This window comes from Oncorhynchus kisutch, linkage group LG3 (assembly GCF_002021735.2).
Source record: "Oncorhynchus kisutch isolate 150728-3 linkage group LG3, Okis_V2, whole genome shotgun sequence".
NCBI classification, from domain to species: Eukaryota; Metazoa; Chordata; class Actinopteri; order Salmoniformes; family Salmonidae; genus Oncorhynchus; species Oncorhynchus kisutch.
In genome coordinates this window covers 60,672,723-60,729,356 of record NC_034176.2, presented here as the reverse complement: position 1 = coordinate 60,729,356, position 56,634 = coordinate 60,672,723, and the positions used below count along the sequence as shown (strand labels likewise).

General features: G+C 43.4%; 1 protein-coding gene across 1 annotated transcript; it reads right to left on the bottom strand.

The window, feature by feature from the left end:
- Positions 1 to 11,212: 11,212 nt before the first annotated feature.
- Positions 11,213 to 25,270, bottom strand: LOC109886327 (cadherin-5-like). Its single transcript, XM_020478036.2, has 12 exons — positions 24,944 to 25,270; positions 21,458 to 21,679; positions 21,049 to 21,328; positions 20,837 to 20,953; positions 20,502 to 20,669; positions 20,137 to 20,315; positions 19,460 to 19,710; positions 19,231 to 19,364; positions 18,967 to 19,076; positions 18,763 to 18,865; positions 14,873 to 15,118; positions 11,213 to 14,027 (listed from the first exon to the last, which is right to left on the bottom strand). The coding sequence occupies exons 2-12, from the start codon at positions 21,677 to 21,679 to the stop codon at positions 13,537 to 13,539; spliced, it is 2,301 nt and encodes a 766-aa protein (XP_020333625.1). The 5' UTR covers positions 24,944 to 25,270; the 3' UTR covers positions 11,213 to 13,536.
- Between the last annotated feature and the right edge of the window lie 31,364 nt (positions 25,271 to 56,634).

Here is a 56,634-nt window from a genome sequence, read left to right as displayed (position 1 = left end):
TTAAGTCACTCTGGATAAGAGCAACTGCTAAATGAGTAAAATGTAAACAATGACTAGAGGATGGTGTATAGCCTGAAAATACAAATCAAATCAAATCAAATTGTATTTGTCACATACACATGGTTAGCAGATGTTAATGCGAGTGTAGCGAAACGCTTGTGCTTCTAGTTCCGATAATGCAGTAATAACCAACGAGTAATCTGTGTGTAAAGGGATGAAGAATATGTACATAAAAACATATGAATGAGTGATGGTACAGAACAGCATAGGCAAGATGCAGTAGATGGTATAGAGTACAGTATATACATATGAGATGAGTAATGTAGGGTATGTAAACATAAAGGTGGCATTGTTTAAAGTGGCTAGTGATACATGCATTACATAAAGATGGCAAGATGCAGTAGATGGTATAGGGTACAGTATATACATATGAGGTGAGTAATGTAGGGTATGTAAACATTATATTAAGTGACATTGTTTAAAGTGGCTAGTGATACATTTTTACATCAATTCTTCCATTATTAAAGTGGCTGGAGTTGAGTCAGTATGTTGGCAGCAGCCACTCAATGTTAGTGGTGGCTGTTTAACAGTCTGTTGGCCTTGAGATAGAAGCTGTTTTTCCAGTGTCTTGGTCCCTGCTTTGATGCACCTGTACTGACCTCACCTTCTGGATGATAGCGTCCAGTACCCAGTTGCACAGGGCGGGGTTGAGACCCAGGGTCTCGAGCTTGATGAGGAGTTTGGAGGGTACTATGGTGTTAAATGCTGAGCTGTAGTCGATGAACAGCATTCTCACATAGGTATTGTCTAGATGGGTTAGGGCAGTGTGCAGTGTGGTTGCGATTGCGTCGTCTGTGGACCTATTGGGGCGGTAAGCAAATTGGAGTGGGTCTAGGGTGTCAGGTAGGGTGGAGGTGATATGGTCCTTGACTAGTCTCTCAAAGCACTTCATTATGACGGAAGTGAGTGCTACGGGGCGGTAGTCGATTAGCTCAGTTACCTTAGCTTTCTTGGGAACAGGAACAATGCTGGCCCTCTTGAAGCATGTGGGAACACCAGACTGGGATAAGGATTGATTGAATATGTCCGTAAACACACCAGCCAGCTGGTCTGCGCATGCTCTGAGGACGCGGCTGGGGATGCCGTCTGGGCCTGCAGCCTTGCAAGGGTTAACACGTTTAAATGTTTTACTCACGTCAGATGCAGTGAAGGAGAGTCAACAGGTATTTGTAGCGGGCCGTGTCAGTGGCACTGTATTGTCCTCAAAGCGAGCAAAGAAGTTGTTTAGTCTATCTGGGAGCCAGACATCCTAGTCCGCGACGGGGCTGGTTTTCTTTTTGTAATCCGTGATTGACTGTAGACCGTGCCACATACCTCTTGTGTCTGAGCCATTGAATTACGACTCTACTTTGTCTCTATACTGACGCTTAGCTTGTTTGATTGCCTTGCGGAGGGAATAGCTACACTGTTTGTATTCGGTCATGTTTCTGGTCACCTTGCCCTGGTTAAAAGCAGTGGTTCGGTCACCTTGCCCTGGTTAAAAGCAGAAACTCCCAAAACGGGCTAAACCATAAACACAGAAAGAGTTAGGTTTTTCAAAGACGGTCAAAATGGGCACAATAAAGAAGCCTTAAAAAACAGGTTTACTGTACATCCAACTTTTTATGCAAGTAAAGTACATGCCCAATAAAAATATGTCATGACAGGCCGGTAAACTTTCCAAATGTAGACAGAACAAAATATGCTAGACAAGGTGGGATCTTTTTGTGTCTGTAAAATTAATTATGCAAGAAATGGCAGTGGAAACACCTTTATGCGCAAGTATTGATATGATAACAATCATATCTAAGTAAACTAGGAGTCACGCAATGATATGTTGTCCTCCCACAGTTTATTAGAGATGGGTGAAACTGGGGCTCCCAAGTGGCATTGCAGTATATTTATTTAGGCAAGTAAATTCAGGACAAATTCTTATTTACATTGACAGCCTACCTCAGCAACACTTGGCCAATTGTGCACCACCTAATCACAGCCAGATGTGATGCAGCCTGGATTTGAACCAGATACTGTGGTGACACCTCTTGCCCTGAGATGCAGTGTCTTAGACCACTGCGGCACTTTTTAGTATAAGGCACCTCCCTGTCAGCCACTGTTTTCCCACAGTTCTGTTAAAACAACTAAGATAATACTTTTATTTCCTTTTTGACTGACATTCAAAAGTGTCACACAAGTATGAAGATGTCGTGCTAAAGGGGGAGAGGAGGAGAAGTGGCGGTGTTCATGAAGGAACCAATGCTCAAGAGAAGGCGTTCCTGCAGATGCAGTCATGCCCACAATCAGAAACGCCCCGAGTTGTGGGCTGCAGTTGCTCTGCAGTTGCTCGCTATTGGTTTATTACGCTATAGATTAAATCAATTATGAGGAACTTCACAGGGTGGTGAAAGTGCACCTGATAAGCTTGATGTTCCTTTCCAATTCCTATCGAAGGTCTTATTCTGGTGACATGATGATCAATGCTTGGTTTTGACAAATAAAAATAATTTCGCTTTTATATCAATAATAATCTCATAATATAGGTGGCATACCCACTACACTGTATTTGCGAGTTGTTGGCCAGAACGCACATGCCAAGACCAGAATGGGTACGTTCTCTTCTTTTTTTTTGGTACATGGGAATTTAACCGCAAAAGTTATATTTATGTGTGCTAGGTCATCCCTCACAGCCTTGTGTCCGCAACAAGTCAATTTGATGATGTAAGTAGATTTTTGTATTATGAATAATAATTAAAAAAATAAAAAATAAAAAATAAAAAAGTCAATTTGATGGAAACACATCTCTGGTGGGAAAATGTGCATATTGTTTTTATGCGGATTTTAGAATATTCGCATGAAAATCTGTCACCAATTGGATAGAAACCTAACATCTGACAAACAAACATTTACACATCCGACATGAATAATAATTACTGCGGTCACTGTCTTATGCAGAAAAGATTTACTTGCAACGTAACAACATTCCTTCATAACGGAATAATTACCGGCGTCACTGACGTGATAGCCTATAGGCCAAAGATGAAGTAATCTAATGTTGCGCGCACACTATAAAAAGCGCGCCAATACCGGAGATGGCATTCACCAAACACAGGTTGGAAATTAAATGGAACTTTTAGATTATAGAGTAAATCGTTTCAATGTTCCAATAAGTCGTTTTTTTGTGTAGATGCAATGTCACTGGTAGCATAAACAATAATATGCGTGCTCTCTGTGAGCGTTACAAATTTGTTGAAGAGTTTCATGTTTGAGTGGTGGAGTCTAAGGCTAGGCCAGTGGTTCCAAACGTTTTTCGGTTACTGTAGCCTACCACCAACTGAATTTTGCTCTACCCATGAAGTCGACTGCTGATTGCCACCTTAAAGGAAAATTCAACCCAAAACATCATATGATGAAAAATGTATTTCTGTATTTTGAAAGTTTTGAAAGACATAGTTATATGTCTTGAAAACCTGATTGCTGACATGCAAAACATTTTGGGACAATATCAAAAATGGGATAATGAAACAATTACAAAATATTGTTTTTGGGTGGAGTTTTCCTTTAAAGTGATAGATAACCTATGCCTCTTTCCCTCACCTCCTGAGATGTGTTCAGCAGTGGAGGCTGCTGACAGGAGGATAGCTCATAGTAATATCTGGAATGGTGTTGATGGAATGGCCAAAAAAACACATAGAAACCAAACCATGTGTTTAATGTGTTTAATACCGTTCAACTGATTCCACTCCAGCCATTGCCATGAGACCGTCCTCCCCAATTAAGGTGCCACCATCTCCTGTGGTGTTCAGGTAATGGTCTGACGTTTTTGTGTTGGATGTCACAGTGTCACAGCCTGGACAAGCTTTAATTAACGCTGACACATTCTGAGCAGAGGGATAGGATCAATGGTGGAGGTCAAGGTAATGATCTCGCATTTAGTTGGTGACTACTGTCACCTTGTTCAGTGTTTTGGCTGTGACAGACAGGCAGTAGCCTATACAGCGGACTGTGATAAGGGAATTGTAAGGCGGTGACTGGGGGCTTGATGGGCATGCCCGCTCAGTCATTGCTAGTCCTTTTTCATCTTCACAGCAGCATCAGCAAGCACACACAGCTATAAATATTTCAGCCTGTAAAACTACTGCTGGCGTCCGGAAAAGTCTCCCTACTTAGCACTGAAAGGATACCTTCACCAAAGCATGCTATTGTAAAGGCAAAAAAAGGTGCACTATGTTTACTTGGCATTTACAAAATGTCATCATGGATTATGTCGTTGTAGATTTGAAAAGTAAGGAGAACAGAGGTATACTGTAAGTGGAAGAAGGAGTGAGGGTATTTAAACATAAAAAAAAGGAATAGGCCTACTGTATTTTCAGATGCATCCCATAGGCTTATGTCTCTGTGGTGACATAGAAATGTGATAATTGTGTAGTTAGTTGTTGATGTCAACTGGCCCGTCTGTGGTTTTAAAGTCTATTTTCTGTCCTTTATTCTTCGTCGGCAGAAAAAGATGAGTGTATGACTCGTTGCTTCACGTCAACAATGAACGTTCACACCGATGGGGAGATAGAACAAAACAGATATCCAGATGGTGTGTTGCTGTACTCTGTAGATGTGAGCAGGCAGACATTACTTACTGAGGTGTCAGGCAGGGATATATATACGTAAACAAAAGCTATTGCTTTAACAACAATTCACCAGGTCCCTTTAAATCAGACAAAGTGAAGGATTAGTCAGATTTCAGCACCATAAACTCAGATGCCTGTTCTCTGACAGAGTCATATCAGGACATTGTTATTCCCTAAGCCAGGACAGCGGAATAACCTATAGCATACAGTCTTCATATTTATTAATCCCACTATGAAGGCTATGTTCTACAGGGGTCCGTACCATGGGACCTTTCCACAACGGCAGTTTACATAACACAGAAAGATTTTGATTTAGCTTTTGGACTCAGACACACTCTCTCTTTCCTCCCCAGAGACTCAGAGCTGGGGCCATATGGTCAGAGGAGTATGGCTAGCGATGACATGCCCTGCCCTCCCTGGAGCTGGACTGCTGCTGATGTGGACAGACGCCATATGGAGTGACACGTGAGAGAGACAGGTAGGACACAGACTGCTCAGGGCACACACAGGCCATCTGATCTGTAATCTCTGTTCAGTCACCACATCACATTGTTAACTTTGTATGTGGAAAATTATACAAAGTACAGGAGGGATTTTACTGTGTGTGTGGGAGGGAGAATAAATACGATTTTTGAGGCAGAGGATTTATTTCTTAGTAGTAATATGGGAGATTTGGTACATTTGGATGACAGAGTATGTGTGTCTTAGCACTGTATGTGTACACTATTTGAGCGTCTGTGTGAGTAAGGAGAAGGTGAAAGACTAGAAAACAGGAGGCCATCTGATTGCACTCTGGGAAGGCATTGAGGTGGAAGATACATTCCGGTTGGCGAGAGAGGGGAAAGTTTATGTTACACTCCTTCCCATGTAGGACTGCCATCCAATATGGAAAAGCTCTATCGTCATTTGAAAGACGGCAGGTAGCCTAGTGATTAAAGCGTTGGACTAATAACCGGAAGGTTGCAAGATTGAATCCCAGAGCTGACAAGGTAAAAATCTGTCGTTCTGCCCCTGAACAAGGCAGTTAACCCACTGTTCCTAGGCTGTCATTGAAATAAGAATTTGTTCTTCACTGACTTGCCTAGTTAAATAAAGGTAAAAAAATAAAAATGAATAGTGTTGTCTAAGTAACATTGTTGTGTTGTGGATGAAAGATGAGCATAATATGTTTCGCGTGAGAGGATGTGGGATAAGGAGGGAGATCAAATCTGAAACAAAGAGAGGATGTAACAAGGGAACAAAATTCCTTGGCTTGCATGACCTTCACTTGTCATTTTGCTTCAGTCCACCTCCTCCTCCTTGGAGAGATGAAATCAAATCAATTCTAATCAGGAGCCATTTGCAAGCATGTAACGTTATGTAAGGAAGGGCTAGCCCTTAAATAAATCGAGACAGATGACATATGCATGCACATGGGATGGCTTCAGCATGTACAGTGCATTCGGAAAGTATTCAGACCCCTTGATTTTTTCCACATTTGTTACGCTACAGCCTTATTCTAAAATAATGCAATACCCCATAATGACAAAGTGAAAACAGGTTTTTACAAATGTATTTACATAAGTATTCAGACCCTTTGTTATGAGACTTGAAATTGAGCTCAGGTGCATCTTTTTTCCATTGATCATCCTTGAGATGTTTCTACAACTTGATTGGAGTCCACCTGTGGTAAATTCAATTGATTGAACATTATTTGTAAAGGCACACACCTGTCTATATGAAGCCCCACAGTTGACAGTGCATGTCAGAGCAAAAACCAAACCATGAGGTCGAAGGAATTGTCCGTAGAGCTCTGAGACAGGATTGAGTTGAAGCACAGATCTGGGGAAGGATACTCCCAACAATTCTGCAGCATTGAAGGTCCCAAGTACACAGTGGCCTCCATCATTCTTAAATTAAAGAAGTTTGGAACCACCAAGACTCTTCCTAGAGCTGGCCGCGCGGCCAAACTGAGCAATTCGGGGAGAAGGGCCTGATGGTTACTCAGACAGAGCTCCACACTTCCTCTGTGGAGATGGGAGAAACATCCAGAAGGACAACCATCTCTACAGCATTCCACCGATCAGGCCTTTATAGTAGAGTGGCCAGATGGAAGCCATTCCTCAGTAAAAGGCACATGACAGCCTGCTTGAAGTTTGCCAAAAGGAACCTAAAGGAATCTCAGACCATGAGAAACAAGATTCTCTGGTCTGATGAATCCAAGATGAAACTCTTTTGCCTGAATGCAAAGCGCCACATCTGGAGGAAACCTGGCACCATCCCTACGGTGAGGTATGGTGGTGACAGCAACATGCTGTGGGGATGTTATTCAGCGACTAGTTAGGATTGAGGGAAAGATGAACGGAGTTAAGTACAGAGAGATTCTTGATTTAAACCTGATCCAGAGTGCTCAGGACCTCAGACTGGGGCGAAGGTTCACTTTCCAACAGGACAACAACCCTAAGCACAAAGGCAATGAATAGTGGCTTCGGGAGAAGTCTTTGAATGTCCTTGAGTGGCCCAGCCGGACTTGAACCCGATCAAACATCTCTGGAGAGACCTGAAAATAGCTGTGCAGTGACACTCCCCATCCAACCTGACAGAGCTTGAGAGGATCTGCAGAGAACAATGGGAAAAACTCCCCAAATACAGGTGTGCCAAGCTTGTAGCGTCATACCCAAGAAGACTTGAGGCTATAATTGCTGTCAAAGGTGCTTCAACAAGGTGTTGTGTAAAGGGTCTGAATACTTATGTAAATGTTATATTTCAGTTTATTTTATTTTATACATTTTGCTTCATCATTAAGGGGTATTTTGTGTAGATTGATGACAGAAACAAACAATTTAATCAATTTTAGAAAAAGGCTGTAATGTAACAAAAAATTGAAAAAGTCAAGGGGTCTGAATACTTTCCGAATGCACTGTATGTATGCGCAGTCATTTCAGATCCCATCCAATCCATTTTCATTATGTTACACCCAGCAGGAAATGTAACATGCTGCAAATGGACTGAAGATCTGCATTGATTATCTATCTTATTGAGCTAATTTCTTCAGCAAGCATGGTGCATGGTATTAATATTTGATCTCATGTCATGTATATGTTTATCATGCATTTATGCTCACATTTGAATGAACCCACAAATTCGAGTTGCCTAAAAACAGAGGGAGAACCATTGTATCTTTGTCAGAGTATCTCTACCAACCTCAATCCCGGTAGGTATTGAAATTTGCAAATTGACCATGGGTCAATGCGCTCTACAAATGTATTATTATTGATATTATTAAATTGGGGCACCACTGGAGCACATGAGCTAGTTGCAACTAGCTGGATAAATAAAGGACAAGATGAATGATTCATAGTGATGTATGCTGTGATGCATAGACCGTGGTGTATACATTACAGTATGAATGAATGGGCTATGGTCTTGGGGTCTAGCTAGTCCATTGCCCCCTGGTGGTGTTTATTGGGTAATGGGACTTCTCCATTACTCCCCCTAGTTCCTCATCTCAGCCATTAGAACTCCTTTAGTCCACTGAGGCTGAAACAACCATGTATGGCAGTACTAGGGCTTCTTCCCTCAGGTGATTGTCTCCACATCTCCAGATCAGATGCTGGTGTCATCTCAGTTCACACTGTGTCTGTTTGATCTGTCAATCCAAAGGGCTGGGGCGAGGGTCGGGCGGAGGGGCGTTGGCCCCGGGGTGTTGCTGACGTGACAACAAATTTAGAGGTGCTGATGTTGTCGTGGCCTGATAGTTAATAATTGATACCCCTGTCTCATTAATCCGACAGGAACCACAGCAGTGTCAGTGTGTTTATGTTGCATGCGCTCCTAAGTGAGGAATTTGTCTTGCAGGGGTAATTAGAAGAGGGATAATTTAAGCCATCCAGCTGTCTATTTAAAACAATGCAGACATGTACAAATGGGTCTGCCATATTGGATATTTCCTCAGCCATGTTTATCTATGTAGTTGTAGTGACAATGAGAAGAAGACCTGGGTTCCTTTATCCTCATTCCTCCGTAGCACAAAATACCCCCAAAACAACATAACTATTAAAACCATGAATATAGGGATAGACAATTACATTTAGCATTGAATTGTGTTTTTATCTCGGTGTCATTGTGTGTGTGCGCGTGCACGCTTGCGTGTATGTGTATTGATGCCCTGGCTGCTTCCCTCAGTAACAGGCCATTCATTCCCAGCTGTTGTATTTATCTTTGTGTCTGCTAGGCAGCAAACACAGAAAGGTTGTCTGAGGCGTAGGAAACAGGTGGAGTGGTTAGATAGTCTGTGGGTATGAATGGGCAGGGTGGTCAGGAATAGGAGACGTACCGTAACAAACTCTGTATTATTGCATTCCGTAGCTGTATGGACTGGACAGGAAAAGGTATATCCCCTGAGAGATTTTATCACATTCTCCTGGCTTTTGTTATTATTGACTGTTTGAAGGCAGTGGCTCATCATTGTTCTATGATTTAGGCACGACATTGTTCCAGCATGTCTCGGAATTAGTTTGTTTAGAATTTGAGTTGTGTATGTTTTTATGTTGGACGGCAAACACTGAAATGATGTCAGGCTAAAAAGCCACATTTTCCTCCACTGACAATAGAGAGAGTAAATCTATTCTCTGTGAAAGCATTGCCGTTGATCTAAAATGTTACCTCCTGCACTGCAACATTTTACTGTCCCCTAGTGTTCACTTGGGCAAACTACATCTGTCTGCCAGTTATTCAGTTCAGCACTGTTGAAACATATATATTTTTTATTTGACCTTTTTTTAACTAAGCGAGTCAGTTAAGAACAAATCCTTATTTTCAATGATGACCTATCCCGGCCAAACCCAGATGACACTGGGCCAATAGTGCGCCGCCCTATGGCACTCCCAATCACGGCTGGATGTGATACAGCCTGGATTTGAACCAGGGACTGTTGTGACTCCTTTTGCACTGAGATGCAGTGCCTTGGACTGCTGCGCCACTCGGGAGCCGAAACTGACCCATAGCTGAGTGTAACTAACTGTGTAGGGTGGCCGTCTTTCGGATGGGACGTTAAACGGGTGTCCTGACTCTCTGAGGTCATTAAAGTTCCCATGGCACTTATCGTAAGAGTAGGGGTGTTAACCCCGGTGTCCTGGCTAAATTCCCAATCTGGCCCTCAAACCATCATGGTCACCTAATAATCCCCAGTTTACAATTGGCTCATTAATCCCCCTCCTCTCCCCTGTAACTATTCCCCAGGTCGTTGCTGCAAATGAGAACATGTTCTCAGTCAATTTACTTGGTAAAATAACGGATAAATTAAAATAAATAAATAAATAGTTTTTTTTTGCCAAATTGTGGCCTCTTCAAACATTCAAAATGACACATTTTCCCTCTAATTTGCCCCTTTGGACTTCCTGTGCTGTAAATGAAGAGATTTTTGCTCAAGGTTCACAATCCTCAGTTGAGAGTGCAAATAGTAAAGGGACACTTGGTTGCTGAACGTTGGAAAGTGTGATGCAATATTTCTTGAAGACTCCAAATACGACCTTCGTTATCGTCTTCCGGTCCATGATACAGATCCCAACTGTAACGAATCAAAGTATTTTAAGCACATAGCTTTCTCAGTCTTGTAACAATGACTCATAAGGCCCAAATGCACAGTGGCACTCACCATATATCAGAGGTCCTGAGAGGCCCAACACTTTCCTGGGCCTTTAAAAAAATGTGAGGACATGTGAAGCTTCAGGAAGTTCCCTGCTGGCTGTTTTTTTCTGTCCCGGGGGTTTGAGGCATGACATCACTGAGTTATTTTCCCTAGTCTCTCTGTTATCTTTGCAATCTCACACACACACCCAGTCCTCCCATATACTTTCTAGACCTCAGGGACTGTAGCTGCTGTTGGATCTGAAGACTGAACCTCACCTAAAGATAACCCTCCCATACAATAATGACTTTACAATTACAAGAGGTCAACTTAGATGGCTATAAAGGAACGTATGATACTGTTCTTTATCTTACAGAAAAACACAGAAACCAAAACGTAGAACGGACCATGGTTTGTACCAAGTATCAAAGCTATGCTATGCTAAACTAGTCAGTTCAATTCCATTTAGTATAATATTTGTCACGCCTTGGTCATTGTATTTTGTGTTTTCGTTATATATTTGGTCAGGCCAGGGTGTGACAGGAGTTTATGTTATTGTATTTCGTATTGGGGTTTGTAGTATTTGGGATCGCGGCTGATTAGGGGTGTTGTATAGGCTTGGCTGCCTGAGGCGGTTCTCAATCAGGAGTCAGGTGATTCACGTTGTCTCTGATTGGGAACCGTATTTAGGTAGCCTGAGTTCGCTTTGTATTTCGTGGGTGATTGTTCCTGTCTCTGTGTAGTGTTCACCAGATAGGCTGTAATAAGTTTCACGTTCCGTTTGTTGTTTTTGTATTTATAAGTTATTTCATGTATCGTCGTTTATTTCATTAAAGACATGAGTAACCACCACGCTGCATTTCGGTCCTCTCTTTCGACAAACGAAGAACGTCGTTACAATATTATTCTATTCCTTCTTGCATTTTTTTAAAACAATAAAGCTCACTTTTTGGACTTTTGAGTGCTATGTTTATTTTACACATACAAAATTGGTACTAAATAAAAAGTTGTTGTTTTACACGATACAAACCATAGAAAAGATTGTGTTCACCATCGAGAGAATGATCATAAACCAAGGCACATATTGCTCTCCTACAGAATGACCTAGCTGCATACAAAAGGAATGCATTTTAATGTTTTCTCTTCTCCTTTTGGTGCCCAATACTGACACCCACTGAAGTGTATTTACACAGGTAGACTCACACATACATATAGCATCAATCAATGCACAATTACACATCAATTAAACTACAAGTGTAAAAAAAACGACATATTTTACACTTACACTCAGCAGACAAAGACCAGTGTCAAGTAAAATAATTTTGAAAAAAACGCAAAAGGAAGTGAGGCCAGTATCAATATTCAGGCACATTTCTATATACAGTGTAGACAACTATATTTCCAGTACTCACAATCTCGATAACATGGATCCCGTATTGCCAAGTTACTTATTGCCGTAAGGTTTACAGAAGAGCACCACTAACAGTAAGAGCTTGTGAAATAGAATAGAGTTGTGCACAGACAATGATCATTAATAGCATGGAACGAAGTAGATCAGGTATGTTATATAGAAATGGAGTACTAGAGACACAACATTACAGCACAGTTTACCAGTGGCATCTATTGTATGCCGAGGTATCACCATACTGATCTTTGGTAGATGGTCAACACAGAAATTAAATGTTGCTTGTTGTTAAAGCCATCATGGCTCTTACATTGTTCTATATCTATTTTGCCCTCTCCAGAGGTTTTTCCCAGGCAGGAAAACAGGAAAACGGGATGCAATGTGTTGCTTTACTTTAAAAGATAACGGGACAGGAAGAGGGCTTCCTCACACACATCTGTGCAGGAAGCAGATTCCAGTGTTTTGTTTGGGTAATGTGTAGGGGCGGACTCTGGTGTTTAAAAAGGATGGGGGTCCAGCTCTCCATGTATATGATCCAGACAGGGAAGTGGTAAGATGGCTTCCACATATTGTATCCATGGTTTATGAGAAGTGGTCCCATGTAGGCAAAGCTTCAGTATACAACAAACAGTCCACATTCTAAATCAAATGGAATATAATGAAAACAGGGGTAAACCTTTGCTCTCTTTTTTGTCTTCAGTCAAGAAGGACAATAGCGATAATGATAAACTTGATCTTGTGTAGATTACCCTCATTATTTTAAGCTGTTTCAGCAAATGGAGCAGAAGCACTATGTTGAAGTAGAATATTGAAGCAGTATGTTAAAGCAGTATGTTGAAGCAGTATGTTGAAGCAGTATGTTGAAGCAATATGTTGAAGAAGAATATTGAAGCAGTATGTTGAAGCAGTATGTTGAAGCAATATGTTGAAGCAGTATGTTGAAGCAATATGTTGAAGAAGAATATTGAAGCAGTATGTTGAAGCATTATGTTGAAGCGGGATGTTGAAGCAGTAGCTCTAGGATGAAAGGTTAAAGTTATTCAGATAACTTTGTGGTCATCCAAAGGACTATTGAGCTACTTCACATTTCCTGAGTTGGTTGTAATACTTTTGTTACAGTGGACCTCAGAGACTTGGGTTTTATCCACAACAATTGATGTGTTGATGAGTCCTGTCAAATACACGGGGAAAGACTTTAATTATTTCAGAGCTTCTGTTATCATTGTTTCCTGCCGGGCTCCCTGGACAATAGTAGCTCTTGGTGAGAAGGGTAATTCTGTCTAAAAGACAACTGCCACTGTGACTCACTGAATGACCCACCCTCTCTACATAGCTACAGTTGGTTTAGTCAACCATAAAAAAAAAACACAATCAATCAAAATGAAGGAATACAGATTTCTGTGAGAGTAATCGGACAAAAAATCAAACACATTTTCTTAATCTCCTCTGAAACCTCAAATAAATGTAAAACAAATAAATGAAGCACAGTTGTGGAATGTTAACGGATTTCTTTACACCAAATCTATTTCCCTTTGTTGTCATATTCACATGACAGAAACAAATAAAATGAAAGAAAAGGAAATAAAAGCACTATTTCTTTAAAATAATAATATAATAATAACAAGGGAAAGGAGTGGAAAAAGGAGAAGTAAGAGTAGGAGGAACAAGAGGTAGAAGAAGAGGAAAAAGAACGAGAAGAAGAGAGAATTACTTAAAATTGGCACACGCTTGAGTGGACCCTATCATAGTGTGTGCTATGATTGGATGGATTAGTGGAAGAAGTTAATCCCGATGTGCTTTTAGTCAAAGGAAGAGCTGAGAGAGCTGAGAGACATCCTGCCTGCTGGTCTTTAGGCTCAGTGTGCTCAATACGGGGAGTCACTTCCCTCAGACCCATCCACCCCGTAGAGCTCAGCCAGGGTTCTGAAGCGAGGGCCCCAGTCGTTTAAGAAGTCATAGTCAAGGTTAGAGCCAGTGGAGGAACTATCCAGGGAACTGAGGCTACCAGCCAGGGACTCTGGCCCCTCGTAGCCATAGATGTGCAGGCTATCGTAGGGGATCTCATCCCTGTCATGGTCAGCCTCGTCTTTCTTCACCTCGATCATCACAGCCATGTCTCCCTTGCACGCGGTTGGCGGTTTCTTCACCATGGCGTAAAGGCCGGGGCCCTGCCTCATGCTCATGCTGCCGTCATTCCGAGCTGAGGTCAGGATGGACACGTCGTAGCCGTTGGTGTCCATCTCCCCACCGCCCTCCTCGTCGTACGTCACTAGCTGCTCGTGGATCTCACTCTTACCCAGAGTGACCAGGGCATCCTTCTGGTGACGTTTTCTCATAGCGATCAGGATCACTATGACTGGAACGAGGAAGAAAACATGTTTAATATCCATGTTACACAGTTTGGGGTTTTAATAAGTACTAAAAAAGATAGAAGCGGGGGGGGGGGAATATATATATATATATTTCATGAGGCAAATTAAATCGGGTGTGAGAAAATATTTTGTCGAATGGGTCTCCAATATATTTCTTTGGGATTCGTATGATAATGACTTCAATGTTTAATAGTTAATCATCACTTCATTCTGTGTCTTTGGAAACAAGACAGCCGAATAACTGATCATCTTCTCATTAGCCTTCCCATTCTTCTCATGTTTTTCCCACATTATCTGCTTTTGTAGAAGCCTACTGCAGCAGTGTGATTGCTCTCTGCTTCAAATATGAGCTTTTGATAAAACATCTCTGGCACATGGCTCATCTAATATGACAAATGGCTTTCTCCCAAGACAGCAGAGAAATTATCAAAGAGAATATTCAGCTCAATGCTTCCCGTTCCTTCCACTATTTACTTCTCTTGTCCTGCATTCTTGAATATTATTTATCCAATCAGATACTGAGGTAAAACTCTTCAACTTTGCCCCAAAAAATAAACAAACAATAGATTGAATTTAGTTGCATATCCCCCATCATGTGTATTGTTCACTTTTATCGTTAATAAAACCTATCCTTGTCCTTGTGTCGTAAATACATCTTGATTTTACCCAAGAACACCTTGAGCTGAAGTACCTTGTTTAATGATCTCTGTTTTTTTATTTCTTAGACGATTGCTCTATTTTACAACATGTCTTAATCAGGGACAGCGGTGTGGTAGAATGCCAGTTAAAATAGAGATGGCTGTATATTGTAGAGGAGAGATTGACTCACCCAGAATAGTCAGGATGCACACCAGTATAACAATAAGGGCGTGGACACTGACACCCATTTTGAGTTGGGCTGCTTTGCACTGGGTGTGGATCCTCTTGTTGTCACACCTGCACACTTTGATAGGCAGAGAGGTGATGCTGCTCATGGGAGGCCTGCCTCCATCGCTGATCCCAATTTCTATTACATAATCCCTGGAGTCCTCCAGGCTGAAGCCTCCATGTTTCAGCACTATGTTAGATGTGTTGTCTAGGAGAGGCGGACATAAAACAATGTTAGTTATTAGAGGTTTGCCATGGTTAGATTTTTATACATTACATGGGTCTTCATAGCATTGGTTCCAATGGTGGAATGATCTTAGCTACAATTTACTTAGGTGCAAACTTTTGCATCTACCTAATTTTTTAAAATGTATTTTTATTTCACCTTTATTCAACCAGGTAGGCCAGTTGAGAACAAGTACTCATTTACAACTGCGACCTGGCCAAGATAAAGCAAAGCAGTGCGACACAAACAACAACACGGAGTTACCCATGGAATAAACAAACATACAGTCAATGACACAATAGGAAAAAAAGTCTATATACAGTATGTGCAAATGGCGTGAGGAGGTAAGGCAATAAATAGGCCATAGTAGCGAAGTAATTACAATTGAGCAAATTAACACTGGAGTGAGAGATGTGCAGATGATGATGATGTAGAAATACTGGTGTGCAAAAGAGAAAAAAAGTAAATAAAAACAATATGGGGTTGAGGGAGGTAGATTGGATGGGGTCACGCCCTGACCTTAGAGAGCCTTTTTATTTCTCCATTTGGTAAGGTCGGGTGTGATTTGGGCATTCTAGTTTTTCTATTTCTTTGTTGGCCGGGTATGGTTCCCAATCAGAGGCAGCTATCGTTGTCTCTGATTGGGGATCATACTTAGGCAGCCCTTTTCCACCTCTAGTTTGTGGGATCTTGTTTATGTGTAGTTGCTTTCTGCACGGCATGTAGCTTTACTTTTCATTTTTTCGCTTTATTGTTTTTGTTCTTTGAGTTTCTCTTCCAAATAAAAGGATGGAAACATACCACGCTGCATCTTGCTTTTTGTATTTTTTTTTTTTCTGTGTCATTTTAATAAAAGTAAAATCCTACCACGCTGTACCTTGGTCCAATCCATCTCTAAACGATCGTGACAGAAGATCCCACCACAAACGGACCAAGCAGCATGGCCGGAAGTGATCGCCCTCCATGGGAGCAGACGGAGGCAGCTAGGGAGGAACAAGGACGACACCGGGGTTCGCGACCACGAAGGAAGCACAAGAGGCAGGGCCCAAAAAATGTTTTGGGGGGCACAAGGGGTTGTTGGCGGTGCCAGGTTTCAGACCAGAGCCAACTCCACGCACTCGCTTTAAGGAGCGTGTGACCATTCAGGCACCATGTTATGCAGTGATACGCACGGTGTCTCCAGTGCGCATTCACAGCCCGGTGTGCTCGGTGCCAGCTCCCCTCACTTGCCGTGCGAACGTGAGCATATAGCCAGGACGGGTTGTGCCGGCTCAGCGCTCCTGGTCTCCAGTACGCCTCCTCGGTCCAGGATATCCTTCGCCAGCTCTACGCACTGTGTCGCCAGTGCGCCTTCACAGCCCAGTGCGTCCTATGCCAGTGCCCCGCACTTGCCGGGCTAAAGTGAGCATCCAGCCAGGACATGTTGTGCCAGCTCTACGCTCCAGACCTCCAGTGCGCCTCCACGGTCCAGTATATCCTGTGCCAGCTCCATGCACCCGGCCTCCAGTGCGTGTCTCCAGCCTGGTACGTCCTGTGCCTGCTCCACGCACGAAGCCTCCAGTGATGATCCATGGCACGAAGCCTCCAGTGATGATCCATGGCCCGGAGCCTCCAGTGAATATCTATGGCCCGGAGCCTCCAGTGACGATCCATGGCCCGAAACCTCCAGTGACGACACATGGCCCAGAGTCTCCAGTGACGATTCATGGACCAAAGCCTCCAGAGACTATCCAAGGTCCGGAGTCTCCAGCGACGGTCTGCAGTGCAAAGTCTCCGGCGACAGTCTGCAGTCCGGAGCCTCCGGCGACGGTCTGTGGTCCGGAGCCTCCGGTGACGGTCTGCGGTCCGGAGCCTCCGGCAAGGGTTCCCGGTCCGGAGCCCCCGGCGACGATCTACGGTCCGGAGCCTCCGGTGACGATCTACGGTCCGGAGTCCACGGCGACGATCTACGGTCCATAGTCCCCGGTGACGATCTACGGTCCGGAGTCCCCAGTGACGATCTACGGTCCGGAGTCCCCGGCGACGATCCACGGTCCGGTTGCCCGGAGGGATCAGCAAGTGGTGCGGGGTCTACGTCCCGAACCAGAGCCGCCACCGAGGTTAGATGCCCACCCGGACCCTCCCCCGTGGAGTCAGGTTTTGCGGCCGGGTCTGCACCTTTTGGGGGGGGGTACTGTCACGCCCTACGTCCCGCCCTACGTCCCGAACCGGAGCCACCACCGAGGATGGATGTATGCCTACCACGCTGCACCTTGGTCCAATCCATCTCTAAATGATCGTGACAGATGGGCTATTTACTGATGGGCTGTGTACAGCTGCAGCAATCGGTTAGCTGCTCAGATAGCTGATGTTTAAAGTTAGTGAGGGAGATATATAAGTCTCCAACTTCAATGATTTTTGCAATTCTTTCCAGTCATTGGCAGCAGAGAACTGGAAGGAAAGGCAGCCAAAGGAAGTGTTGGCTTTGGGGATGACCAGTGAGATATACCTGCTGGAGCACGTGCTACGGGTGGGTGGGTGTTGTTATCGTGACCAGTGAGCTGAAATTACCTAGCAAGGACTTATAGATGACCTGGAGCCAGTGGATCTGGCAATGAATATGTAGTGAGGGAGGCAGGGCAGGATAGATATAGGTCTAATAAGCAGTTGAATCTGAGGGTTTATGTGTAGGTGAAATATTTCCGCGCTAACAAAATCCCTAAAATCGCAGTAGGTAAGAATCCTCAAAGCAAGATAATTGAATGTGCTCCAAACCTCGATATAGGAATTAGGCTTTTCCACATGGTTAGTCCCATGTGGATTAGACATGATTATCTCCATGAGCTTTAGGTGCCAGTATATGGTGATAGAAATGTTGATAGAAACTGAGCATGCTCATTTTATATGTTCAATTTGGTTGGTCTCATTTTAGTAGAGTAGAGTTACAGTATAACCTATGAAGGATGTACTGTAGTGTATACAGTACATCAAAGCTAGAGATATGGCCTTGACATGCACGTCATCACTAATGTAAGAACAAATTCTCACTGTTCTTCTGGTCTTCCGCTGCTATGACCTTCTCTCTAGTTGCAATGGGCTAATGTGCAGCCTACTCCCAGTGTTCTGTGTTCCTGGCTGATCATTACATGGTGAAATGTCACATCAGTTCATTATGCAGTGCAGCCAACGAGGCAGCACAGACTGGACCAAGCCACCCCAGCGCTGCACTGAAAATGTTCCCCAGCCAGAGTGCCTCTGAGGCCGTCAATGTTGCTCTCCAAATATGTAATGAAGGGCTGCTGGTTTTAAAGAGCTTGTACATCATGAATATTTCAGGGGCTCTCAGCGGTTTGTTGCTGTTCTCGTTTCCACCCGACTAGATGGAGAACGTTCAGACGTCAGATAGTTTTAGAACGGAGCGCTGCCCAGGCTGATTCCTCGACCACTGGGGAGCACAGTGCTATACTGAGCACATATCTGAACCAGCCATTCACCTCCAAATTGTCCCTGTTATACCCACCTCACCGCCCCTCACACCAACCAACAGCTTAACATTAGTAGAATGTGTCTGCCTGCACAGCTTAAGGTGCCATAATAAAGGTGCCACTTGTCACATGTTCATGCATAGAAATGATCAGTTCTCTCACCGTTGTTATCGATGACTGAAAAGTTGCCGTTCGGCTTCACCATCGTGAAGCTGAATGCGGGCAAATGATCATCTTTGTCTGTGGCACTTATGGTCCCAATCACCTGTGTGAGGGGAATACATTTAAATAAAGACTTAATGCAAGTTTCAGAAAAGTTTAATGATTGATGGCTTAGATGACGTCTAACTCTGGAAAAAATCCTACCGTTCCAGCCATATCATTTTCACAAACGAATATCTCTTCAATGGACAGCTCTGGTTTGTTGTCATTGATATCAATGACCAGTATGTTGACGTTCACAAAAGATTCCAGTCCTGAAGAGGAGATGGGAAACGTTATTTTATTATTGGGAAAAACCTAAACCATACTAGTTACTAAGATAAAAAATGTTTTGGACATGAATTACATTTCACGCAATAAATGTGTATTTGCTGTTAATAAGATTAAAGATGATGGCTAATGTCATACCATTTGGTTCCTCCTTAGCTTTAACCTGGAACATGTGATTGGCTACTAACTCCCGATCCAGCTTCCTCACTGTGAAAAGTTGTCCAGTTATGGGGTTGATACCAATGGGACTGTCCTTGTCCTCAATGGAATACCTGTAGAGGGCACATTGAAACATTGTGGAAATCACCTCTCAGAAAAGAAGTGCTGTTAATTCTAGCATCAGTAGCATGTGAATGTGTTGGAGTACCGTATGGCCTTGTTGGCTTGATCAGGATCTCTGGCTGAAACGACTCCAATATTATTGACCATCATTTCCTCTATGACATTAAAGTTGTAGATGCTCCTGCTGAATTCTGGCTGCTCATCAACATCTAGCACCTGGATGGTCACCTGGGCCTTGATCAAAGGATTGTCCTTATTATCCGCAGGGGACTGCAAGTGGTTCTCCCTCACATGCACAAAGAATGTGTAGCTGTTCTTGGTTTCATAATCCAGTCCCTGAAAAGTAGTTAAGGAACTTTAAGGAAAAGACTCAGTACATGTACTATATGTATAATCTTCAGCAAATGTGTCACTCTCATACATATTCCCTACATCGTTATCTATAATATACAGGCTGTACTGATACTTTTTTTTTTCGCAGAATACTTTAAGTAGTTTAATTTTCATTACTTAATAATGGTCTTCAAGGAGTCTTTCAAGGACATTCATTTTCATATGTGCTTCAAAGAGTGCATGGTCTTATTTCTTTAGTCTCTGCTACTGTATAGTTTAGTGTTATGTGTCATTCGGTAATGCTCATATCTACAGTAGAGTTTAGGACAGATTAGGAAAGCATTAAACCTGGTTGCACTATAGAGACAAAAATGTGGATTGTTTTTTTTGTGATAAAAAAAAGTAACAGTTTAAGGATGAGTGAAATACCTTTTTCAGCATGAGGTTGCCGTCTTTGATCTGACTGCGCTCCATTTCAAAAATGTCAGATGAAGGTGCTATGGTGAAGATGGGGTCTTTATTCTGGATCTCATCTCTGTCCTCCAGGACCATGGTGTCTATTCTCTGTCCCCGCTTCATGTCCTCTTTCACTCTAAATACATAGGAACCTAGGGAAAAAGACACTACGTGTTAGTAAGAGACGCTTCTGAGGGACAACATTATGGAATAATCCCAAATTTGCTACAAGGAATTCAGTAACAATCATTCATATTTAGGTTTATCTCCTATAAGACCAATAACTGTCAATGTGCTTTAACTGTATAGCTGTCAGGGATGTTCTTTTTTGCCCTTACTTTTGGTAAATGTGGCTATGTTATCATTGATGTCGCTGACTGCGATGCTGACAGAGGTGGTGGCGGTGCCCCCTTGTTTAATTCCTCTCAGATCCTGGGCTTGAACCACAACCACATAGCTACTCTGGGTCTCACGGTCCAGGTTCTCATATTTGGTGGTGATAATCCCTGAAATGAAGAACATTCATTTAGTCTTTGATTCATGACGCGTGCATCTTCAGAGGCATGAATACAACAGTAAATGAATATGGGGTTATTAGGAAAGAATATTGAAAAGAGATGAAGATACAATGGACTTTATGAAGTATGAGTTCAAATGAATGAACATCTCCTACCTGTTGTGCTGTCTATATTGAAGAATTCCCCCCCCTTTAATAATTTGTAATCAAGTTCTCCATTTGCAGTCGTTGGATCATCTGCATCAGTGGCTGTGACTTCTATCACTTTAGTTCCTACACAGGGAAGAAATAAAGAGAAGTGATTTAGCAAAAGCATTCTTTAATATCCAGCATAACCATCCCTGTGTTTAGGATTTGACCTCATGTACCTCTTTTGGATCTCTCTTTGATAGAAGCGTTGAACGATTTAGTAAACACTGGATCATTGTCATTGATGTCAGTAACCAGGATCACAAAGTCTTCCACTTTCTCCACCAATTTGTTGCTGGTATCAACCAGCTTTGCACTTAGATGGTATTTGCTTTTCACCTCTCGATCCAATCGTTCAGTGACAAAGATGTCTCCTTTTTCATCCACTTTGAAGATTGTGTTGGCACCTTCTCCCTCAATGACATAGTGTGTCCTGTCACCAGACTTTGTTGACTTTAACTACAAATAGAAAAACAGATGACAATGTTAAGATAAGACATTCTGATCTATCAGATATATCATTACTGTATATCTTCATTCAACTCTCTGGATTTCTACCTGAGCCTCCAAGGTAAAACAATGGCATACCTTTCCAAGATAGTATTGGAAGTAGGTTGGCCTTTCCTCCTCCACGTAAAGGTTGTTCCACAACCACTCTCTCTTGTACCTGTGGAAAACTGGGCTGGTTTGGAGTGCTGGCCTCTGATCCATATGTTCAGCCATGGTTAGACTGAGGGTCAGGGCCAAGGCAAACAGACCCATCCACAGCTCTGGTGCCGTCATCTGCCTCCATGCAGACTGTCTCATCATCTGAAGGAAGGGAGAAGCAGAGAATTTAATTTGGGCCATTGAGACCACTCACACCTCAGGCAACACTACTAGCTCAAAAAATATTTGTCTTCTTTCAATTGCTTAGCTATTACTTCAGGTGCGTTTAATTAAGCTTGACCTGCATGCCCAGTGGGCAGGGTTGGCACTTTTGGGAGTTTTCCGCTAGAAAAGTTGAATGGACACTTTCTTTAATGGACACTTTCTTTGTGGCCAAGAGGATAGCTAAGCATTAAAGCAGTCCATCCCAGATAATATCCTTTATCTGGATTATTCCACTCTTATTGTTGCCAGCCCTTAAGCAGTGGATATTAAAATGAGGGGGATTATGGTTCATAAATGTTCCCAAATAGCTTAATATCATATTCTAATGTTCAAAAACGACTACAATCAAATTACTTTCATTACAACCCCATATAGCACAGATAAGAAAGTCTCTTATATTCTCCACACTGACAATAGGCTTATCTTGGCCTTTGAGGTAATGAACTTGGCAGGTAAATATCTTATCACGTTTTGTTGTTCCATATCTTATTGAATCTTGTGTTCAGCTATATATCAGAACAGGTAAAAATGGTTTGTTGGGCCACCCAAGTGGCGCAGTGGTCTAAGGCACTGCGTCACAGTGTTAGCTGTGCCACTAGAGATTCTGGGTTCGAGTCCAAGCTCTGTCGCAGCTGGCCGTGACCGGGAGACCCATGGGGCGGTGAGAAATTGGCCTAGCGTCATCTGGGTTAGGGGAGGGTTTGCCTGGCAGGGATGTCCTTGTCCCATTGCGCACTAGCGACTCCTGTGGCTGGCCGAGCACAGTGCACGCAGACAACGTGCCAGGTGTACGGTGTTTCCTCCGACACATTGGTGCGGCGAGTTGAGCGGGCATTGTGTCAAGAAGCAGTGCGGCTTGGTTGGATTGTGTTTCGGAGGACGCACGGCTCTCGACCTTCGCCTGTCCCGAGTCCGTACGGGAGTTGCAGCAATGAGACAAGACTGTATCTACCAATTGGATACCACGAAATTGGGGAGAAAAAGGGGTAAAAATATATATAAATAAAAAATAAAAAATATTGGAAAACATTGACTCTGTGCTGTAATGTAAAGAGTCAAACAAACTTTCCTATATATGGTTGTCTTGTTACTCCTAATCGTATGTGTTAACTGTGTGTCATTCAATGTCCTTCCTGCCACGCCCTGAAGTTTATCCCCTAAAGGAGAGAACTTTTTTCAACTCCAGGCGCTTTAGAGATAGACATCCTCAATCGTCACTGTTTGCAGCTGTCTTAGTAGTCATGGATGGCCCATTATGTCCAAAATTGCATTTTTTAAATATCTCCTTGTTCTGTTACTGGGTACTTACAGTGAGTCCTCCCAGTGAGGTCATGATGTCTGGCCTTTTATCAAGGAGAGGAAGTGTAAACACAATGCCTTTGGGAAATAACATTCCCATTTCTAATGAAGGGTCATCATTAAGCTAATGCTACTGTGGCCTCACACCCTTCCTGCAATTCAATTTCTGCCCCCGTCTTCTTCCCCCTCTCTCTTTCTCCCCCTCTCTCTCAGTCGCTCTGGCTCTCTCTTTCTCTGACACTTTTCTTGAGCAGTAGCGAGAGTTAAGGAGACAACAATGGGATTTTAAACAATGTGTTAAATTAGTTGGTTTAGGTAGGATGCTATCGGACAATGGTAAAGTATTTCATTCAGGGCCTCAGCTATACCTAGTTCAAATGGATCAATCCCATTTTAACTCTTAAATGACAGGCAAGCTTATATCCAGAATATCAGTTTCTTGTTCTCCTCAAAGCGAGTCCATTGACCTTTCATTTGAATGCCATTCAATGATAACTGAAAGTCAATTTCTCTGTCTGTGCCATTTTAAATGCTGTCTATACAAATGTCAGATTTGATGACCATGTAGACATTTTTCTGAAGTTTTCAATAATGCAGCTAATCATGTAGAAAAAAAGAGGAATACGTACTGTATTTTGAAATACGCTGTACATTATTCAGCTTGAATTCATCTTAATAGGCTATGACTCAGTTCACAGGCTGGTATGCCTGAGACAATTGGTGCTGTGTTCCAACCCCAAGTAGCACACAAAGCTATATGGAGTATCCACATCAATTGATCAGTTTATGGATATAGTCATACAACCTGACTTGATGCACCTGCAATCTCTAATCATAAACTGTACTGTAACATTAGTCGAAAAATAAGCAATATTTGGTACTATCAAGGCAAGCACTCAGCATACACATTATGTTGAGTTCTGTCTATCCAAGATCAACTATCAAGCAAGCCTCAATACTGTGATGATACTGTAGAATTAAGTGACGTACAATATGTGTGTGTGGGTGTGTGTGTTTGCCCACTGTAGATTAAAACAGCTTTAATCACATAGCAGCTTCCAATAATCTGTCTTCCTACTCACTCCTCTAGGAAACTCCGTCTGTCACTGATGAGCCGTCTCCTCAGCCCTGCTTCACCCACCCAATATCGCACTGGACTCACTGGACTCACTGGCTCTCTCTGGCAGCACTTATTCTCTGAGTCTGACAGACAGTGTCTATCTATCACACCTCTTCTCCGAGGTCTTTCACCACAGTTATTTGACATTATATTTGCTATAAGGATTAGTTCAGTGTCATTAGATGTTATTTGACTAGTTGAACTGCTGTTCTAGTGTTCGGCTGTATGTTCGGCTTCATTGTCATCATTTCAAGTCTCGACAATTAGTCCTGGAGCACCTGCATCTTGATCTATTGAAACAATTCAATGTTATTAACACTGTCATAAATTAATACAATGCTATGTTTGCCTACTTTTGAAAGGAAAACGATATCTGAGGTTGAGTTACCTTACACTTACACATAGAATACAAGACTCAATACGTTGTACACTACTGTGTAACTCAAGATGCACAGATGGTTTCAGGATTTCTTTTGATTTATTTCTCCCTCATGGCTACAGAGTATTAGTGTAGCACACATCAACATAGTCAATCTGGTATCAAATTGTCTCGAGGGTTCAGCCTTGCACTCGGGGCTAACGTTATCAAATCAGTCGCTGTTGTCCATTGTGGTGATAGATTATATGCGTTTGAGACGCAACAAGATACACATACTGTATCGATGTGGTATTTAAATCATACATTTTATACGTGTCCACACAAATTATAAAATGTTATGTCTAACAAAAATTACAATAGAAACAAAACAATTCATACAGTATAAATGACTGGAATGACTTACCAGAGATTAATTATTTTCTGAACTCCTGCTTTTTAGCTCGTCCAATGCGTATGAGGCAGGTATAAGTCACAGGTAGCTCCTGGGTGAAAGAGCATTAGTAATGTTAGCTGTTGGCTGTGGACCTGTCAGATTCTCTTCTCAGAGGGGAGCACTAAGAACTTCCAGGCCAGCACAGTGGCCACAGAGATCAGCCCAGTTCCCCTGGTCACGTTTCCTGTTATAGTCCCTCTCCTCTCCTAATTGCAGCCTGAAGAGCAGAGCCTGGGCTGAGGGGGGAGAGGGAGGCATGCGATGCGTGTATCACGGCGCCGCACGTCGCTGCTGAAGTGACTGGAGGAGGCGGTGAGAGCACCAGCCACATGTTAAGAGGCAGGCAGACTGTGGTGCGTGGAGGGGCAGAGCGGTGTGAGAAACATTACATTTCTGCTCTCGCCTTCTTGATGAAAACACAAAAAGAAGGAGAGAAAGCAAAGAGATTCATTATTCATACCTATGGGACAAAGTTTATGATAAACAGGTTATAGACGTTAATCCCATGAGATTTCCCACATAGTGGTATTGCATTTTTCAGGGCTACGGCGGCGTATCTGCCTCTGAGATCTTGTCTAAGTCGGTAAGTGAGATGAGTGGGCTTTCTCCAGTACTCTCTCGCTTGTCCCTTGAGCATCATCTGTAATTTGGGGAATTGGACTGGAGCTGTACCCTGTAGAGCTGAAGGGAGGCAGTCAGTTTAGTGAGATTAGACTTAAAGAGACGGCAAGCCTATTTGACAGAAGACCAAGGATGATACCTTAGGGGAGCGAGAGAGAGAGACTATTTGACTTTTGTTTGTTTGTTTTCCTGCTTGGCAACCGTAACTCTTCTCAACGTTTTCGTGGATCAGACAGCAGACAGACAAGTAGCTCTAGAATGAAGTAGCCGTCCCTGCAGTGGGAGCAGCAAATCGACCTCCTGTCTCTCTCCATGTCTCTTACTGTTCTATTCTTCTGTCGTTATTCACCTGCTTTGACCTCACTTTACATTTCAAATCATTCTTTGATGGCTACTTGTAGGTATTTCCTTCTGGTAATGGACTCTCAAAAGAAAGCAGCCATTATTATAATTATAAGGGTCTGTATTACAAGAAAATTACACCATCCTTTGTCACAGCAGGGGTCATGGTTCTAGCTGTAAATGGTAGGAGGGAGGGGATCTGCTTCTTCTGTAGATATATTCTGTATATAGTTGTGCACTTAAAGAGAGAGATATGATATTATGCACATAGCTATTTAGCTGTTTAGATATTAGATATAGTCATGGGAATCTACAGGGTTCCCAGGGGGGGACCGTGCTTAAGGCACAGCCTCTAGAATAAAAAGTTCAAAATGAATAAATGAAATCCCCCTAAATGCCATGCAGACCATAGACATAATTATATATATACATACTTCTCAGAGCAGTAGATATTTACTCATACATATTATAACTATGTTATGTGTTACTTTACATTGATCTGAACTGGCCTCTTGCATGTGACAGAGTGAGAGGTGTGCTGTGTGACTGAGATATGTAGACCAGGGGGTGATTCTTGGAAAGGGAGCTTGATTTTCCATGTAGCCTATGCAGAGACTCAGATACTCTTCATGTGTCTGGGAAATGTAATGAAGTCCCTCTGTAAGACTCAGAGGACGCTCAGTGGAATGCAGCAGTGCTTTGACCTAATGATATTACTGGAAGCTCTTCTCATTTTCCATTTTGGCAGTCATTTCTGTTTCAAGTGGTCAGATAGTGGTTGTGTCACACTGATGTCTTGACCATTGAGACAGTGTTTAACCCTGTACAGTCCTTGGTGTGTGATCCTTGATGTTCATCACAGCCAGCGAAGGGGAGTCAATGCCTTGTGAAGTGTGCTCTTTAAAAATAGCAGGGTTCTTGCCATAGTTCATTTGCTTTGGGCAAGCAGTACGCTGTATAGCCCCTTAGAGAATGGTGGTGACGTACAGTTTACAAGAACTCATCTGACTGATCTCAATGCGAATGTGCCTGAGGTGTGCTGTGTGACTGAGATATGGGAAGGAACCAACTTTATACCCCCCCCCCCCCCCCCCCCCCCCCCCCCCCATCCCAAATCAAAACATATCCCCCTCCCATCTCTAACACTATGCATTCTTCAACATTTTAAGCAGTGAACTGACACCCCACTGAATTATTTTGTGCTGCTTTTTGTAGAGGGTTGTTTTCTATTCTCTCCCCATGATTCTACCTGACTGTGATTGCCCCCCACTTTCGTCACTTTTCAAGCTTCTCGGCTTGTCAATCCAGCCAGCGAGAGGTTATTTCAATGACACCAACCTGATGCAGAGGGTTGTGCCCCTCTCACTTTCCAGGGCTTACTGATGGTGCCTACAATGCACTCTAGATCTGGTGTTGGGGGGAGATCATGGTAAATTATGCAACATGTTGGAAGCGTTCCTCTTCACTGGTTAAGTATTCAAGTTGGAAAATGTTATGCTTCCAATACAGTCAGTGTTAATTCAGCTCAGCTAGACTGTGGTGGCTGGATGCTCACTCTAAATAAAGTGAAGTAAAAGATACAATCGAGTGGAAATAGGGAATTGGATACATTCAGTAAGGAATACAATGTACAGTGCCATGTTTTTAAACACTGAAAGTAATTACATCAAATGTCTAACTGTGTAAAATAAAAATGACATCTAGGTCATGTTACCTTGACAGTTCAACGGGTAACCACTTTAACGATGTAGTGCTGTAATAAAACATTTTATTTGACTGCTTTGACCGGAATATAATTCATAAATTCACTATATTTTGGTACAGTTTCTCTAAAACGAAAAACAAGCTTGCACTCCACTGTTAACTCCAACAACAATCCAAACACATATGACATTGGCTTGTTTTTTTATGATAGTGAGATGTGTGGAGTTGAAGAAACCTGAAGCGATGCTCTGAAAAAATGAAAGAGAAAGCCGCTTAGTTGTTTGAGAAAATAGACTTAGGCAACGCTTTCATGTTGCTTTCCTTAGACTCACATATTGAAACCATTAATTCCCAGAATATATTCCCTTCAGGTTTTTAGACTTGAGAGAGTTAAAATTGCCATAGCGTTTCATCATGGTGTTGCACTTTGCCCTTCATACCTTCTCTCAAAAACAAACTGCACAGCCAATGCATTATGGGTAACTACAAGAGAAAGCTCTTCATTTGTCAAAAATGCTGTAATTTTTCATTTACAGGACCAATAAAACCGACAGATATTATAATTGTCATGTGTCAATTGATATTTTACTCCCAACATAGCTCATTTAAATCAGAAATCAGATGCATAAATCATACATCAGACTTTGTATCTACCCTTGATGAAGACTTTGTAAAGAAGGTAATTATTATTATTATTTTTTTTTTAAAGATGGCACTGATGAACACGGCTGATGTTTTACATTCTCCCAACCAATTGTGCAATTTTGTATTTTTTTGCGTTTTATGTAACTTATTATTTTTTTAAACTTATTGTGTACATAAAGTCACTGCTACCGTCTCTTATGACCGAAAGCTGCCCAGTGACACGAACCTACCTAAATCACTTCTATGCTGGTGTCACGATCGTTATAAGGAGTGGACCAAGATGCAGCATGGTATGCTTCCATCATTTTATTTGGAAGAGAAACTCAAAGAACAAAAACCATAAAGCGAGAAAACGAAACGTGAAGCTCAAAGTAGTGCTCGCAGGCAACTATACCTAGACAAGATCCCACAAAGCACAATGTGGGAATGGCTGCCTAAATATGATCCCCAATCAGAGACAACGATAAGCAGCTGCCTCTGATTGGGAACCATACCAGGCCAACATAGATCATAAATCACCTAGATAAAACACCCTAGTCACTGTCACGCCCCAACCAACATAGAGAATAAACAGCTCTCCATGGTCAGGACGTGACAATACCACCCCCCCAAACCTGACTTAATAGGGGAGGGTCCGGGTGGGCATCTACCGTAAGGGGCGGCTCCGGGGCACAGTACCCACTCTGCTCGCAGATACGTCATCCTCCATGGCGGCTCTGGTGTGGGGATCGCCGCCGGAAGCTCCGGACCATGGATCCTCGCCTGAGGAACCGAACCGTGGGTCGTCGCCGGAGGAACCGGACCGTAGATCGTCGCCGGGGACTCCAGACCATGAATCGTCGCCGGAGGCACCGGACTGTGGATCGTCGCCGGAGGCTCAGGACCGTGGATCATCGCCGGAGGCTCCGGACCATGGATCGTTCCTGGACGAACCGGACTGGGAACCCTCACAGGAGGCTCTGGACTGGGAACCCCCGCTGGAGGCTCTGAACTGCCAACCGTCGCAGGAAGCTCTGGACCGCAGACTGTCGCTGGAGACTCTGGCCCGTAGACCGTCGCTGGAAGCTCTGGACCACAGACCGTCGCTGGAGACTCTGGACCGCAGATCGTCGCTGAAGACACTGGAACGCAGACTGTCGCTGGAAGCTCTGGACCACAGACCGTCGCTGGAGACTCTGGACCGCAGACCGTCGCTGAAGACTCTGGAAAGTAGTCCGTCGCTGGAAGCTCTGGACCGCAGACCGTCGCTGGAGACTCTGGACTGCAAACCATTACTGGAGGTTCCGGTCTGGGGACCGTCTCAGGAGGTTCCGGTCTGGGGACCGTCTCAGAAGGTTCCCGGACTGTGAAACGTCGCCGGAAGCTTTGGACTGTGAACTGTCGGCGGAAGCTCTGCACTGGGAACTGTCGCCGGAAACTCTGGACTGGGAACTGTCGCCGGAAGCTCTGGACCGGGAACTGTCGCCGGAAGCTCTGGACTGGGAACTGTCGCCGGAAGCTCTGGACTGGGAACTGTCGCCGGAAGCTCTGGACTGGGAACTGTCGCCGGAAGATCTGGACTGTGGAGGCGCACTGGAGGCCTGATGCGTGGGGCCGGTACAGGTGGCACCGGGCTGGTGACACACACCTCAGGGCGAGTGCGGAGAGGAGGCACAGGACGTACTGGACTGTGGAGGCGCACTGGAGGTCTGATGCGTGGGGCCGGTACAGGTGGCACCGGGCTGGTGACACACACCTCAGGGCGAGTGCGGGGAGGAGGCACAGGACGTATTGGACTGTGGAGGCGCACTGGAGGTCTGATGCGTGGGACCGGTACAGGTGGCATTGGGCTGGTGACACGCACCTCAGGGCGAGTGCGGGGAGGAGGCACAGGACGTACTGGACTGTGGAGGCGCACTGGAGGTCTGTAGCGTAGAGCTGGCACAACGCGTCCTGGACAAATGACCACCTTCGCACGGCAAGTGCGGGAAGCTGGCACAGGACGCACTGGGCTGTGAAGGCGCACTGGGGATACAGCGCGTAGAGCCGGCACAGGATATCCTGGACCGAGGAGGCACACTGGAGAACAGGCGCACTGGAGACCAGGCGCGCTGAGCCGGCACAACCCGTCCTGGACAGATACCCACTTTACCACGACAAGTGAGAGCAGTTGGCACAGAACGCACCGGGCTGTGAATGCACACTGGAAACACAGTGCGTATCACCGCAAAACATGGTGCCTGACCGGTCACACGCTCCCCACGGTGAGTCCGGGGAGTTGGCTCTAGTTGAAAACCTGGTTCCGCCAACCACCCTGTTTTTTTGTCTGCCTCTCGGGCTTCCGTCGTGGCCGCGAACCCTGGTGTCGTCGTTGTTGTTCTCTCACTGCCTCCGTCTGCTCCCATGGAAGAAGATGCTTACCTGCCAGGATCTCCTCCCACTTCCAGGATCCCTTACCGTCCAAGATATCCTCCCGTTTCCAGGATGTCTGCTCCTCCTGGCCACACGGCTTGGTCTGTTTGTGGTGGGATCTTCTGTCTTGATAGTTATAAGGAGTGGACCAAGATGCAGCGTGGTATGTTTCCATCCTTTTATTTGGAAGAGAAACCCAAAGAACAAAAACAATAAAGCAAAAAAACGAAATGTGAAGCTCAAAGTATTGGTCGCAGGCAACTATACCTAGACAAAAGATAAAACACCCTAGTCACTGTCACGCCCCAACCAACATAGAGAATAAACAGCTCTCTATGGTCAGGGCGTGACAGCTCGCTTCGAGGCAAGCAACACTGAGGCATGCAAGAGAGCATCAGCTGTTCCGGACGACTGTGTGATCACGCTCTCCGTAGCCGACGTGAGTAAGACCTTTAAACAGGTCAACATTCACAAGGCTGCGGGGCCAGATGGATTACCAGGACGTGTGCTCTGGGCATGTGCTGACCTACTGGCAGGTGTCTTCACTGACATTTTCAACATGTCCCTGATTGAGTCTGTAATACCAACATGCGTCAAGCAGACCACCATAGTCCCTATGCCTAAGAACACAAAGGCAACCTGCCTAAATGACTACAGACCCGTGGCACTCACGTCCGTAGCCATGAAGTGCTTTGAAAGGCTGGTAATGGCTCACATCAACACCATTATCCCAGAAACCCTAGACCCACTCCAATTTGCATACCACCCAAACAGATCCACAGATGATGCAATCTCTATTGCACTCCACACTGCCCTTTCCCACCTGGACAAAAGGAACACCTATGTGAGAATTCTATTCATTGACTACATCTCAGCGTTCAACACCATAGTACCCTCAAAGATCATCACTAAGCTAAGGAACCTGGGACTAAACACCCTCCTCTGCAACTGGATCCTGGACTTCCTGACGGGCCGCCCCCAGGTGGTGAGGGTAGGTAGCAACACATCTGCCACGCTGATCCTCAACACTGGAGCTCCCCAGTGGTGCGTGCTCAGTCCCCTCCTGTACTCCCTGTTCACCCACGACTGCATGGACAGGCACGACTCCAACACCATAATTAAGTTTGCTGACGACACAACAGTGGTAGGCCTGATCACTGACAACGACGAGACAGCCTATAGGGAGGAGGTTAGAGACCTGTCCGGGTGGTGCCAGAATAACAACCTATCCCTCAACGTAACCAAGACTAAGGAGATGATTGTGGACTACAGGAAAAGGAGCACCGATCACGTCCCCATTCTCATCGACGGGGCTGTAGTGGAGCAGGTTGAGAGCTTCAAATTCCATGGTGTCCACATCAACAACGAACTAGAAGACAGTCATGAAGAGGGCACTACAAAGCCTATTCCCACTCAGGAAACTAAAAAGATGGGTCCTGAGATCCTCAAAAGGTTCTACAGCTGCAACATCGAGAGCATCCTGACCGGTTGCATAACCGCCTAGTATGGCAACTGTTCGGCATCTGACCATAAAGCGCTACAGAGGGTAGTGCATCCAGGACCTGCCATCCAGGACCTATATAATCGGCGGTGTCAGAAGAAAGCCCATAAAATTGTCAGAGACTTGTCACCCAAGTTATAGACTGTTTTCTCTGCTACCGCACGGCAAGCAATACCGGAGCGCCAAGTCTAGGACCAAAAGGCTCCTCAACAGCTTCTACCCCCTAAGCCATTAGACTGTTGAACAATTCATAAAAATCACCACCGGACAATTTACATTGACCCCCCCTATGCGTAGTCACTTCGCCCCCACCTACATGTACAGATTACCTCAACTAGCCTGTAGCCCTGCACACTGACTCGGTACCGGTGCCCCCTGTATATAGCCTCGTTATTTTTATTGTGTTACTTTTTATTATTGCTTTTTATTTTTGCCTACTTGGTAAATATGTTCTTCTTCTTGAACTGCGCTGTTGGTTAAGGGCTTGTAAGTAAGCATTTCACGTTCAAGTCTACACTTGTTCTATTCCGCGCATGTGGCAAATAAAGTTTGATTTGATTTGAATAGTCAGTATAGAATATTTGGGGTAGTCTGCCTTTAACTCATGACGTCCAAACTCCCATGATGCATACTGTAGGTCCGTACTGTATAATGTATGCCCTGACTCACGTCCCTGTCCTCACATCAGCTACACTACAAAGACTTTTTGTTGTCTTATTACACATTTTGAAAATCAGTAGTTCTGGTAATCTCATCTGCTCAGTCCTAATCAAGCAGTTCCAGCCCTCACAGTCCTTTCCGTAGTGTCAAGCCTCGGCTTCCTCCCAAACTCATCGGGAGCTCATGTTCTGTGTTTGAACCTTCTCAAAGTGGCCACAACGGGGAGCGGTTTATCTGCTCTCTACGTTTAATCAGGGAGCAGATTTGCACTCTTGCAGTTGATTTCTGCAACATAACCTCTCTGGCCAATGTGCTGGGCAGCCCACAAAGCCGGCCTTTTAATTTCGGATTGGGAAAAGGAACAAAGAATCAACATAATTCTTAGCTTATCAGCGTAGGCTATGTTTGTCTGTTGTGGGAAGTGGTTTGCTTTAAAGTATATGCATTTTTGCTTGTTTGCTGTCTAATTGCACACTGATGCGTACACTCAGGCACGCACACATGCACCCTCACACAGACTCAGTCACAGACAAATGCAGACAAAAACACGTAAGCCAAAATGTATCCATCATAGACAAACACAGACTGTCACATACTGTGTCACAATCTCTCTGTCACTGGCATAATTGCCTCTGTATCTGCGGGAACATAAGTTCTCAGCTGGCCAGCTGTGTGCCATCCAAGGGATTTCCATTTTCTCAACAAAGAAGATCAAGGTTAAAGTTTCTAAGGGGGGATGTAGCTACTGTTTCAATAGGAGGAAGTGGGATTGACCTAGCACAACAACAACATTCCTCCACTGCTGGTCAAAAGTTACCTCTACATTACAATCTGCATGTACCTATTTTTATTATTACCTGGCAAAATGAAGTGGCTTGGCAGTTAATTAATCAGACCTTTCAAAATCAGATTATCACCTCTCCAATCTTGTTCATATCCAATTTAAATATTCAATAGTACAAGTTATTATAGAGTTCCTTAACAGGTTATTGACAATGTTATTTTGTTTGACTCCATCTGCTCTGAAAAGGCTTGTAAAATTGAAATGATGGTCACTGATGCAAGGATGATTTGACAAGCAATGGGATTATCAGACTATTAAAGAAGATTGAATCAATATCGAAAGGATCACTACAGTATGTTTTCTGCAGCTTTAAAACCCAATTTAGTGGCCTAGTCATCCAAAACACAGAGTAAAGAGGACTCCATCTGGAAGGGAAGAGTGAGAGGGGGGTTACCCTCAATCTTCCTCACACATACTGACACACAAATCCCTGGTCCCCGCTCACAGCAGTGATAAACATTATTTTCATCTCAATATCTACAAGCTTCATTGCACTGCTCTTCTACCTCTACATATTATTATCCTGTAACTTACTGTAGCCAAACACAGGGTAGCCTCTGAACCACAACAATATATAGGCTAAACTGAGGCTGAAAATGGCAGCGTTTGAAAGTACAAAGTATTTTCTTTGATTTCAAATGAAACACTTCAGTCAAGTCCGATTCACTTTGCTATAAGCTTTTTATAAATGAAATGGAAACGTTAGGTTTGGAGAGCTCTTTGATCCTATAGCTACACAACAGCAGCTGGCCTATCTGGCGTGTTCAGGGGAGTAATTTGACCAGGATGGATTCCCTTGTTGTTTATAGAAGGTTGGGATCATCCACGGTATCCGTAGAAAATACTTTTAAGCCTGTTATTAGAGTGGACATCCAAAGACTGATAACGGGGAAATGATTTGTGTCGGATTTTGATCCACTTTAGCATTGTAGCCTACATTTTCTAACCAATATTTCCAGGAAAAATAAAACGTTTTGGACCCTGGTAATTGGAGAGGAAATGTGTGCCTCTTAAGTAGAATTTTAGATGTATGGATTTAGAAGCTGTAGTGCTTTGCCCAGCCCAAACCAAAGCCACAGTTGAACCCTTTCTACATTTGACTCAAGGCAAAGGGATAACGATTTTTTGTTTATTATATGCCACATGAGACACCACAATAGAGAGAAAACACAAACAGAAACATCACGAGAGCTGATATTTCTGTGAATGTCCCCGAAAGCTTGGGGGAAAAAAGGTTGAGCTGGCTGTTAGTGACTTATCAGACACAGTCATGGACAGAGGCAGGATACTCAAGCCCTTTGTCAGTAGCCGCAGGCCGCAGTCTTAATTGAAGCATGATTAATAAATAAACCAAACTCCTACTGATTGTGGATTATCTCTATAAAAATACCTAATTAATCCTGCATATGAATGTCATTATTTTCCTATTTCTAGACATTGAAAAGCTCTTGCCTCCCATTGGTTTCTGCCTGAGAGAGGGACTCGTTTTAACTTGAGTAATTGCTTTCGAACACAGTGGATTTTTAATGGGACAATAAGACTTCTTTTGCATCCACAAAGATGCCGTGCTGATAGCAAAGCTCATTGATAGAAAATAATCAAATGGTTCTGCCTAGGAGATAAAAGCTATTTGAGAGGATAATGAATCATTTTTGTTTGTCCCTCTCAGGGTTGGTAACAGATTACCCTCAGAGAGAGAGACAGAGCGGGGAGGGGAGGGAGAAAAATACAGAGCGAGAGAAAGAAAGAAAGAGCGAATGGCACTCCATTCCAATTTACCCACTCACCATGAAGTTACAGCCATGCAAAACACAAACTCATGCATAATGAATGCCAAACATAAGAATAAAATTAAACCCACTCGCTCTGCCTCATTGTGTCCCCAATTTCAGGCATAAAATTGTGTCTGAGAAACTGAGCTCGAGGAAGAGCGTCGGAAGCACATCAATAACTTAACACACTTATCAATTAAAACATGGAACAAAAACTGTAAAAGATTATTACGAATTACCTGGTATATATCAGTCTGTTGTAGAAATGACCTCCTTCTCCTCCTGTGGACTGGAGTTGTGTGGCTTGCTCAAAGAAAGGGCTTTTCTTTTTAGGGGCTGGAATTAATAGTCTTATTAATGGGTGCTAATCAGTAAAAATAGCAATGGGGTACTGTTTAGTCTGCCACACATAGTACATGTATATATGCTCCACATATTCATCAAGCGTGAAGGGCCCCTGGCTCCCTGGTGAATACGTCTACCACAGTAGACCTGAGGTTACATCTTCTAGCCTTCTCAATGCTTTGAGGTCATTAGGAGTGAAACAGAAACAGGATATTAAAGATGCCTTGTGGCACACCTCAAAATATGATGCTGGTTCATTGACCCGTTGCTCGTTTATGAAAGGGAACCTTTGTTGAGTGAATAGGTGTTCAGTACAGTATCCCCAGACTAAATGGGAGTCAGTAGAGGCTTAGAGGAATAGGGTGATATACAGTGCTTTCAGAAAGTATTCATAACCATTTACTTATTCCACATTTTGCTGTTGTACAGCCTGAATTCAAAATGGATACCATTTAAAAAAAATCTCACCCATATACACACAATACCCCATAATGACAAAGTGAAAACATGTTTTTAGACATTTTTGTAAATGTATTTCAAATTAAATACAGAAATCGCTAATTTACATAAGTATTCTGACCCCTGAGTCAATACTGACCCCTGAGTCTTTCTGGGTAAGTCTTTTAAGAACTTTCCAACATTTGCCCATTATTCTTTTAAAAAATCTTCAAGCTCTGTCAAATTGGTTGTTGATCATTGCTAGACAACCATTTTCAGGTCTTGCCATAGATTTTCAAGTAGATTTAAGTCAAAACTGTAACTCGGCCACTCAGGAACATTTATTTTATTCTTGGTAAGCAACTCCAGTGTATATTTTAGCCTTGTGTTTTGTGTTTCCTGCTGAAAGGTCAATTCATCTTCCAGTGTCTGGTGGAAAGCAGACTGAACCAGGTTTTCCTCTAGGATTTTGCCTATGCTTACCTCCATTCCATTAATTTTTTTATCCTGAAATACTCCCCAGTCCTTAACGTTTACAAGCATACCCATAACATGATATAGCCACCACTATGCTCAAACATATGGAGAGATACTCAGTAATGTGTTGTATTGGATTTGCCCCAAACATAACACTGTTTTCAGGATATTTTTTTTCATTATTACTTTAGTGCCTTGTTGTAAATAGGAAACATGTTTTGGAGTATTTTTAATTCTCTACAGGATTCCTTCTTTTACTCTGTCAGTTAGGTTAGTATTGTGGAGTAATTACAATGTTGTTGATCCATCCTCAGTTTTCTCCTATCACAGCCATTAAACTGTAACTGTTTTTAAAGTCAGCGTTGGCCTCTTGGTGAAATCCCTGAGCAGTTTCCTTCCTCTCTGACAACTGAGTTAGGAAGGACGCCTGCATCTTTGTAGTGACTGGGTGTATTGAAACACCATCCAAAGTGTAATAACTTCACCATGCTCAAAGGGATATTTAGTGTGTGCTTCTTTTTTCTTTACCCATTTACCCCACCCTGGTCTTTGTGGTTGAATCTGTGTTTGAAATTTACTGCTCGACTGAGGGACCTTACAGATAATTGTATTTGTAGGGTACAGAGATGAGGTAGTCATTAAAAATGACTACTGCACATAGAGTGAGTCCATGCAACTTATTATCTGACTTGGTAAGCACATTTTTAGTCCTGAACGTATTTAGGCTTTTCATAACAAAGAGGTTGAATACTTATTGACTCAGGACATTTCATAAATTTGTAAAAAATTAAGAAAAACAAAATTCCACTTTAGTATTTAGTATTGTGTGTAGGCCAGTGACAAACACATCTCAATTAAATCCATTTTTAATGCAGTCTGTAACACAACCAAATGTGGGAAAATTCAAGGGGTGTGAACACCTTCTGAAGGCACTGTAGGTATTATGATGTTATGGCGTGATGTTTTCCTCTAATCGGAATACGTCTTTCATTAGCACTACCTCTTTTTCATTCCTTCCCTCATATCAACAACAGCATCGACAATAGAAATGAAAAATACAAACGACCACAAACCCATGCAGGCCATGCAAAGTGGAAGATTACCGTGAGATATTTAATCCCTTTATCTTTTCTCATCTCTTGATTGCTTGGCTAAAGCCACTTCTCACCACATTTTCCAGTCTCCACACCTTCCGACCTGTTTATCGCTTTTATTCCAGACTAAGTTGGGCCCCAATCCCATTGAGGGGATCTGATTAAACCGCTGCACAGAGTGTCTGTCTAGTCTAGGTGATTTTCTTTGTTCCATCATCCCACCCTTCTAACATTCCAAGAAGGAAACAATACCCCTTGTTCTTGCACACATGAAAATAAGGTCAATAGCACACTGAAAAAGGAAGAATGAAAAAACCTTGGGAGGGAGTGGGGAAGTTAGTTACTTCCTTTTAAAATAACCAAGGTTACTTTGTGAGCTGTCCATCATGTCTTTGTGAAATACAGTAGGCCTCTTTTAAGTGTGTGCCCATATTTAAAGGAGTATAATTGTTGGACCCCTGTGGTTGTTACTAATCTCTGCTTGGCATGATTCTCAACATGAATCAATTCAGTTTACAATCCCACACCATTAGCTGTTTTTTTTTTTTTAAAGATGCAGAAATAAGAGCCTAAGACTCAGTTTATTGTACTGTAGAGAGGGTGATACACAAATGAATACTTCAGACATGTAGTGTTATTATGAGATTATGCACTGGAATTCTACAAAGCCCGCAGTCGCCATCTTGTGGATTTATTTTCCATTACAGCATCTTTAATGCGTTGCAGTTATTTTATCTATGGCAGTCCTGCTTACAGCAGGGATAGTGTGGAGGCATTTAACCATTTGATTTTCCCTGTAAATAATCAGAGGATCCTTGGATGAAGACATTGATTACCATTTAAGTGTCTGATACGCCTTCATCAGCGGTTTTCTTCTGACTCTGGGTCTCTGTCTGCACATTCCCAGCCCCTGTTGGAGCGTCTCCAAAATGGCCCTGGCTGTTTTATTTGAAGAGGCTGAGTGCCGGGCTGTATAATTATCACTGATGTGTTTGCTTGTCGTGGAGTGGCACGCTGGGAAATTGGACGGAATTCAGGGACAGTTAGCCAGATTGTTCCTGAGATAGACAAGATGGCTGAGTCCAGGACGGGTTTAGCCGGTTGTTGCACCACAAATGAATGTGTGATCTGCAATGGTTAGGAGTTCTGACTGCACTACATATAAATTAGAAATGAATGGTTAGGAATGGTCTGCATGAAATGCTCTCACTGTACTGCTCTCATTGTGCTAGAAGATACAGTGTATTTGGGGTTTCAGGTAGCCTAGTTTTTAGAGCGTTGGACTAGTAACCGAAAGGTTGCATAGATCGAATCCTCGAGCTGACAAGGTAAAAATCTGTTGTTCTGCCCCTAAACAAATAACCAAATATTCAAATAATGATTGATTAATGTTCATACATTTTTTTTTTTTTTTAAGATATAAGATATAGTTGCTACACACAAGATACAGTTGCTATCCAAGCCGCCTGGTCGTTCGTTCTATCGGTTTGGTTGCCAGACACGTGACCCAGTTGTTCGTTCTAAATGTTCCATTGTCATACTGGCTGACAATGTTCTTATCCCTTGCTTGCTAGCTAGCCAACTATGGCTAATTTACAGTCAGCCAAACAGTGCAGACAGAATAACAGCAAAGTAGCTGCATTTGTGTTTGTTTTAAGCTGTTTTGTAGTGATATTTATTTGGATACATCCCTAACAATGAGCTAATGATGTGCGATTTCTCCTGGCATAGACGATGTCCTCTTTTGTCAGTACGCTGTTGTTCAGTAGAGTTTGCTAACAACAAAGCTAGCACAATCACTTCAAACTGAAGCTGTAAAAACTGCAAACTAGCTACACTTTTTTTTCCATTTGACCGGTTTTCTATTGACATTACTCTTATATATCCACATATATATTTTTATATATCCATAAAAATGATGCCAGCTAATTCATGATTTCGACTGGCTGAGAAAAGCTGCCTGCCTGTCTGTCTCTTCCTGACGATGGGACAGCTTGAGATTGAATTTCAATTTTGAAACAATGTTGCAAATGTCGGAGAGACAGACAGCAAGATTTCTACAAATCTTCGCTGTTGAAAATCAAATCCTAGTCTAAAAGAAATGGGAGATAGTGTCTAGATGCTTTTTATAGTGTAGATCAAGTTTATACATTGCCTGGCTGGGCTGATGAGACAGTGGATTGCACAGTGAGATGGAACAGAGTAAATAGGCATTTCAACATAATAACTTTAGGCGGTGGTAACTTGTGGAATAGACACTGGCTGGAATGCGGTTTTAACCATTCACCATGCAGGATTAGACCCACCCATTGTATAAAATGAGCTAGCTAGGCTACTGGCATGGGAGATCGCATTTGTAAAATTATACATGGTTGCAAAGGCAAACTCATAGGTTTATACAAACCTCAACTGTTGCAAACCAAATAGTAGCATGGAAAGAATTATGTGTAGACACTTTTTCCCGATGGAGATGGAGTTTATGAATCTCCTACCTGTGCTGCCGGACAGTTGAATTATGCGATCATAACATCATGAATTTTTACCCCATTCCTCTTCCCAATTACAATCTTGTTTCATCATTGCAACTCCCCAATAGGTTCGGAAGAGAAGGTCAAGTCTTGCGTCCTCTGAAACATGACCTGCCAAACCATGCTTATTAACACCCGCCCCCGTAACCCAGAAGCCAGCTGCACCAATGTGTCAGAGGAAACACCATTCAACTGACAACTGAAGTCAACCTGCAGGCACCTGACCCACCACAAGGAGCCGCTAGAGCACAATGAGCCAAGTAAAGCTCCCCCAGCCAAACCCTCCCTTAACCCAGATGACGCTGGGCCGGATGACGCTGTGCGCCGCCTTACGGGACTCCCGGTCACAACGCAGCCTGGGATCGAACCCAGGTCTGTAGTGACACCTCAAACACTGCAATGCCTTAGACCACTGCGCCAATCGGGAGGCCAACATCATGGTATTTAGTTGTTGTTCCACAACTCCTGCATATCAACCAATCAGCATCCAGGATCTAAACAACCTGTTTTATAAAACACGATAGAACTCAACTCATGTGAGGGTTATTTACAAATCATGTTTTAATTGTCACAAAGCATGCATTTATATTTCCTTGGCTTGTGAAAAGTGTTGCAGACATACTATTATTTGCACCTTCAGTAGAAGGGACTTAACTCTCCTGAGCTCCTAAAGGTTGGCTCCATCTGGCAACTCATGCTCGCTCTCCTGAAAGCTACTGGCAAAGGCATCACTCCGTGGTCTGCTGGTGTAGTGGGCTATAGTTGGCCCATACAGCTGGGGGCATCATTGTTGTGCTGCCATAATCCTTTTTAACTTCACACAGCTTCCAGAGAGAGAGAGAGGAGGACTTCTGATCCAGTCAGGAGGGAGAAGGCGGACTAAAACACAAACACACACTCACTTACCAACATGAGGTGGGCTTACCACTACAGACGGCAGCAGGGAAGAGGGGAGATAAAGTGGACGGTCTTCAAGCAGGATCTACTGTTCCAAGTCAAAGAATACAACCTGTTTGAACATGGCAGATTTAAAGAGAGGGCCAAGTCCGGCTCGTTCAGAAGAGATATGGGTCAGCATTTGCTTGAGATGAAAAGACACGTGCTGCCAAATGATTGCAATGAAACGAAGGCAGCGTTCGATGACATCATATCAAAACAGAAGGACCATTTGGGGCTTAATGCACAGCTTGTGAATCATTTGTTGTGAACATGCACCATATTAATTCTCCAGGACATAATAAATAGGCAGGATAAAAGATGTTCCCTCGGATGCTAAATCCTGGCATTTAGCAATATATCACATTTTTTATTGTTGGTCAAGAGAAAAATATTTACCCAGATACAATTCAGGCTAATTGCATTTTATGGAGGCAGCTGATCCCACCACTCTAATGCAATAAAATGTATATTTTAATCCCTATAAATCCAGATCATTGGATTTGCTGACATGTCAGTCAAAACTACAGGATTTACTGACATAAGAAGTATCTTGCAGCAGGGTTTCTGCTCATCTTTCAAACTTCAGGGATATAAATCTGCACACAGGCCTAGAATCAAGTTGACAAACACTGACAGTAGCTATGTTACTACAATGATCTACTAGCTGGCAATACAAAGCCTATCATGCGGCCTATTTAAAAGTGCTAGCATATTTAATTGAGCACTAAAAATAACTCCTAGGCAAAGTGGCAGCAATTTACCATCATTTATCCTTTTTGTTAGACAATTTCTGGGCTCTCATAAGGAATGCTATACTATCTGTCCATCAACAACCACAAGGATATCGGACTAGCCTATTGCTCAGAACAGTTGGAGTCCTGCCTGAAAAGCTTGTCATTTGGACAGAGAAAAATAGATAAACAACAACCGGAGACATAGTACAGACTTCAGGCTTCGAAACGTCAGCCGAGTTTCTGTCAAGCAATGCCCAGAATTGGTCAGGTCTGTTTTGGCAACTGTAAAACAAATGAACTCTATTGTTGGAGATATATCAATTTCAGTTCAATTGTATGTGGAGTAAATCATATTCATACAAAAGCATCTAACAGCAGTCTGTTCTGCAGTCTGGAGAACACAATGGCAAACAATTGCAATTGGCAGAACAAAACACAACCAACGTAGTTTAATTGTGTTTTAATCAAAGCAGAAGTAGAGTAAAACATCCACGTCAAAGTGGATTCAAGGTTTACTAAATGATGCCACTGAAATGTTGAAGATGATTAGAAAGACACCCTGTCACCTTCAGATATCTTCTTCCGTAGCGAAGCGTAGGTTATTATGACTAGCCACAGTATGCATAGGGTTTGGCTACAGATGATGGCAAATCAACATAGATTACAACTGCTAACTTATTAACACCCACTTTTTTTGTATACTGTATATTGCATTAACAGTGTCTAGAGAGAACGAGGTACAATATGTCATGTGTGTATGGGTATGAGCGCTATGGGATGTAAGCTGCTGGGTACTCTGAGTGAGAACTCAGTTCCATTGCATGAGGGAGAGAGCTGTTGTTTGGCACGGAAGCAAACTGTTCTCAAATAAACAGGCGGAACATTTAATCCAGTCGGCCTTAACAGTGAGACTCCCTTCACACATACTGCACACCCTGGCTGCGTGGCGCAGCGAGGCTGGGAGGGCCCCGGCTCTGCCCCCCCCCCCATTCCTTGGTTTCACACCTTCAGATATGCTGTGATGGAGATGCAAAGCTGGCTATCATAATTGCATATTAGCAAGCTTAGGCTTCCACCTCCCAGAGGGGTTGTTAATTCATCGCTACCAATTTACATTTCTGCCACTTTCTAATGACACTAATGAAAGAACTTTCCTCAGCAACAGGAACGCCCCCAGTGCCTTTGGTAAGGGCTCAAGGTGCATTAAACACACAAGAAATGCACAGAAAAACAGGGGCAAATCTCCCGACAGTGTTTGCCATATGTCACCAAGGTCCTAATTAGTGAGAGTTTTGTATTTTCAGTGGAGAAAAACACAACTGTGTCTGAGTTTAGAGAACAGCAATATTTCTCAGTGGGATACATTTCAAGCGAATAATAAGCAGAATGAAAAACTCTTATGTTTCAAAGCACTTGAAGAGACTATTAATGAAGCAGCCATTGTGTGTGTGATTTTACTGCTGGCTTATTAGATGTGCAAATGATGTGCTGATGGCTCTTTAATCTGGGGAACTAGACGATGCAGTGTTCTCAGTGGGAGCTGGTGTACTGGGTTTAACTGTTCAACTACTGTCACTGATTCCCTGCAAAACTATTCAGAAGACAGGAAGCTCACTTTGACTTGTCCATGTTTAAGTACTGTAAATACATTTGGTGATAAAGCTGCGTTAGAGGATCTGTGTTGTTAACAGATACATCAGTAGATTGAACTTGTTATAAGACAGGCTCCTGTCATACAGTCCTCTTGTACAACTATTTCATCCTTGCAGCGAGGTGTTTAGAGTGGCATTGGTGCAGTTAAGGAGCACTGCCCGCCTTCTCCATTCTCTATGCAAGAACTGTGTGGTTTTCTGCTCTTCCGTCTCTGAAAGCTGAATTGTGCTTTGCTTGCATGGCTGGTCTTTGCCACCAGCCTTTCATTTCACTCAAAAGTACGAGGCAATAAGAGGGAGGCAGAATGCAAGAGGTGACAAGTCCACTGCAGAGCCCAGAGAGTAATTTTGGATCGAGTGGCACTCGGCACCTCAAGACAGTCCTCAGGTTAAAGAGAAAAAAAGAAGAAAAAAAATCATTAGCTTCAGTCCTGAGTTGTCATTTCCACAAAAAAAACTGTGGAGACTTGCTCCTAGCGGTCGTCTCATTGGAGGGCAAAGCAGGGTAAACTAATTGTCCCTGGAGCTCCCTCCCACCATCATAGAGAAAAATGAAATCCAGAGGCTGTCCAGTCCACCAGCGATTTAGACGCTTGGGCCATTGATTTGATCCTTTAATAATAATTGGAATTTGTGAAGCACAGCAGGAAAGGCCAGACGGGAGAAACAAAAAGATCAAAACAAACCCAAAGCTCTGTGGTTTAGACGCCATAAGTGGTCCCAAACAAACCGTCTTCCATCACTACAAACAGAAAGTGGTTGGCCACAATCTGTCCATTCTGTTCCTTTTTGTGCTCAGCAGGCCATCAGAAAGGAGGCTGCCTCGACAGGTTTATTAATGTAGCCTGTCATCTGTGCATGACTGAAATACAACATTTGCACAGTGTTGCAGAAACTAAGTGGGCTCTCAAAAATAATTTGTTGCACTCTTTCCATGGCTGTGGGAAGATGTTTTGGGGTAGGGTTGCTAAATGTTTTTTTGTCACAAATTAGGTGAAATTATTTATTATTCTTAAAAATATATATTATTTATTTGCGACACTCTTTGCATGCCTGCGGGAATTTTGGGGGGATGTGGGGGTGATGAAAGTTTTTGTCACTAATTTGGAGAAATAGTTCATTTTTCTTTATATATATATATACAGTTGAAGTCAGAAGTTTACATACACCTTAGCCAAATACATTTAAACTCAGTGTTTCACAATTCCTGACATTTAATCCTAGTAAAAATTCCCTGTGTTAGGTCAGTTAGGATCACCACTTTAATTTAAGAATGTGAAGTGTCAGAATAATAGTAGAGAGAATGATTTATTTAAGCTTTTATTTCTTTCATCACATTCCCAGCGGTTCAGTTTACATACACTCAATTAGTATTTGGTAGCGTTGCCTTTAAATTGTTTAACTTGGGTCAAAGTTTTGGGTAGCCTTCCACAAGCTTCCTACAATAAGTTGGGTGACAGAGCTGGTGTAACTACTGGTGTAACTGAGTCAGGTTTGTAGGTCTCCTTGCTCGCACATGCTTTTTCAGTTCTGCCCACAAATTTTCAATGGGATTGAGGTCAGGGCTTTGTGATGGCCACTCCAATACCTTGACTTTGTTGTCCTTAAGCCATATTGCCACAACTTTGGAAGTATGCTTGGGGTCAATGTCCATTTGGAAGAACCATTTGTGACCAAGCTTCCTGACTGATGTCTTGAGATGTTACTGGGGTGGGATCTTGCGTGGAGCCCCAGATCGAGGGAGATTATCAGTGGTCTTGTATTCAGTCTTCCCAGCCTGTTGCAGGTCTACAATTTAGTTTCTGGTGTCCTTTGACAGCTCTTTGGTCTTGGCCATAGTGGAGTTTGGAGTGTGACTGTTTGAGGTTGTGGACAGGTGTCTTTTATACTGATAACAAGTTCAAACAGGTGCCATTAATACAGGTAACGAGTGGAGGACAGAGGAGCCTCTTAAAGAAGAAGTTACAGGTCTGTGAGAGCCAGAAGTCTTGCTTGTTTGTAGGTGACCAAATACTTATTTTCCACCATAATTTGCAAATAAATTCATTAAAAATCCTACAATGTGATTTTCTGGATTTTTTTTCTCATTTTGTCTGTCATAGTTGAAGTGTACCTATGATGAAAATTACAGGCCTCTCTCATCGTTTTAAGTGGGAGAACTTGCACGATTGGTGGCTGACTAAATACTTTTTTGCCCCACTGTATTTTGTGAAGTGCACCGGTCCCACCTGCAGCAAAGCACCCCCACAACATGATGCTGCCACCCCCATGCTTCACGGTTGAGATGGTTTTCTTTGACTTGTAAGTCTCCCCCTTTTTCCTCCAAACACAACGATGGGCACTATGGCCAAACAGTTCTATTTTTGTTTCATCAGACCAGAGGACATTTCTCAAAAAAGTATGATCTTTGTCCCCATGTGCAGTTGCAAACCGTAGTCTGTCTTTTTTTTATGGCAGTTTTGGAGCAGTGGCTTCTTCCTTGCTGAGTGGCCTTTCAGGTTACGTCAATATAGGACTCGTTTTACTGTGGATATAGATACTTTTGTACCTGTTTTCTCCAGCATCTTCACAAGGTCCATTGCTGCTGTTTTGGGATTGATTTGCACTTTTCGCACCAAAGTACGTTCATCTCTAGGATACAGAATGCGTCTCCTTCCTGAGCAGTATGACGGCTGCGTGGTCCCATGGTGTTTATTCTTGCATACTATTGTTTGTACAGAGTAACGTGGTACCTTCAGGCGTATGGAAAATGCTCCCACAACGAGTTTTAATGACTCCAACTTAAGTGTATGTAAACTTTCAACTGTATATATATATACATATATTTTTTGGTGATTTATCAGAGATTGCTCTATCACCCTCAGCACCCCTACTTCCCAAGGCTCTGAATCTTTCTAAACAGACAAAATTCCATAAACTAGTGTTTAAATACAGGTAAATGGAAGTTATCCTCTACATGTAAAATGCTCTCTCACTTGAAAGCTATCAATTCGGTGAAAGGTTTAACTTGTTTTCTAACTCTGCTGTGAGCACTTATGTGTTTGTGTATGTTCAATATTCTCTGCTTGTTATTGGCCTTAGCTGAGGCTTCTGGGAAAGGGGCATTTAAAGTGCTTCGTTGTCATTCCTGTTATCAGGGAGGCAATGGGAGATGATATATCACAGGCACTTACCCGGTGTATCTGACAAATGAAATGGCATTGGGCTTTGGACAATGGCTTGTTAATGGAGCTGGCCTTCCTCTAACACCAAGTCCAGGCAGACACTATGCCACAAGACAAAATCTTTAGCGACCCTTTCATGCACACGCTGGCGTCCTTGATAACTCAGCAACTCTTTAGAGAGAAGGGAGGCCGGGGGAGGAGATGAAATTCAACTCAACCTTGTATTTAGAAGTCAACGCCTGAGTCAGTTAAGTGGTATTATATGGCCTGGTGTCACATCCTTCCCTTTAGATTCACTCACCTGTAGTAGAGTAGAGCCCTTCTCTGCCTGAGTGTGAGTGTTCTGGTGCCAGGCAGGTTCACCAGACTGACAGTCATTGAGACAGCAGCCATTTCAATTGGGCCAGATTGATTGGCCTAGCTAGATTGCGCTGTGGTGGTGGTTTGTGGGAAGGAGGGAGGGCTTTAAGGGCGGGGGGTGGCTTTCGTTCATTATGGACTGTGTGCCGAGCATGTTGCTCTGATTGACTAGTTCAACGTGATTGCAGGAGTGATTCTTCCCACCGTGTGTCTCAGAAAGATCCCAAGGCAGTTTTTGAAGAAGCTGAAGCAGAGCACTTAGCTGCCTTCCTGCCTGAGCAGTATCCATTGATCTTAATGAGGGTTAATGGTTTAACTATGCTGGATGAGATGAAATGAGGGAGACGTTGACCTGTTATAGGGAACCCACATTAAAATACAATTAAGCCCAGTGTTCCTGCAAATGGGCCCTCAACTTGCTGTGGCATGATGCATTTAGAGACGAGGAACAAGCCTTGGAAAACAACAGGCGCACTTTGTTCTTGGACGCCCCTGCGTTTGTTAAAGTGGTGCTGTTCTTTTATTCTAATCTATCATGAAGAATGTTTCAGTCACCAAATTAAAAAGACATACAAAAACAATTAGCCTTGTTCACGTCTTTATAGGAAATCAAATCAAATTTTTATTTGTCACATACACATGGTTAGCAGATGTTAATGCGAGTGTAGCGAAATGCTTGTGCTTCTAGTTCCGACAATGCAGTAATAACCAACAAGTAATCTAGCTAACAATTCTAAAACTACTACCTTATAGACACAAGTGTAAGGGGATAAAGAATATGTACATAAAGATAATGAATGAGTGATGGTACAGAGCGGCATAGGCAAGATACAGTAGATGGTATTGAGTGCAGTATATACATGTGAGATGAGTATGTAAACAAAGTGGCATAGTTAAAGTGGCTAGTGATACATGTATTACATAAAGATGCAGTAGATGATATAGAGTACAGTATTTACATATACATATGAGATGAATAATGTAGGGTATGTAAACATTATATTAGGTAGCATTGTTTAAAGTGGCTAGTGATATATTTTACATCATTTCCCATCAATTCCCATTATTAAAGTGGCTGGAGTTGAGTCAGTGTGTTGGCAGCAGCCACTCAATGTTAGTGGTGGCTGTTTAACAGTCTGATGGCCTTGAGATAGAAGCTGTTTTTCAGTCTCTCGGTCCCAGCTTTGATGCACCTGTACTGACCTCGCCTTCTCGATGATAGCGGGGTGAACAGGCAGTGGCTCGGGTGGTTGTTGTCCTTGATGATCTTTATGGCCTTCCTGTGACATCGGGTGGTGTAGGTGTCCTGGAGGGCAGGTAGTTTGCCCCCGGTGATGCGTTGTGCAGACCTCACTACCCTCTGGAGAGCCTTACGGTTGTGGGCGGAGCAGTTGCTGTACCAGGCGGTGATACAGCCCGACAGGATGCTCTCGATTGTGCATCTGTAGAAGTTTGTGAGTGCTTTTGGTGACAAGCCGAATTTCTTCAGCCTCCTGAGGTTGAAGAGGCGCTGCTGCGCCTTCTTCACGATGCTGTCTTTGTGGGTGGACCAATTCAGTTTGTCTCTGATGTGTATGCCGAGGAACTTAAAACTTGCCACCCTCTCCACTACTGTTCCATCGATGTGGATAGGGGGGTGTTCCCTCTGCTGTTTCCTGAAGTCCACAATCATCTCCTTAGTTTTGTTGACGTTGAGTGTGAGGTTATTTTCCTGACACCACACTCCGAGGGCCCTCACCTCCTCCCTGTAGGCCGTCTCGTCATTGTTGGTAATCAAGCCTACCACTGTTGTGTCGTCCGCAAACTTGATGATTGAGTTGGAGGCGTGCGTGGCCACGCAGTCGTGGGTGAACAGGGAGTACAGGAGAGGGCTCAGAACGCACCCTTGTGGGGCCCCAGTTTTGAGGATCAGATTTTTTAGATTACATTCCAAAGATGGTCACCAGTACCTTGGTGACAATGACAGAGAGATGAGTCTACTACTCTAATGCAATACGAAGAGCAACAAACTCTTCATTTCTTCTTTCCGTCCAAAGCGTTTTTGAGTCATGGAGGTTGTTTGTTTTAAAATGCCCAATCATCAATAATACATTATGTACAATGCTCAAAAAGGTCTATGTGGTTTTTAATTGCTGCTTGCTCTCAGATTAATTTCAATTCAAAGTGGGAATAGTTTAAATGACCTACCAAACAGGAACAAATGTAAGCTACTATTAGATGATGCTGAAGGGCTGAAATGCATTATCTTGTCTGTGTGCGAGAGATCAATGAGAATATATATATTTTTAAATCTGCCATGGCTTTGCTTTCAACTCCAACATCAACTACAAGCATACTTTGGGATCATAAAGCCATTTTGATCTTGGTGATAATCAGACGTGTTCTTTTTCCAAAGTGGATGTGAACACCTGACTCCTGTGCTAAGAGAGCCTCTTCTATGTCAGCAAATGTGTCATGTCTTTTTAACCACTTGAGGGTTTTTTGTTTCCTTCGCAAATATTGCTTGTGATCTTCCTTCAAAGAGAAGGTCAGTCTTAAGCGCAAACACTTGAGTTGCCTGGCTGAGATCAAGTTGAGCGCTCACCCCAAAAGTAGGCAACTACCGTGCTGTCATTAGCACTCTGAGGTGGGATGTTGTACACCATGTTGATATTTATTGTTTTGAGTTCTATAATCTGACATGTAGTCTCTGTGTTGCAAGTAGACCTTGCAGTATTACACTGGACTAGCATGTCCACTGAAGACAGGGCTGTTCATAGAGACAGTAGAGCAGAGGAACTAAGAAGTATCCCCACCGGCCCTCTCAGTACAGAAAAGGGTGGGCGTGTTGACACTGGACCGTAAATGAGAGGCAGCAGCTCTCCTCTCGAGGGGGTTGAACGGAACAGAGGGAGGAGATCCAGGGAGTTTCTCAGTGGTGCTGCTCCTCGCTAGGGGAACACCTAATCAACTGTCATCCAGTGGGGCCTGCTTAGAGAGCGCCCCCTGCTGGGCCTCAGTGGTAGCCACCACAGGGGAGTGTCCAAACCGTGCCCGGCAGGCCTACCCAGCAGGCCTCTCTTCGCAGCCCCTCATCAACATGATGGCTCGACTTGTTTACCATGATGTTGACTGAAGTGGCCGCTCTGTGATGCATACTCTGATCCACAGCATCTCCTGTCAGTGGCACAGAGGGAAAACAAACAACTTCTCTTGTTTCATCCCTGCCCCTCTGCAAAATCAAAGTCATAAATGGAACAAGCATCAACAACGAGATATAGGTATAGGTGATGCTGGACAGTGAATAAATGAACAGCCAGATACATAATAATGACAGACGATTCGAACACGACCACTGCTGCTTCCTGCTCGGAATTCTCTTATCTGCCAGCGCCTCACCAGCTCCTCAGGTGTAGAGAGAGGCAGATGAGGGCTGTCATTGGCTGCCCAGACAGAAATTGGGAAGCTGAAGCCTGTCATTGGTTGCTCAGACACAAATTGGGAAAATGAGGCCTGTCATTGGGTTGCTCAGACACAAATTATACTGACTCTGTGATTAAGGGCCTCCTCCCTTGGGGGCCTCTCCATTCATCAACCATCCAGACAGCCAGCAGATTCTCCTTATCACAACGCCCTGACTAACAACCAGCCTCGGCAGACACACAATGACTAATTTATAGAGCCATTGCCAAGCAACACTTTTACTTCTTTGTTTATTTGAATATCTATTCGGGATCACTGTGGATGGATGGCCCCCTGATGCTGCTTCAGAAGGAGATAGAAAGGAAAACTCTGCTCTGATGGAGACAGACTGAAGTCCAGAAACAGAGACAAGATTCAGAAAACTCTGTCAAAAGCCAAATGGCGAAATCCTGATGTGCTCCTTTCAGAAATTCTGTAAATGACGGTAACTTAAGAAAGAGTCATAGTTCACAATATTGATGTGCCTCAATTCATTCTTCATGAGAAGTATAATAGAAAACACAATGCTTAGAGGCTCAGCAGTGCTTAAATAATCTAATGGGGCACAGTGATTCAACATTTCCTATGACCTTTACCAGGGACTAATGGAAATGTAAAAACGAACTAATCTGCGGGTTGTAAATCAGCCCCCCCTCTTAAGAAAATCTAATTTCCGTAGTTTAATGGCATCATGTCAATGTAATATAACAGAGGTATAACAGAGAAGGCCTGACTGTGTCAGGAAATGGTTTGGGTGAATAATACAATGATATGGTGAAGTTGTTTCTTTCTCCTAGCCAATCAGGATTTCAATATAACCCCAGTGGGTGTGCCTTTAATGTTGCATGTGGCAACAAACGTGTTGCACAGAGGAGCAGTAATAAACTCAACTCCTCACACAGGAGGAAGTAGATATCCTCATAAGTGAATTCTAAACGTGTTATCTGTAAATCTACGGCGAAGACACCAATCCCCTAAGGGACGAACACTGTTAAACTGAGTTAGAAGGAGATGGCGTCTCATTTATTCATCCATGAATGAATCATTCCATGTACAACATGCATTAAAACCAACACATACAGCAGCTCTTACAGATGTGTTATCTGCTGGCAAGGCTATGGAACTACTTTCCCCACTTACTCTCATAAGCTTTTGTGTAAACTGAAATTTGGCTCCAAGGTTTCATTGGTTTAATGTATGAATCGAGTCAGGATAAAGACGCGTAGACAACCAATAATAAACGGATTGCCTTCCGCAATAAAACAGTGGAGGGAACTCTATTATGACCCAACCATTCTGAAATGGCCATAATAATAATGCCTTTGCAAATGCTTGAGAGAAACTGTATGAATATAGCAACAGCCAGCCAGTTTGTATTGGATGCAGCCTAGTTTTGAGATTGGGATTGTGTGGCTTTTAGTCATCGTCCCTGTTGCTTATTGTTCTTATTTTAGATCTGGTCGTCTCTGCCGTCTTTATTGTGCCAATATATGAATGAAAATGAGTTATGGAGTGTTCATCACTCCCCAAAGACAACAACTCTACCAGGTATATTCCCTATACACCACAAATACTCTTTGGTCTTATCTGTGCAGTGCAGGTAATCAGCCCAGCAATACCAAAATAGTTTCTGCTCACGGGATAGGGCATTGCTAAGGCTGTTTTGTGGACAGAATATGGAGCCCCAAAAGGCAGCGAAATCATACAAATTGCAATGGTACCGCACACACCGCAAGCGTAGTTTTTTTTTTACCACGAGGCAAGCGTTTGATTCGAGACCATTTGAGATCCAAAAACAGACTCACATATTGGCGATGCATTTCAAAATCAATGTTTCTCTTTGAAATAGTTCAGAGAACCCAACAGTGCAATCCTTCAGACACAACAAATATGTAAGCTTTTCCCTAGTACTTCAAAGCAAATAGAGCAGCTGCAATATAAGAGGTATTTTACTTCTCCAAGTGAAACCACAGTGTATTTTGCTTCACCTTTTGAAACACCATGGGCAAGAGAGTTTGAAAGTCAAACCTTGAACCTGTTTCAACAGTATGAAATGTGGCTGAGAAAGATAATGTCATTGTGCCCCGAAAGCTGTCATTGTCTGTAAATTCTTTCCTATTAGCAAGCTCAGATCCACAGGTCTATCACCATGCCGATCTGACTACAATACATAGTCCGACTGTCTGGGGGGCCCAGATGAGGCAGAGATACAGTATGATGCCATTGTATAGCCATGGCACATCCCCAACACTGTCTCTGTGGGCTGTGGGACTCCCAAGAGCTGAATGAACCCAATCTACTCACACAGTTTCTCTCTTAGTGGCCAGACATACTGTCACACACTAGCCAGCCATGCCCTTTCCCTCTAACAGAGGTCAAATAGCCGGCCGCCTTTGCTATGCTAATCCTAGACAGGACTTTTTTTTGTGGTAAATAGAAATCATAGTTGATCACATAGCCTGTGTGAAGTGTGACATTTAAGAGAGGGGAGAGTTGTCAGAGCCATTCCAGAAATTATGGCTGGGAGACAGCTGGAATCAACATGCACAATTTAATAACTTTTCCTTTGTTAAATGCTCTGTTCCTCATCACGCCTCATGGGGGCAGCATATCTCCATAGTTAACTGTCACCTAAACCCCTTTCTAAATCCTTTTGTTTTCCCCACCCCTTTTTCTTTCCTTTCACTAATTTCTATCAGTTTTTTTGAGATCTTTGGTGAGATACAGTGAGACAGGTTCCAGTGATTTATCAATTCGATCTAAAAGCTATTTAACAATCAGAGAGCCAGAGCCGCCTGCAGTGCAGCTATTCTCCCTCTCCCCACACCCACCTACAGTTTGGCAGCACCCAAACCAGGGAGTGCCGATGGTAATAGACCTTGAATTACAATTAATCCTGCCTCGATCGATTTGCCAATAGTGATTCCAGCACAGAGTAGGGAACTGAGAGTGAGCTGGAGAAGTGAGCAGGGACTTTAGGAGGGTGTATTTCAGTATGTTAGAGAGAGGGTGCATCTGAATTATTTAAGGCCATGCTACCTGTCATTCATGCAAAAATATACAGCCCCTTTATGCCTTTGGTACAAGACCAGGCTGTTAGACTTGACATACTTATTTAATCTCTTTCTCCATTAGTAACAAAGCAAGCTCTCGCAGCTACCCATAAAATGGTTTTATCGCCACAGTGTTCCCTATAGGTTTATGGGAGACTTCCTTAGTCTATTGACTGTACTTGGTCAGCCTTGTTATGGTGGCTCGGGGTAGAGGCTGAGATGACTGTGTTGCTGTGTTAGCTCTTTCACATGTCTATCCTCTGTGTGAAGTGCTGGGCTGCGCTGAGCAGAGCCGTGCTGAGAGAGGTAATAGCAGGGCTCCTAGCAGCAGGTTAGGCTCCTGCCAGGAGTCTGCTCCAGAGCCCAAGGTGCACGCTGGTATTTAGATTAAGAGGCAAAGAGGGATTTCATTAGTTGTTTATCTGAGGGCTGTGAAAGCGTTGGCCCGCTTATTAAAAACACACACAAGCCTGTGGGGTAGACTGGTGGGGGTTGAGAGATCACTGGGGAACAGCCTCTCTCTCCGCCACCTCCCTCGCTCCTCTCCCCTCCTCACCCCCTAGACCCCCTACACTCAACCCCTTCCCCATCAGCACTCTGTCAGTAGTGACAGCCAGTGGCAGCCAGCAGGCAGATGTCATCTAGCCCAAGGACAAAATGAGCAGTGGATCTCTCGGAGGCACCGCCACCCTGGCTGGCTATGGAAACTGCCTGCCTCCATCATTCCAGCTCCATCTGAGTCCCTGTTGGATAAGAGGTAAAAACACCTAACGTTAGGTGTTTTACAGTACGTGATGCCAAAATAATAAGGAATGCTCCTATCTGTCTGGTGGAACTCATTGTGATGATGTGTGCTGGTTTGAAGAGTCGGCTTCCTGATTCTTTCTTTGTATGCTTCCTCCGTAGCCTTTGAGAGAGAGAGAGAGAGAGAGAGAGAGAGAGAGAGAGAGAGAGAGAGAGAGCTAGAATGACAGAGTTCAGGCAGGTGAATAGCACCAGAGAGGGCATTAATTGCTCCCTTTCATACTGTGGAGAGAGTGTGAAGTTTTTCATTATGATCTGTCTTTATACAGACGAACAAGGAAAAGAAAAGAAAATGGAGACTCATAATCACCTAGTATGACTCATTACCCCTTGGTGGTTCACATGCTGTGTTGGTACGAGGTTGATGGCACAGGTCAGACAGTCAGACCGACCAGTGAAACATGTACCGAGCCCCAGAGCAAGCAGTGTCTCCCACACAGACAAATGTGTGTCCCATCTGTGCTAGATGGACCTCCCACCTCTGGAATGGAGGCAGGGGACGATCCGGTGCCCCATATTTCAACTATTCCATTCTCCTTATTTGGCTGCAAGTCTAAATATTTTGATGGGGTGGAAATGGAGAAGTGGAGTGGGGACAATATGGCTGTCAGCTAAATGTACTACCCAGACATGAGAATTACAGCTGCCTTTCCCTGTGCAGTTAGGAACACCACTGTGATAGGCCTGTTTTGGCAACAACCTAACACAATGCTGTTCACTAGACCCATGTCTCTAATAGTTCAACATATAGTATATGATGTGAACTGCCAGTCAGCCTAATGTCTGTGGCTAGGGAAGCAGGGGGTCCACAGTTCTGCTGCCGCGGAAACAGAGTTTATGATAATGCCTGTCATACCCTGGAGATGGGCTGAGACAATGTGACAGGAGTCGGTTCTGGTGTGGTGCTTTATCGATTGCTCCCCAACCTGTTTATTGGAAGTCATGCACAGTCTGTAAAGTCCATGTATATGCAGCAGTTGGGTGTCCTGGTTCCCTCTCCCTCCCTCCTCTGTCTCAGGTGTGTGTTATTTATGAGGCCCGCTCTGCTGTGAATCTCCCTCCTCCTGGTTCTCTCCAATTTATAACAAGTTCTTTCATAACTCATCAAACTGTGAAGGACAATCTACCTGCTGAAAGAGAGCAAATATAGCCATTCTTTTCTCGCGTTTCCCCGCTGCTTTTCTCCTATTTTGTTCATCACATGATAGGTGCTCCTTTGACCACGTTTTAGATGATGCAGAGGCTCACATTTATCACTCACACTTGGTTATCGTTGAGCTAACATAAAAACTTTATTTACCTATACTGTATAAAGTGAATGATGCATTTCATAGACAACATCATTGACAGATTGCATGTCATTTCATATATACTGCGTAGTTACATTTCAAGTGTACATATACACTTGAGCTAACATAAAAACTTCATTTACATATACTGTAGGAAGTGAATGAAGCATACCATGGACAGCATCATTGACAGATTGTATGTCATTTATGTACTGTGTACTGCATAGTTAAATGTAAAGTGTACATATACTTCATATAAGTCATATTTATAGCTGAAGGAATTATGATGCTCAGGTGTGTGCCAATGACTGAGGTCAGTCATTTGATAGTGCTCTCCCTCCCTCCTGAATGTGTATGGGCAGAGTTCCTGTGCACCTGCACCCACAGCTGTGTGGAGCTCAAGGTTAGACATAATGCTTCCTGAGGTCATCCACACAGAGACAGGATGTGAAAGTCAGATTGTAACTCAGGTGAACCTGGGATCCGGTTTCCTGTCTCTGTCTTTGGATTGTCCTCGTTGTCAGTTGCGACGCATCTGTCTGACTGCCACCCGGAAGGTCACGTTGCTCTGGAGCATGGATGGCAGCAGTCACCCACCCTCCTCCCTCTCCTTCCTCTCCTTTCCCCTCCCACAGAGCCACTGCTTCCCCTGAGTGACTTTTAGCCATGTCCGAGAGAGAGAGAGAGAGAGAGAGAGAGAGAGAGAGAGAGAGAGAGAGAGAGAGAGAGAGAGGAGTCAAGGCAGCTGTGTTCTCTGTGTTCCACTAATCAGAAAGTATAGCAACTGAATGCTGCACAATTCAGACCACACAGTAGAGTACATTTGAGCAGCTTGACAACAGCTCCAACATATTCAGCTTAAT

What these genes read in the sequence shown, in the direction of transcription:
- LOC109886327 (XM_020478036.2), bottom strand. Translation starts at nt 21,679, where the DNA reads ATGATGAGACAGTCTGCATGGAGGCAGATGACGGCACCAGAGCTGTGG. An exon ending in GCAACCTCATGCTGAAAAAG is followed by an intron (nt 19,711 to 20,136) that starts GTATTTCACTCA and finishes ACTACTTTTCAG; the next exon opens with GGACTGGATTATGAAACCAA. An exon ending in AGCTAAGGAGGAACCAAATG is followed by an intron (nt 19,077 to 19,230) that starts GTATGACATTAG and finishes TCTCCTCTTCAG; the next exon opens with GACTGGAATCTTTTGTGAAC.